The sequence below is a fragment of the Bombus pyrosoma genome, linkage group LG12, assembly GCF_014825855.1.
Source record: "Bombus pyrosoma isolate SC7728 linkage group LG12, ASM1482585v1, whole genome shotgun sequence".
Lineage (NCBI taxonomy): Eukaryota > Metazoa > Arthropoda > Insecta > Hymenoptera > Apidae > Bombus > Bombus pyrosoma.
The window spans coordinates 12,523,998-12,595,514 of NC_057781.1; the positions used below are offsets into that span (position 1 = coordinate 12,523,998).

At 34.6% G+C, this 71,517-nt stretch overlaps 7 protein-coding genes across 26 annotated transcripts in view; 3 read left to right on the forward strand and 4 right to left on the reverse strand.

The window, feature by feature from the left end:
• The first annotated feature begins 2,989 nt into the window (after positions 1 to 2,989).
• LOC122573371 (mucin-12) lies at positions 2,990 to 26,027 on the forward strand. 5 transcript variants are annotated; one of them, XM_043739635.1, is made up of 12 exons: positions 3,557 to 3,694; positions 5,990 to 6,126; positions 14,260 to 14,416; positions 15,258 to 15,387; positions 15,466 to 15,583; positions 19,294 to 19,375; positions 21,776 to 21,824; positions 22,009 to 22,093; positions 22,180 to 22,273; positions 22,690 to 23,681; positions 24,344 to 24,550; positions 24,754 to 26,027. In XM_043739635.1, the coding sequence occupies exons 3-12, from the start codon at positions 14,293 to 14,295 to the stop codon at positions 24,886 to 24,888; spliced, it is 2,016 nt and encodes a 671-aa protein (XP_043595570.1). In that variant the 5' UTR covers positions 3,557 to 3,694; positions 5,990 to 6,126; positions 14,260 to 14,292; the 3' UTR covers positions 24,889 to 26,027. The 5 variants fall into 5 exon arrangements, with proteins under 5 accessions (XP_043595567.1, XP_043595568.1, XP_043595569.1 ...); XM_043739632.1 differs by lacking the exons at positions 5,990 to 6,126; positions 14,260 to 14,416 and adding an exon at positions 2,990 to 3,024 and having other exon boundaries at positions 3,327 to 3,694; XM_043739633.1 differs by lacking the exons at positions 5,990 to 6,126; positions 14,260 to 14,416 and adding an exon at positions 2,990 to 3,024 and having other exon boundaries at positions 3,327 to 3,694; positions 15,484 to 15,583.
• Positions 26,026 to 28,255, reverse strand: LOC122573374 (dynein light chain Tctex-type protein 2B-like). 2 transcript variants are annotated; one of them, XM_043739641.1, is made up of 4 exons: positions 27,440 to 28,255; positions 26,744 to 26,877; positions 26,504 to 26,637; positions 26,026 to 26,213 (listed from the first exon to the last, which is right to left on the reverse strand). In XM_043739641.1, the coding sequence occupies exons 1-4, from the start codon at positions 27,637 to 27,639 to the stop codon at positions 26,166 to 26,168; spliced, it is 516 nt and encodes a 171-aa protein (XP_043595576.1). In that variant the 5' UTR covers positions 27,640 to 28,255; the 3' UTR covers positions 26,026 to 26,165. The 2 variants fall into 2 exon arrangements, with proteins under 2 accessions (XP_043595576.1, XP_043595577.1); XM_043739642.1 differs by lacking the exon at positions 26,504 to 26,637 and having other exon boundaries at positions 27,440 to 27,810.
• A 1,260-nt stretch (positions 28,256 to 29,515) lies between these two features.
• Positions 29,516 to 37,819, reverse strand: LOC122573370 (protein shuttle craft). 5 transcript variants are annotated; one of them, XM_043739629.1, is made up of 11 exons: positions 37,645 to 37,819; positions 35,821 to 37,549; positions 35,565 to 35,738; positions 35,081 to 35,470; positions 34,727 to 35,008; positions 34,351 to 34,641; positions 33,707 to 34,170; positions 33,043 to 33,573; positions 32,857 to 32,963; positions 32,532 to 32,661; positions 29,516 to 30,768 (listed from the first exon to the last, which is right to left on the reverse strand). In XM_043739629.1, the coding sequence occupies exons 2-10, from the start codon at positions 37,319 to 37,321 to the stop codon at positions 32,559 to 32,561; spliced, it is 3,843 nt and encodes a 1,280-aa protein (XP_043595564.1). In that variant the 5' UTR covers positions 37,322 to 37,549; positions 37,645 to 37,819; the 3' UTR covers positions 29,516 to 30,768; positions 32,532 to 32,558. The 5 variants fall into 5 exon arrangements, with proteins under 5 accessions (XP_043595564.1, XP_043595566.1, XP_043595565.1 ...); XM_043739631.1 differs by lacking the exon at positions 29,516 to 30,768 and adding an exon at positions 31,992 to 32,305; XM_043739630.1 differs by lacking the exon at positions 29,516 to 30,768 and having other exon boundaries at positions 31,992 to 32,661; positions 35,821 to 37,428.
• Positions 37,820 to 37,940: 121 nt separating this feature from the next.
• On the forward strand, positions 37,941 to 41,038 carry LOC122573379 (histone acetyltransferase KAT2A). Its single transcript, XM_043739657.1, has 5 exons — positions 37,941 to 38,158; positions 38,265 to 39,242; positions 39,388 to 39,948; positions 40,016 to 40,740; positions 40,826 to 41,038. Exons 2-5 carry the CDS (start codon positions 38,272 to 38,274, stop codon positions 41,017 to 41,019), a joined length of 2,451 nt encoding a protein of 816 aa, XP_043595592.1. The 5' UTR covers positions 37,941 to 38,158; positions 38,265 to 38,271; the 3' UTR covers positions 41,020 to 41,038.
• Positions 41,039 to 41,673: 635 nt separating this feature from the next.
• Positions 41,674 to 47,582, forward strand: LOC122573387 (actin, clone 403-like). Its single transcript, XM_043739682.1, has 4 exons — positions 41,674 to 42,879; positions 43,142 to 43,520; positions 44,135 to 44,370; positions 44,484 to 47,582. Exons 1-4 carry the CDS (start codon positions 42,754 to 42,756, stop codon positions 44,871 to 44,873), a joined length of 1,131 nt encoding a protein of 376 aa, XP_043595617.1. The 5' UTR covers positions 41,674 to 42,753; the 3' UTR covers positions 44,874 to 47,582.
• On the reverse strand, positions 44,991 to 51,918 carry LOC122573381 (male-specific lethal 1 homolog). Of its 3 annotated transcripts, none has more exons than XM_043739661.1 (5): positions 51,407 to 51,918; positions 49,926 to 50,766; positions 48,200 to 48,948; positions 47,847 to 48,065; positions 44,991 to 47,765 (listed from the first exon to the last, which is right to left on the reverse strand). In XM_043739661.1, the coding sequence occupies exons 1-5, from the start codon at positions 51,481 to 51,483 to the stop codon at positions 47,675 to 47,677; spliced, it is 1,977 nt and encodes a 658-aa protein (XP_043595596.1). In that variant the 5' UTR covers positions 51,484 to 51,918; the 3' UTR covers positions 44,991 to 47,674. The 3 variants fall into 3 exon arrangements, with proteins under 3 accessions (XP_043595596.1, XP_043595595.1, XP_043595597.1); XM_043739660.1 differs by having other exon boundaries at positions 49,926 to 50,817; XM_043739662.1 differs by having other exon boundaries at positions 49,926 to 50,793; positions 51,268 to 51,918.
• Positions 51,919 to 54,892: 2,974 nt separating this feature from the next.
• Positions 54,893 to 71,517, reverse strand: part of LOC122573383 (solute carrier family 2, facilitated glucose transporter member 1-like) — a 22,212-nt gene continuing 5,587 nt past the window's right edge. For 3 of the 9 annotated variants that reach the window (XM_043739663.1, XM_043739665.1, XM_043739664.1), the window contains 8 exons: positions 68,553 to 68,636; positions 65,131 to 65,161; positions 64,985 to 65,044; positions 64,872 to 64,895; positions 57,986 to 58,084; positions 56,854 to 57,418; positions 56,277 to 56,677; positions 54,893 to 56,188 (listed from right to left, as the gene is read on the reverse strand). In XM_043739663.1, coding sequence (XP_043595598.1) covers positions 55,841 to 56,188; positions 56,277 to 56,677; positions 56,854 to 57,418; positions 57,986 to 58,084; positions 64,872 to 64,895; positions 64,985 to 65,044; positions 65,131 to 65,161; positions 68,553 to 68,636 — 1,612 coding nt within the window. In that variant the 3' untranslated portion in view covers positions 54,893 to 55,840. Of the gene's footprint in view, positions 56,189 to 56,276; positions 56,678 to 56,853; positions 57,419 to 57,985; positions 58,085 to 58,539; positions 58,681 to 64,871; positions 64,896 to 64,984; positions 65,045 to 65,130; positions 65,162 to 68,552; positions 68,637 to 68,846; positions 68,993 to 71,517 lie in introns of those variants that run through there. The other 6 variants (XM_043739669.1, XM_043739666.1, XM_043739668.1 and 3 more) reach the window with 4 other exon arrangements.

Consider the following 71,517-nt stretch of genomic DNA (forward strand, 5'->3'; position numbering starts at 1 on the left):
GATTGGTAGAAGATTGGATTTGTTTCCGGGAAAGAAATGAAAATTTCCAGTAAAGAAATTTCATCACAGGATGAAGATTGTTTCGCGATGATAATTAATTGAAATAAGTTAATAAACACGTACTTATATCTTTGTAAATCGTTTTAAATAGTTCTAAATTGTCTTAAATTATTTTTTGGAGGTGTCGTAGTATTTAGAGTATAATAAGATATATTTAATATTTCCAATATCGACGCATTGAATAGTTTATGAGATTCATCGTTACATGTACAACATAACAGAAATTTGATTAAAAAATTGGGAAACTTTATTTCACGACTGTGTTGATATTGTCGCTTCCTTTTATTCCTACAACCGATGAACTATACATACATTGATATTAGATGTTAAAACTATTGACTCATCGATAGTTAAAGCACATGCATATAAGACGCAGAATGATGGCTATCGCCATTGACTGCCACATAAGAAGAATAGATACACTCGTGTGCGATACTGTATTTAAAATATATCTTCGACAATCGCAATCAAAGAACTAACACAAGGATGGAATGGAATAGAGATCAAATATATGTCAATTATTTCTACATAATAAAGAGCTTTTTCTCTAATTTCAGAAAAAATTCGGAATCGCCGATTTTATGCTTTTTTTTTTTAATGGGAAAACCACTGCACACTCTGTAAACTTACTTTTGCACTCTATTAAGAATAAAATAACGAATCTGTTGATAAAGCTTTACCATCTAAAGAATATGAAGGAATCTTCCTTTATCACGCTTCTGTAGTAAATTCATCTGTTCGTTTTAATTATTTTAATATGTACATATGTATGTACACTGTACTTTTTTTTACATATTCTTGACATATTTTATAATTCTCAATATATATATATATATATATAAACTAAAAGATACTAAGAATTGTAAAAGAACTAGCTTTAAATTAGGCAAGAAGTTTAATAAAATTTCATATAACCTTGAATATTGGGTACGTTGGAAACTACATATATATGATAATGTTAATTATATTATGGCGCCAAAATATGAAAAATAAATGCAAATTTCGATTTAATCTTTTCTCACTACCCAACACTTTCGTTCTTTAGTGTAACACCGTTCGAAGATATATGATTTCATTATAATTTGTCCGAGATAAACCTGGCTAATTAATGGGGGAATTGATCGATGTTTAGTCTGTGAAAGATACGTAGACTGGAGAACAATCAGATACCAATATCGAACGTACATCATACGGATTCTACTTTAGCGGTTAAACAGGAATCATGAGTATGACATCATCAACAGGTTCGTTCTGTTTCGTCACTATGGACTTGTTATCCCGCATTCTTCTATTTATATATACGTATACTCATTCGAATAATTCTTAAACGATTTCAAGATACAAGATTGCTCGCGCTATTATTAATATTCTTTTATAATGATTCTTTGATGCACACACATATACGTATGTTTATGGCTTAGGATTCGCAATTATTAATTAACATATAACGAGAAAGGTGTGATTATGTGGCATCCATACATCGAATTGGAAATAGCCTGTTAGATTCGATCGAAATGTTAATCGTACCTTGCGTTTTCGATATAATATCAAATATTGGTTAATGAAAACCGCTAATGAGACATATTAAATACATAATAAATGTTAAATTAATAATAAGAAAACAGGACTAAACACGACTTCTCTTATTAAAGTAATTAGTCGTTCGATCAATCGTGTTTCATTGTTCGATCTTTAGTTATCAATTGAAATAATAACCGTTCCATCAAAGGAAAGCTACGATTAATCAACTGTCTCTTTTCAACCGATCAAAAAATTGTTCTCCTCGCGTTCTCGCGTGCTTGTTAAATTCTCCGATAAAACGAAAACTTTAGTTAAACATTTCAAAATGATTATTTTACTCATAAATTAGTCTAGTATACGGTAGTAAGTAGAAAAATTATATCCAGCAAAGGATTAATTGGATATCGCGTTGAATGTTACGCTATTTACTAAGAGTTGAATCGTTATGAAATATTCAATCGTAATCTATTTCTCCGTGCTACACGTATATACGTATAAAAGAGGTATCCGTCGCGTTTCTCGTACTACGTTATTACCATAAATAACGATTCTTAAGGTAGACGTGGATACTAGGGACTGCGGCACCGTGGGCGAAACAAAAAAAAAAGTACATACGTAGAGCACAGACAGGAACGTATTCCGTCGAAGAAAACGTCGAATTGCCACACGAACAATTTTTCTATACACGTAATAACATATCATTATATTTATAAGTCACGAATGCCACGCCTATAAAAATTTTTAACGAAATTTTTCCGCTAAATCTTCATTTACATTATATGGCAGTTTTCAACAAATTCAAAGATGAATATTCAGCTTCAATTCGAACGTTTCGAAATAAACGGCTACCTATGCTGAAACGTTGTGAGAATTATTTAAACGAGATAGAGAAGTTAGAGAAGATAGAGAATGTCGATATCCTCGGTCGATTCGTGGCTAAATGAAAAGAAATCTTTGTTACAAAGCCTCATTTTAGTTGTTATTATGTTTCAACTTATCAAAAACTTGTAAAACCTTTCTTATATTACGATACATTAGGTTAAAATAAACAAGTATTTTACCAAAGAATTACAACGCTAAAGTAAATCTTGATGTTTTACTTTATTTATCGATGACATCATCGCTGTAAGAGCTAACAAACTAAATCTATTTCCTATAATTTTCATGAAGCTGGTAAACAATTACGATGCTCTTAAACGACGCATTTAAATAACACATTCGTTTAATAATTAATGCTTATAGTTGATACTTTACAAAGACGCTAGAATTTGCCCGTCCCTGTGCGTAGGAGTAGTTGGACTTGCGCGAACCTACCGACCAGACAAACAACGTTACGCTCGCGCGTAATTTCGACAAAATAATTTGCACCACTTTTCAGCCATTACGAGCTGTTTGAGCGCTTATCATATTTTTAGTTACTTTCATGAAATATGTAAAACGAAGGTAATTGTCGGACGAAAATTTCGTAAGAAAAGTTTCTTACCGATTTATATTTATACGATTCACTCGGTCGAGAAACCGAATGACGAGAAACTAAAATTAAAAGTATTACGAAAAGTATCGAATATAGAGCGAGACGTTTAAGTTTCGACCTACCATGTATTTACCATGTATTACACCGATTCACACATTACATTTCCATATCTCGTATATTTTATTTGCATATTTTGATATATCTGATATATATAACCGGCAAATCTATTTAAAAGAATAGTAAAAGCATTCGTTTTACTTCGTTGACATAGGATGAGCGATCGGTGGAGGAAAAGTGGTGTCAGTGAATCGAAGAAAAAGTTCTTTTTACACCGTCGCGTATTCGCTACTTTGAAATTGACGCGGTCAGCGAATCGAGCATCCGACTTGGAGAAGCTTGGTGCGCATGCGCGTACGCTAGTCCTGCGCTGCAATACTCACTCGCGAGCGAAACGCAAAGTGGATCGAGTCAGTACTGGACAGGCTGCCACTGTGTGGTGTCACGTGTCTCGTCTAGAGAGTGTTAATCGACGATCGTTCCATTCGACGCGCGAAATTTCCCGACGAAACGAAAAACGAACAACCGAACGGCGAAACGGTCACATTTTATTACAAATATCGGATTACCCTTTCTCGCGAGGTAAGTTTCATAAGTATGTATTCGGATAGAGTTCAAACTCAGACACATTTCAAGCTCGCGTGACACTCGCGTTTGACACTTCTCACACTTTTCATACGTTCGAAGAATGTCGAAGCGTAACGTATAGAATTACACTCGTATCCGTACACAATGCGTATATACATACACGCGCGCGCACACACATTCGTATATCGTATACGTATCAATTAGGTACGAAGATAGTCATACTCTTTGTACTCGGAAAATAAGTGCCGCCTTACGGTAATAACGTTTGCATACAATAACGAACGCGTCGCGCTCGCCTCGCGCTGAATTATTCAATCTATCTCAATATTTCATACTTTGTCGGCGCGTTATCGGCCCATGCGTTATTAAATGCGCCATCGGAACTCGAAACGAATTCTTGAAAAGAATCTCTCGACGAGGGTAATTGCTATCGATTGATCGGTAAAAAGCTAGTATCGCGACTCAACTTTTACGCTGGGTAAATGAATTTATCGAGTTATTCTTGGGACGTTATAACTTTAAGGAAAACGAAAACAAAAAAAAAAGAAAAAAAGAAGGAAAAAAAGAAGAAAGATCTTTCGCCGTTTTGTTAGGATATATAAAGGACGGTAGAACTAGAGCGATTCGTTCAAGCGTAGAAAGTCTGATGAAATAATTAAGCTTTACTTTTACGAACACTGTTCACGACGTTAAACGACGATCCGCTTGTCCGACTACGCATCCCTGTATAATCGCATGGCCACTGTACCGCCTTTCAACGTATATTTCTGATTCACGATTAACGGACTCGCGACCGATCGGCAACAAGCATCTTAAACACGACGTTGAAGAGCACGGCGGCCAAGGAAACGTATACCATGAGTCACGGTTGCAAAATAGACGCGACGCATCTCTGACGTGCGAAATTCGCGGCATTCCCTTTTGTGTTTGGCCGCGTTTAAAGGGGACGAATGAAATTCAAATGGACGTTTTCGAAGCATCTGCCCGCGAGTAAACGTGAAACGCGTTGACCATCGACGTGCACGCGAGGCATAACGACGGTCACTGTTCGAGTTCAAGCCTCTCAAAGGCCCCGAGAGTTTTTCCACGCGACAAGATTAATCGCTGCACACCAACCCCGGAATATTGGCCGCTGCGTTTGCGTTAATTATGTCAATGTAAATATTACGACGGATGGTGCGTCGAATATACGTCCGCGTGCCGATACATTTATCGACGATAGATTTACTTCAGATGCTTTTCAAAGTCAAATACGATAAAAATCGTACCGGTTAACTTCTCGAGGATCACCGACGTATGCATACATACTGTGTATGTTTAGTTTCTATTCGATTCAAGCACGATCGAAGCGTAGATATAAACATCGCGAACAAAGAGTTTCGAGCGTGGAAAATCCTTTCGCAAATAGCTTCGCATATATTTCATTTAACTCTATCATCAACTGTATATACATATCCGTTCTTCTTTTCGGGCAAATACAAAATTCCCATCATTTTAGGCTTAATAGAATCCTTCAAAGATCAAAGATACTCGATAAATGGCTCTATCGGCTTTTCTCAATCGTAAATCACAAATAGTTTCGTACTTTTTGGCTTTTGGTTTACAACGTTGACGTGTAATTTTTGAAATATTTACAAGCATAACGACGCTAGAACGACTCGAGAGAGGCAATAATTACCGAATCAGTGCGAGAGACGAAAAGATCTCGTTATCGTATTAACGAATACATCGAGTAACTGAAATTACCTTATTATTTCAAGAAATGTACAGTTTGATCGCGAAAGCGAAAGAGAGAATCCTCTTTGCGCGCCTAATACGTGGATGATATTTAGCGCAGCTACTTTGCAGGCTGACTCCGAGATAACATTATCCAACTAGCTTATTTGTTAAAACGAGTTTCGGATATTTGTTTCTGTTACTATTGATATTACTATTATTATTAAAAACGTGAAAGCTGTTTCGACGATGTTCACGCGATCGATACCGACACCTTCGTTGAAATACAAACTTTATACAAATTTTATCGCTAAAGTAGTAATTCTGGCGAGGTAGAGATTTCAAGATCGCTTTCACTTTTGTAGCCAGTATCCGGCTCCAACAGCACTATCCGTATTAACGTGTCAAAGCTAGTCCGATCCATCCAACTAGAAGCTAATCCAACGGTCGCCGCCGATAATAGGATTTTGTAACAACGTTTTTTCCCGATTAGAAGCTGTCGCCGTTATTGTTCGCCTCGGAATTAAGGTTCGCTTCGGTACGTGATATTTCACGGGAAATTGTTAATTATAGGCATGCTGGCGATCAGGCTGCGTTTACTACGCGTTCTTCGCGGCCCACGTAACCCAGTAAGCAGATGATGGTTCTCGGTGGATGGGCGGAAGGTCAACTCCCACTTTTCGTCTTCGTGGATCTTTCATCCATGTAAGGTGTGTTTCAAGGACCGACCGTTCAGCGCGCGCATACGCTTTCATATTCGTTAATAACGATATTCGCGTTGAGTTGACTCGACCGATGTTTCCATTTTTCGTTGATCGTTGTCGTAAATCCGTACCTACATCTTGGAAAAATCGTCATATTATTATCTCGCGACGCGTAATTTTTCTCATTTCTTGACTTGTCACGCGAATTTTAAACAGAACCTGCCAACTTTCTCAAAGACCAAGCGATCTCGGCTTGTTCGCTAAAGACGTTATTATCTCTCTATTTTCCTCTTCCTTTTTTTCAATGGCTTTTTTACGTCTCGACTAGACTGAAAACCGCAGGAAACTGCTCTCGTTCGTAGATAACACACGTTTCAGAAAACGTGGTTCGCGTTGCAGCTTTTGTAGCGTTCAACGGTAAAAACTTGGTCGAACGGAACGGTGATCAGGAATGCTTGAACGCGGCGAATTTTAAAAGGATGGAAACATTCTCGTCGTGTTCTTCGCACTGTCGTACGATTCATACCGTTTACCATTCGACAAACCGTTTTACGCAAATGAAACAGTGGACAGACGCGAGCAAAAACGATAATTAACCTCCTGTTCTTCTTTGTGTCGATCGATGCGAGGTCGAGCCGCAACCAGATGTCGCTGTCATGTTGTTCATTTTCCATCGACAAGTTGCTATTTACATAACCGCTGAAAATCGCATTGTCACGGAATGCACGTTTCCACGCAGACATATTTCATTATTCCTCTACTTTGATACATTTCACGAGTTAATCCGTGATTTCCCGTAATTTCCTGTAATTACTTTGTAAATAGTACGCTATCGTCTCGTTATTCGTACGCGAATATAAACGCGAGTACAAAATTTTCCACCAACTTTCCTTTACGAATCTCCATCGATCAGGTATACAGCGGTATCGATAGAATCACGTTACCATGCTTTCTACATTTACTTTTTACCACCACCTTTACATTTACGATTCATCGTTCCACGTAGTATTACACCACCTGCCCCGTTCTACTATTCACCCTCTGCACATTCAATTTTTATTCTCGTGTTTAACGACTAATGCATTTTCCGTCAAATTGTCCCTTCCTCTACATCAAAGAGCGGTATTTCCACGAAAGAATGTTTAATAGCGTGCAACGTAATTACAAGTTGCGCAGAAATTATTTCACAGTCTCGTAATGTACTAATGTAAGACGCGACATGGAATAAAATTTGTTTCCCAGCAGACGCGTAAAGAGTGGACGTGCTGGTGCTTGTAGCGGCGATAATATATCTAATATATGTTTAAGCTGTGTGGTACGAGCGTTGACTATAGTCGACAGACAAGTCAATAAATATTCGCGGTCGCACCGAACAGGTAGAAAACAAGAAACGGACGGATACGGCGACGAATGCGGTGCGAATGATACATGATCTTTCGATCATCCGGGAAAGTACGATGGACAAGCAAAAACCGGCACGAACGCGCATCGGTTTATAGCTTATAAAAGTAAACTTCCCGCCATCGGGCAAGCAGTGAGCCGAAAATAAACGTAGATTCGCCAATTTATTTTTCCTGTAGTCGCCGCGTTGCTTCCCGAGAAAAGTACGGTCGACGGATTTTCGATTCGGTAGGTCGCATTACGTAGGATGCGATTACCTCGGACCTTTATCAATGGGGAAAAATATAACGTCCACCGAAACATTCTAGCCGGATACAAGTGCAGATGACCGCGATCAACGTCTTTATCGCATCGTCTTAACAGTTTGTTCGTCCTCCTTCAAATTGCCCAAATTATCCGACGTTACGACGAAAAATCTTTCGAATCTATAGTTAAAAAGAGAACGTTAAAAAATTAGATACCTAAATTCGTACGACAGAATTCGTTTTAAATTATATATTTAAATTAAAAAGAAACTAATTTCTACCGAAATTGGATGTATTTTTTCAATGTATCGGTATATTATTTTAATTACGAGCAGCGTATTTTAATTACGACCCCCTCTCTCCCTCCAGAAGAAAAATTTACCCAAGGATTGTATCGGCCGAATTTTCATGTTTCAGTGCCACTTTCGTTTCAGCGAGCAACGAAGCTTTTTAACGTTTTGAGAAAAATCTTTATGCTTAAAATTGGAATATAGTATAGTTACACACTATAGAGTATAGATACACGTGGACAAGTATTTTTCTATTTTATCTTGAAATTTAAAAAATTGTACAATCCTGTCGATAGAAAGATACGATTACGAAAGGAAATCATCTTGGCTCGTGCCAAACGTACGTTCCGGAACGTAGGATATCAGCGACTAAATAAAGATTTCTCAGCAGCAAGGACCGACCAAAGAATTCACACAGCGGTTTTCGTGGCTACACTTTTGTAAAAGTTGCTAGGTTATATTTACGGGTAAGAGTTAAACAAAGAACTGGCTGGATCAGATACAGAAGAAAAGAGGAAAAATAGAATGAAACTCTGAGCGCCAGTTGGCTGGACTATAGCCGCTCGCGTGATGTCAAACGTCGCTGTTAAATTTACGATGGTCAAACTCTGCTTCCTCTCCGACTTTTTCTTTCAACCGAAAACTTTGCAAATCAAAAGGACATTATTTAAAAATATTCCTTTCTATTTCTAGACCATACCTAATTTCTTGTAATTAAGGTGTACGGTAATTGTTCGGTAATTCGGTCTTTGTTTTGTAAATTTTTCATTTCTCCCAACATTACTTTATAAATTATAAATTACGCGTGTATATACGTACCGAGATAGCCTCCGCTTTCTCATTCAACTTCTTCTCTTCGCTTGAAAAGCGAAATTACGTGAGAAATAGAAAACCGAAGAAAATGAAAGATCAAATGGGAAGAGAGTGTTTGTTTGATCTTTTGCTAATTCTAAAAATATTCCTTCTATTATTATTATTCCGACGTTCCTATTCGAACAATTTCTCAAGCAAGAAACAGCGAAATATTTCATCACTTTACGCGTCTTTCTTTGCCGTTCACGTGAAAGATACGCAACAGATGGAACATTTTCTGTCGTCAATGGATCGATTGGTTGGTTACCTTTCGATCGTGCCTGTCCGCTATTACGTTAGCACCCGATCGTTTCATTGACGCGAGTAACCGCATTCTGGCGAAGGCCATCGAACGTCGACAAGAACGCCGACAAGAACATCGAGCAAACTCGATGCGAGCGAATCATCAACGAAAATGTTGTCACTCGCCTTCGAGACCGCAATCGATGCAGCCAAGTTAAAATTAGACCAGAAAGATCAGATTATGCGAAGTTTGATCGTACAAAGAAACAGCATAAAGCCATTATTAAGCGATTATCGTCGTTGAAGGCTAAGCTAGAAATTTCGAACGATAAACCTTTATACGGACGGCGTACTTTGTACTTTGAATTTTTGTACAACAGTTGCTAAACAGCTTAGAAAAGTATTCCAACATTTCCCATAGAAAACTGTTATGTATATATATATGTATAAATATTGTATGTATACACGTATATTGTAAAAGATTTCCAAACCAAGTTTTTAGACAAAGAGCAATGCTAATTTCGTCCACGAAAATGAACTAACAACGTTAAAATATATCATTTTAAAGATATTTATCAACATACTATTACGTTTAAAAGAAATTACGTCTATCGTGGATTTATCATTTATTTTCAAATCGTTTCCATTTATTCGTTTTCATATCGTACGTTTTCGTACGTTTTCGTACGTTTTCGTACGTTTACACCATTTAGATTAGGCCCATTAGTTACACGTTACATATCGTTTTAACTACATTGTATTAACTTTTTACACTGTGATATTTTATTGTAGGGATCGACAGGTACATAACGTATTAGCAACATTAAGAATACAAGAAAAGTTGAACGTTGGCAAAGTTTGTCTTTTCTTTGCGATATCGAAACTACTCGATACTAGTTGAAATATGTACCTGTACGCTCTGTTTGAATGGCCAAGTAGCGTATTTCTCGGCTCATCTTCAATTACGATCACCTATTTTCCTTATTACTTCGTTCTGAACGATGCGCGTTGTAAAAACGCCTTAATAACGATACGATACGAAGAACGTTCTCAACAACGATAAAAGTTGACGCAACCAGCAACGACGATTTAATCTGCTTTTGTACTTGGCATTTATAAAGTCGGGTCGGGTAACGGCGAAATCGTTAAAATCGTGCAGCCATCTGTACAACCAGCTGTATAACTACACGTGTTTTATATTCGCTTAAATAAAGCATGCCCATATTTATCAAATCGTTTCACGCGAAACACCACGTTTCTCAAAATCATAAAATACAAATTCGCATATTTCCATACCGATTTTTTAATATTTATCGATTTATTTATGATATTGCGTTCGTTTGACTGATAATTACATAATTAATCGGGGATAGCTCGCTTCGCAAGTTACCATACTCGTATCCAAATTGGACATAGTTAATCGAGGAATGGCGTATTTAGGTCATACCGCGAATAAAAGAATAAAAGAATAAAAAGAATAAATCTTTCATTCGTGTCATTGGTCAAAATACGATATACGATATACGATATACGATACTATATGCTTTTCCACGGTTTAATATTAAACCAGCTTTTTTTTTTTATAAAATCCAAACTTTCCAATCGTACGCTCCAATAGATATAGTAATTAACGCATAATTATTAGATCAAAGTGGGATATAATAGATTTTTCTTCGCGCAGCTTCCACGCTAAACTTGTACATTCAGCATAATAACGTTCATGTAGTTATATAATTTTCAGCGAAACTACAACAATAAGAATTTTCGATTATATGCGTGGATTTATCTTCGAACCGATTACTCGAATTACATCGAAACGAAAGACTGTTATTTAAATTTTACAGAAATTTAGAAACTTAAAAACGAGAAGGAGAGAGAGAGTCTATGACGTGATAATGAAAAAAATCTGCGAGTTTAATCACGGGCTAGCCTAAGCGAAAAATATTTTATCCGTCAGACTGGTTAGAGGGATACAAATTCTAGAAACTGTTGAGGTTCGCGTTTCAAGGTTTCAGCGGGGATCATACGAGCGTGTCTCTCCTCTACAGACAATTCTTGGAAGAACTCCTTGGCCCCTTTGCCTCATTCGCATTGATGTCTCCGCCGGAATAAAACGACCGACCGTTTGGCGCTTCCCGTGGAAATACTTTTGCCGCTTACTATGGCGTCCCAGACGTGGTTTAAATAGAAAACCGTTTCATTTAAATAGAACAATTTAACAGGACGTTCGCAGTACTTTTTCGATCGAATTGCAAATAAAAATGAATTATAAAGAAAAAATCGAAGCCACAGTATATAGTAAGAGTAAGAGTAAGAGTAAAAGTCTAGCAACTCTCTAGGATTTTGCATTACAAACGACGATCGATAATATCTACTTTATCCGTACTTGTATGACGTTCGTTAAGATAATTCACGCAGAATTCATCTCAATCTGAGTTCAACATATTATTCTTATGACTGTGTAATCTAGTATCTATTATCGTATGACGATTGTATTTAGTCTGGCATAAGCGAAAACTGCAAACTTTTATAGAAGATGTTGCTTACAGAAACTGTTTATAACGGAAGATGTTGGGAAATGAAATATACGCAGGACAGCGATAAAAATATTACGCGCACAGGAAGCATTTACCTAGTTGATGTTGGATGAATATGATTTTTACGCGTTATCGCGATTAAGATACGATTATGAATCTGACGAAATCTTTCGACAATTATCGATAATAGAAATTCATTTTTCTTGCCGCGCCAGGAGAACACCGCGCCAGAAACAATGCACTAAAATTAGAAGCAGGTTCATCAGCGACAAATATATTTATCATTTAATTGATTCGTACTTATGCGCAACATCGAGCACAAAATGGTTAATCGTCTTCCTGAAACTCAAATACGATATATTAACGTATACCTTATGATATAGAGACGTAATATCAATAAGCAATAACTATTTATACGTGTTATTAAAATCTCAAGTTTGCCTTTCATCGCGCAAACGATTCGCATAAATCGATCCACAGAACGATCGTATTGCTCGTTCAATCGAAACTAAGTATCACGGATCGACCCACACTACGATCGTTATACCTCTTTTAATAGCGTGTTACAAAACTAGTTTTCGAAACTCCGTGCTCGACAGGCGTACACATAAGTACGCGTACGACCGAGTCGAGCATCGGAACGGTATAAGAACGGTCGAAACAGAAATAAATCTTCGTTTGCAGGTTTGTATCGCGAACGCCGGCCATTACACGCGCCCACTTAATTCAAAATGCCACTGCTCTAACCTAGCTCGCAGCTGGATTTAACGTTAAACCGGCTTCAGGTGTTCACCGCGAAAGTTCCAGCGCCTCCGCCGATCCAGTTCTCCATCTATTCGAATCTCCCATATTTATAAACGTTCAGCCTCTATAAATAGAAGTACTGTGGCGTTGGACGCGCGGAGGAGTACCAATAACAGGATTTCAGCGTTCGTTTCAGCGTTCGTTTCAGCTTTTCTGAAGAAGCTTCTGAAGAAGAAGAAAGCTTCAGGACCTTTGCGATAGCAGACCAAAAACCCTTTTTCTATTTCAATCATCATCGACGATATCTAGTCCAACTTTCTTACTTTTCCTTAGCTGTCCAAATTTACTCCTAGTCACGACCCGTCACCAAGTATACACTGTTTTAGGTTGCACAAGGTAATTGACGGTAGAAGCGACAGATCGAACAGATCCTACGGCTTGGATTACCTTTCTGGCAAACTATACCAATATACTTGTCGTATAAATTTATCATAATCCGATTTCGAACAGTCGCAGCTCCTGGTTCTCGCGAAACATCATCGGCCAATTATCAACGGGTCGCATACAGCTTACGTAAGCTTCCAAGCTTCCGGGCTGAACGAGATTTTATCAGGGCTGCACTTATTTTCGTATCGCGTCACGTACCGTTTAATTGACGCAACGATCTTCGTTGGAAATAGTAATCTTACGGATGATCGTTCGCCTCGCTGTTCGTAGAAAATACGTTTCTTCGAATATACGAAGAAATATACTACTGTCACATTCTGTGTCAATTAATTAAAGGTGAAAGAAAATTAATTAAGTGCTGCTTGTATACTAAAGAGACGTTTAGGTATTGAACAATTTAAAAGCCGCTGTCGCTTTTATGTATTTATTTACACCATTATATATGTATAATTGAACCGCATTTTACACGTGTTACGATCAGCGGTATTAGAAGCACGCCAAGAGCCAGCGAGAAGAGCAATTTGTCTTATAATTACAAAAATGAAATATCATTCGATTGGAATTACCAAGATATTCTTGTTCTCGCTGATCGAGACGTCCTTTTAATAATCGGCGATCGTGACACACGAGAAGCTATTTCAAATCAAAGTCGTACAACATCGAGATGTACGATTGTAGTAATCGGATTTCCTTGGAATATTTTCTCTTTTTAGCGAGATACCGAGCAAGTCACTGTACGGTTTTAAATGTAACATGTAACATTTGACCTTGTAATTCGAAATAGCAATCGAACGCAAAGTAAAAAAAACTATCGAGGTCGAGTAATTTAAGCGATTCATCCGGTATATCCGTCGATACGTTCATCATCTTATCGTTCTAACTTTTCGTACTGACTTTAGCATTACTATCGTAATTATAGTATAACTATATCATTAGACAGGAAACTATTGTAATTTTACCATACGAAAGATCAAAGTTCTACCGGATATCAAATAATTTGATCTGCTAAGAACAATTTGTCGAAACGATACGCTCGTAAAATTAAACAAAAATAAATGAAAATAATAAAATAAATGATGAAATCACTATCACTCCAATTACATGCTAATAGTGTAGCGCCAGTGGTAGAGATATTCGGGAATTTCGCAACCATTTAACCTCATACATCAGAGCGATTTACGATCGCCTTCGATATAATTTTCTCTTTAGCTTGTAATATTTTTAACTTCACCGTAATCCTCGCTTCCTCCTTTCGTTCCTCTTCTCCGTTTCTTCTTTTCTTCTGTTCTTCTTTCCTTCTTTCCCTCTCTTCTTCCTTTCTTTTCTCTTTCTTCTTTCTTCTCTCTTCTTTTTTTCATTTTTGTTTACATCGTTGTTCAGATCTCGTGAGGCAGGGAACTTGAGAAGAACGCAATGTCAGCTGCAGTGAGGGAGAGAACAACAACGCACACCAGCAGAAAGATAGTGAGTCATGGTAGTCCTATATCGGGCCAGAGTCAGTCGACAACCACGGCCAACAGCCTCGAAAACAACTTAGGTAAACCTTTAATTGTAATCCTATCCTTGAATCGTTCTTTTTCGACCTGCACTTTACGCATCTCTCGTATGATTTCGTGAATCTCAATAATTTTATATCGCACAGCTGCAAGACTGCTTGGATAGCAAAAAAGGATTCTTTCTCGATTACCGTAAGAAAAACTGATTACGCTTTTCTTTTTTAATTTTTAAATTAATTAATAACTTTTAGAAAACAAATTTATCATTATTAATTATTGGCGAGTGCACATTACTACTATTTATTACGCATCTAATACCTGCTTCTTAGTTGACAATATGACAAGATACTTTTCAAATTACTCGCCTTAAATTCATTTTAACACTTTCTTCCGAAAGACCAGGATTGTCTTTTCGCGCATCTTCATCGATCTAAAGGCGTAGAATAACGCTATGACAACTCTCTCTCTCTCTCTCTCTGGTCTGATCACAATATAATCACATTATAAACTGTGTATCTTGATGTCACATAATTTTTAAGCGATTCTACAACTTGCACACCACTACTGAAATGATATCAACGGCAAAAATAGCTTTGCTCGTTCAGAACGATAAACATCTATTTGCGTCGAAAAGATCCTCCATTCATCCAACCGTGAATAAAATTTGTCACGATCGAATATACCAGAATCACGTGATATGCTATAATACTTTCACTTATGATAAGATATACGTTATTCGCACAAAGATTCTACTTCGTATTACTTACTTTGTATTATGAAAATTAGGTTCACCGTAATTATTCGACCGTGTATTCGTTTACAACGATAAACATTCGTTATGGGAAATAGAAAAGCGGCGGAATACACATTTCATGGTTTCAGACGCTCTTCTCGAGGACTTGCAAACGAGTGTCTCAAGAAGCGCCACCCCGAGCCGAGGCGGCAGGGCACTCTCGCCTCAAGTAGAGTATCGCGTAGCTGCAAATCCCACCAAGGTGGTTTCCGAAGGCAGGTAAGTAAACCTAAGAAATGTTAAAATCCACGGAATATAGCTTCCCTTTTCTCGATTGAAAGTTCGACTTGTCCTTAGAGCCATCTCACCCACTAGAACCATGACCACCACCACTGAAAAATATGTAAGCACTGGGCCGAGTGGTGCGCCGAGTGGTATACCTGATTTGAACTTCATCGATTCAGAATTGCAAAATGTAAGTTACATATATATATATGTATGTATGTATATATATATATTCGTATATATACTTATTCGTCTCAGCTTTATTAATTTTTGTATGCATATATTTGTATCGAAAATAAAAATACTTCTATCTTAACAAACATTTCTTTTCATTAACTCGGATATTTCAATAATCCGTGAACGTATCTCTGCTTGTTGCTCCATTAGCTAATAATGTGCGATAGTAATGACAAGTTACTAGATAAAAGCTGTAATACTTCAAAGTAACACGTTCTTCGGATAATCCAATTATGGGAACCTTTATATGGGAGAAGAACTTGCAACTATTTTAGAAATGTCGATATTCAAGAAGAATACAAACTTTTCAATAAACTTTCGCTCGTTAACGAATTTCCCCGGCAAAAAGGAAAAAAGAACTTACGAATAAAAAACAAACGATAAAAGAGATGTCGCAACGTGTAGTTTCAATCGCATTACTCAACACTTTGAACATTCGAATTTTTGCTAAATCAACATTTATTATGCAATTATCGACATATACATGTTACGAAATTACCAAGACGCTTCGTGTTGCATAATGTTGCTACGAATGAAAAGAAGCAGATTACTTGACGTGAAATTATACATATATATATATACATATATAATATATCCCAATATGCAGGCGGTTCGTCGCATGCAAGTTAAATCGCATGCACCCAAAGTTTAGATCAACCCACATCGTTTCGTTTGCTTTTACTCGAGAAAAGCACGGTTTCGTAAACGTGTGTTTTACATGACACAGACAGACAGACAGACAGACAACAATCACTTTGAAAATGTATAGACGAATGTGTAACTATCGTACTTTTAGTTTCTGTCTTTTTCATATTCTTCTGTTGAAATTTGCCAATTCCAATTACACATATGTATATCAAAGAGATTGTATCGCTCGAAATTTGCCTCGGGATACGTCGTTTGCATGGATCTATGTCTACGTACAGTACATGCTATAGAGGCTTATAACGTATTAAAATGATCGTAGCAAATAGCGAGGTCAGTCTTATACATGAAAGAACGGTAATCTCAATCTCTTTACGATCACTACAAAATTTGACTTGACATTCGACTACGATAAATCGGCCAAGTATACGATATTACCTTGAGTACACTCTGAAACTGCTTAGAGTTAGATCATCGTATATTTCAAACGTAATATCAAACGAACGAATCATTGTACAAACTATTTTTCATGCTGATTCGTGTAAATAACAATTTCTCTTAAATAACAATTTCTTCTTCGATATTGCTACTTAATTGCGCGTTATTTCCGTCTACACGATTATTAATTACGCTTGATCCATCAAGATGAACAATCTACCGAACGTTTACAAGCTATTGCAAATAATCGATCGATTTTCTGATGTTTCCCGAGTCCAGTCGGGACTTGTTTTCTCCGTCTTCGAAGTATTCGGGTCAGGATCCCGAAAATTCCTCGACGCGTAAATATATCGACGCTACCCCCTTCATTTCAGGATCCGATTTTCGATTCGGCAATGTAATTTTTCTGTCAGCTTGTAGTTAAACCCGTCCCGAAACTCGGTTACCCGCGCGCCCCTGGTTTTAACGACAATCGTTTCTTCTTTCCCTCTATAAGAATATACGAAGATTGACAATAAGTCGATCAAACAAAGCCAAATATTCCCTGAATTTCTGACAATGTTTGTTCAGTTTGTACGATAAATTTCAGCGACTTTAAACGTGACATCATTCTTTTAAATGTTTCTAAATGTGCCAATTTAAATTCGAATCTCGTTACGTCGCTCAAAAACGACCGACCTACTAAATATCTCATATTTCTGACCAATTATTCTTTTAATATTATCATTTTCCATGATACTTTTGCACGATAATTTTTATTTTGATACGATATATGACTTTCTTTGAAGCTTATACCAAAACTACTTAGGTATGCGTGTATATATATATATATATATATATATATATATATATGTAACGCGACCACTTTAAATAATTCGTAAATTATTATTTACTGTACGAGAAAATGTTTGAAACGAAAGTTTCATGGTTTCCACAAGAGCGTACGTACACTATCGATCGAATCGATTTGTCGTTACTTTGTTTTTTCTTTTCTTTTCTTTTTTTTTTCTCTCTTTTTCGTATTATCAGGATATGACAGCCGACTTTGGTTTCTCGAAGCTTTTCAATGAAATTCCTAACATTCTTTCGTATTTATACGCGATAATATAATATCAACGAGATATTCTCGAATTGATCATTTTGGAAAATGATATTTCGACTCTGTGTTAAAGATTCTCTGAAAAAACGTGAAAAGCCTTGACCTCGATTGAAACTGAAGAGATATTGAGACACAAAGAATTGGAAAAACGAAGCAGAACTAATGAAAAGACACGCGAAATATTTCATTCGTAACGTTATACTATAAAGAACGTTGCATCGCGAGACGCTTCATCCGTAGGCACGAAAGGAGTTCAAGAAAAGATCTTACTCCTGAAAGGTAATATAAAATCGATGGAATTACGCTGGCAAGAACGAATTTGTAAATTCCACTCAGCTCACAATAGCCACATGACCACACACACGATAGCATCTGTGACCAAGAAATAAGACGGTTCGTTTCTTACGGAATGCGGTATCATAAATCTGACATCTTACGAGATACATCGTACGTTAGAAGAGCATGAAAAAAATGGAAAATTACTGTTACGCATACGCGAGACTCTAGAGTAATTGCAGCATTTGCTGGCTGGTCAGTTCGTAATCTAACGTACAATGAAAATGTAGATTGGTTACACGTGCGATTTATCGCGCGCATCTTACACGTTCGCCGGATGAACTTTCAGCCGTCGGGTCCTTAAGGTACGTACAAACACCTCCGATTCTCATTTGCATAGGAAATAACAGCTTCAACCGCGAGACCAGAAATCTATGACAATTTATTGGCGTAGAACTCTAGACGTTTTAACTTATCTTTCAATTGGACATTGACATATACATATACATATACATATACATATACAGATACAGATACATATACAGATACATATATAGAACACGCGCGCTAATAGGATATTTTGCATTTACAAACGGTATACGAAACATACAAATGCATTATTATACATATATTATTATTATTAAGCGTTAAACGTAATTATATTATATATTACAATTATTAAGCGTTTGCCAGTGTTCTTAACTAAACGAATTGACGAAATGTGGATTTAAAAATGTGGATTTTTTTATTAAAATATAAATACAATGATATACAATAGATATACATGTTTACTTTCGACATATCGCTTGAATTACAGTCGTCTGTGTATCGACAGGGTAATAAAGAGAATGAGCCGGTACTTTAAAGGGCCTATAACAGTCATCGAGAGGAGCGAGAAATGTCTATCAACACGGCATTATCGTAAAGACAATCGTTTCAATTTACTTACACGTAATCGTTTCATAGACAGGCCTGCCTTTTTTCTTTTTTTCTTTTTTTTTTTTTGTCATCTCCCTATAGATTATGCACATATTCACGCGTTACAGATCGGTAGTTGCAGTGTTTTGTCTTAAACGACCTAAATTTTAATTTGTCTACTTATTTTTTTATTTGGTCAGCCAAATCATGTTTTCCCAATCAATATCGAGAAAAAATATTGAACATATGCGAACGATATTTAAAGCAAGGCCATGATTCTGTTTTAGGTACAGCCTGGTCAAAGCAAAACGATCGCTTATAAACAGGTGTCGTATCAATATAACAAAAGTCTGGATGGAAAACCAATTGGTAAGTTTGCGCTAAAACGTATGTGCCTACCATGCCTTTTCTATATAGTTCGCTTAGACCAGAATAGACTCTATTCAACGAATTTTTTTTATATAAATAAATTACACAAAGGCATTGTGAAATTAGCGACAAATGTTCATAGCCAAAGTGTTTTTTGTAATAAGTGTTATTTGTAGAAACACGGGTAAATCTACCAAAAGTTTGACGGAAAATCACATATTCTTATATCATATGTTTCATTGCGTTGAAATAAAAAATTAATCGTTTAATCTCCTAAGAAGATTTTAACGATTACGAAAGGGAAGAGACCGCGATATACGAGAGAGTATGGTAAGAGGAAATGAGATTTTGGTAAAAAGCACGACGTTTGCGACGGAACGTCCGATATACCGCTACGAACCCTCGGGCGGGCGTGTTCGCGAGGAATCGCGCGCAAGCGCTGCCGCGTTTTAAACGATCACATAGAAGGAAGGGGAGAGCTGGTCACTCGTGTCGCTCCTTTTAAGGAGCGGAACGGCCTTGCAGGTATACGGTTAATTAACAATGAGAACGACAAAAACGAGAGAAGTTGGTTCCTTGCCGCGAGATACTCGCCTAGCACCTCCTTTTCGCTAATCCAACTCCATCTCTATCTGTTGTTAAATACCGCAACTCCAACAGGGAAAATTAAATGCCTTTGTAAACACGATTAAATGATAGTAAAATAAACGTAATACTGCTACGTTATATTGTTAATAACAGGTTATAAGGTACGAAGCATTATGATTTTGTTATGTCTATTATGCCACGTTTTCTAAACAATGTTAATCGTCTTGAACGATTTGCCAAATATTTGAAATTGAAATAAGGAAATGAATATATGCAGTAAAGTGCATAACCCAGGCAGAAGTGAATGCAAGATTATATAATTTGTATCATTTTGTATTAGTCGTCTGTATTGTCTGCATCGAATATAAACAGAATAGATATCCGGCAGCAGCCCATAAGCTATGGGGTGGAAAAAGCTAATTTTTCGAATTTTTCTCTGTCTATATTTGTTTGTCTGTTTATATTCGCATCGAGTAAAAACTACTAACTAGTATAAAACTAAACTTGCCGAACGGACATTGATGCAGCTTACTCTGTGAAACAGCTTAGTGTCCAGGAAAGAAAGTAGGGTATGTTTCATCTCGATCCGTTTGCGAAAAGTTTAGAGATATCCTTCGTCGGTATCCTTGCCGTAAACCGAGTATACAAAATTTACTGCTTATTAATACTTTACTTATTTTATTGTTATTATTGTTATTATTTATCTATTTCTCTTATCTTTATCTATTTCTATATAGATAAGAGAGAGGTAGGCCGTTTTCATACACATTTTAAGCAAGTATACCAGTATATCAGCAAGGACGAAACATACGAGGTTAGAAACCGTTGACATAAAGTATAGGCGATTGGATAATTTTCCATGAAACGTTGTTTTTTTGTTTCTTTTTTTTTCTTTTTTCTTTTTTTTTTACATTTATGCATTATGCAAAAGAGAACATAGCGTTGTAGATTTGCTGAAATGCCGACGAAATGCTGAAATGCTACGTAATCGTAGACAACAGGACAGCGCTATTATACGGAGAAGATTTCCGCGCTACCTGTCTCTCTATATGGAAGTGACGTTGCGATCAGAGCGTGCGTTGTTTGCGGTAACGCACGATACACAAGCGTAACCATATTAGGGTTGCGTATAACAGAAGATTGACCCGATTTCTCCCTTGTCCCTCTGCTGCACTTCAGACAGGGAGGAAATAAAAGGCCAAAGAGAAAATATGAAAACTCTGATTCAAGTCGACAAATCGGCGTCATTGAGAATGCATTAACTTCAACGAAAGTGTTCGAGTAATCTCGAATACTCGTTCGAATAATCGAAAGCGTAATAATAAGAGAAATTAAAAGATTATAACACGAACGGGGCGAGAATTTTACAACTTTGATATTTTAGAATTGAACCCTTTTCCGATAAAGCTCTATTAAAAACTGTCCAAAATGAATTTTTACATTAGAAAATCTTGATTAAAGAACGAAAGTTATACTACATTTAAAGTTAGCAAGTTATACTACATTTAAAACGCATAAAGCTAGAAACGAACTCGTTCTCGCTCGAAATCCGGATTTAGATATATCAAGGAACTAAACGGGACAAGTTTCGATAAAGTGATTTTTGAATTGACAAATAAAACGAACGTGAAATTTAGAAGAGTGGCCAGAACATATTAATATTTTATTTGCCGTTATACATGTATATTAAGTGTATTAAGTAATATAATATTATTATCTATTTTGACATAGAAAGGAACAAGGTTATAGATATTACTATTACGTAAAATGATGTAACGATGAAATCTGTTAAATTTCTTTTTCATATTACAGATTCGTGGGTAGCAGACAACGCATTAACCAACACCAGTTCGGCTTTGATGTACGTACTATCTTGTTTCAAAGCGAGAGCAAAATAGCAAAATTACTTAATATATATAATACTATTTCACTACTACTAATACCATTACTAATATACTATAATAATTACCGCGATAATTGCTATAAATAAAGCCATGTATCTTCTAAATTATAATAGACTGTGTAACATAAGATATATTTTACAGCGATGATATCCGAGAAAGGAGCTACGAAGAAAGCACAATCCCCCGTGGCTTAGAACCGGTCGGCAAATCAGTCAACAGAGAACTAGTAAGTAGAGTTTGTCTCTTACGATATTTTAAATATAATAATGTAAATATAAATATAAAAAGTATAAAAGGCTATTCATATTGCAGGTGTATAACGATAGTTCTGTATCTCGTTCGAAGCAAACTTCGCCTTTACCAGCAGGTACTCAGAGGGATGTGAGATATATTCATGAATCTTCCAGTAAGTATAACAAGCCTAAACAAGTCTTTATCGCACAATAAAGTACATAAGTAAGTACAAGCTTATTGAAAGTTATTAAAGCGGTTCAAAGTAAAGTCATCGAATTCAGCCAATACTTTTCTTTATAATCTATCTATTTAGATTTTAGATAAATGCTAATTGACGTACACTTTATACTTTGATCTCCAATTATTATCCCGCTCTATCGTTTCGCTGGTCGAATGTCATGAAAACCACTCGCACGATGATGGCAACCAGTGATGACAGAACGAATTATTCCGATAACATTTACGTATACGCGATTTTCAATACTTTTACCGCTACTACCATCGAAACGTACAATATTATTGTAAATGCAGCATTGTTGTCTGGCTGTTACCGACAAAACTTATCTTTACGATTAAATAAACTCGTAGGCTACCAAACAGAACCAGCGCAAAACACGACGGTAACGACGACGGTGCACGCGAATGCTGCGCAAGAATATGGAAACGTCGAGTACGTACCAGTGCCATCGCCAACAGCAGCGATACCGATCAATCTGGCACCGGGTCCGAACACCAAAGTAACCACCACCATTAAAACGTACACTTACGAGCTACCAGGACCGCCTGAAACCTATTTACCAGGTGGCAACGCGCCAGGCACCGTTGTGCTGCCAGGTGATCAAACTATCACGTACACGATACCGAAAGGAACTAGCTCCACGGACAAAACCATCACTTATCAAACCGTGACCGAGAACGTTCCATCTAGAACACCAGCCGGATACAGCAGTCCGCCGCCTCCTGTAACAGACGTGACAAAGAAATCTACCACGATCCATCAAGAGTCAAAGTTCTATCACGAAGAACATCATGATAGTCCGGCCAACGTGCAACCAACCACCACAGTTACATATCATCCTGGTTCACCACTCTTGGCAAATAAAACAACGATCACGCGAAATGAAAAATACTATCAGTTGGATGGAGGTTATCCAAACGGGCATACGGCTGGCGATCGACCGCCGGATCATCCGGGAACCACGGTCATCTATCAGAACCAACCACCCGCTATAAACGAGACTCGCACAACGATAAATCGGATCGAGGAACATTATCCTAGTCGACCGCCGTCCGGCGGACGACATCCGACACCCGATAAACCGGCAACACCGGTTAATTATTATACATCGCCAGTACAGTCCACTTCCCCGCCGCAGTCTACCACAACGATATACAAATTTTCCAACACCACCACGTCCATACCTCCAAACAAGAATCCCGAAGACCACGAACTTTTGTTACCTAAACCGTTCCCGACCGAGGCTGTTCAGCTTTATCCATCGAACAAGCCGGCTAACAACAACGTGCAAACTCCGCCCAAGAAGTTGGAGGATCTAATGGCATCGTTTTCTGACACAGAGGTAATCAAAGCAGCAAATATTTCTCTACTTTCATTTCCTCGAGTATTTCTAGCCGTATGCAAGTGGCAGGCGTGTCTGTGGCAGGTGATGGGCAAGCTCGTACGGTCCCATCGCGTGTCTCTGTCCCTTATCCGTGCAAATTATTCTATATTTTCTCACTTTTACCTACGCAAAACCTTTATATCTATGTACGACGTTGTTTCACAACTGCACTGCACATATCTATTCCAGTTAATCATTTTATCAATAGATCGATATTACTCGACGCTACTATTACCAAAACGGTGCTACACTTACATTATACATACAAATATTTATATTTATTTCACCTAATTATTACTATAAATTTGTCAAACATTTCAATCTGCAGCACTTTAATCTGTACATACGTCGTACATAAAATGTCGAATAGTAGATTCGTTGTAATATTCAGTGGCTAAAACGGATATTTACGAAATTTATTATATTTACGAAAACACGATGCGTTTTTCCGTAAACATCGATACTCTGCAAATTACCTTTTCATATTTTATTAAATTCGATGAATCGTTCGTTTTTCACGCGATTTCTATCGTATCGTAAAAACAAATTACAAATTAATTAGAAAAAGTTGCTCCATTGTATACTACTAAATGGTAAACAATCTCTAACTTTCTCTCTAGCGCGAGGTCCTAGAAGACATTGAGAAAAGGGAAAAGGAACAACAGAAGGAGTCGCCAACGGTGAAAAAGGAGGTTGACTTTGTACCCCATACACCGCCCAAAGTAAAAAGTAAAAATGTTGCTGGACCTCCAGTTTATTATCCTCCCGGAGCAGCAGAATTCACTAAGAAAGAAGAGGCTAGTGCAGCTATGTCACAGTCTGGTGGTGTAAGTACACTATATACACTTTACAAAAAGTATTCGAATCTTTTCCAAATTGTTTCCAAGAACAATATTTCTTACTCGTCCGTTTCAAAATATTTTCTAGCTATAAATTAATTGCGAAACAACAGCGAATCCTCGCAATCGTGTTTCTGTTACTTATAATATATAAGATTATCGGCACTTTTTTTTTCTTTTTATTATTATAGGGAGGATGGCAAAAGGCTAAGGCGAAATACGAATACGAAGCGTCTGGTAAAAGTAAATCGAAATCGAGTAGCGGCAAAGCTGTTGTTCCTGTTTGTTTGCCACTTTGTTGCGCCTTGCCATGTGTAATTATGTAAATTATATCGATATTAATATCAATATCAATATCAATATCAATATTAATACGTATTAATCTTGATTAAGCGACTTGTTAGTCATGTTTTAAACGATCGCGCGTCAGAATCGATCAGTGTTCCGCCGCTTTCGCCACTTGCGCCACTTGCGCCACTCGCGTAGAATAAAATTTAGAGAACAACATTAACGTAAGAAACAGTAAACGATTTTAAAAAGCTGCAAAATCATTACGAAATGATTACGAAATGATTACGAAATGAATAAGTAAGAATAAAAACCTTATGTGCTTTTTTTTTTTCTTTTTTTTTTCTCGTTCCTTATTACAAAAATACTCTTTTATACTCCTTACAAGCTCTACGTTTCGTCATATGCAGTACATTATATTTATGTATAAAAATATATCATTATATAAACTACGTATTTTGCACTTTTATTAAGAATTTTATAAAATTTTCTAAAATTCGAAATAGTTTCTCTTAATAATTCTTTTCTCAGGAATCGAAGATATTCGATCGAACATCACGATAGAAAGACGTTTTGCAGATATATTCATTAGTATATATCCTTTTATATCGTTGTATTATTAAAGCAATATTTTATGATTGTCTTTTCACTTTTATTACTATCTGTTACGATGAACGGTTACATATTTATGCGCTTACAGGATATTGTCTGTATATGGATTTAACAATATGGATTTAATATGGACGAAAATATGGATGAAAATACGAATTTAAATGCAACAAATTTCAAAAGGAATTTAGATAAAGTTGTCAAGACAAATAAGATATAAGACGATACATTTTCTTTTCCTTTTTTTTCTTTTTTCGTAGTTTAATATAATCTTAAAGTAAATAAATATAAGTAAAAGTCATAATTATATCATTCTTTTATCGTGTTTAAAAAATTCTTTTAATAGAATAATACCGTGAATTATGGTGCTATAATAATTTTAGTAAACAAAGACATGTAAATGTTATGCGCTCTCATTAAATTTTGAGTTTGTGTATTATTAGAATACATGGTTACAGATATGTTTAATATGTTACGAATATGTAAAAATTGTGCCATGAGACGATATATAGATGTAAAATGTGTGTTAATAATAGCTTCTATTTCAATAAAATGTCTACTCCAGCTATGAGACCATCTTTTATTCTTCTTCATCTTTCATTCGATTTTGTTCGTATCATCCATAGGATACCATAATTGATAAACTTCAACTACTTGGTGTATCGTAATCAAAGATATGTATAATAAAGATGCGTGTAAGTATTTTCTAATAAAAATACACGGCGTACACAGTGGCCACACAGAATATCGTATCCTGAAAAAATGTTATTATCTTTGTGCATTTATCTCTTTGCTATTGAGTTTCTTTCGCTAATAATCGCTTTTTATAATAATCGCAAGAATTAAAAGCTATACACGTACATTAAATAATACATTAAATAATACGTATCTTTGCAAGTACGTTTATTTTAAAATTGATGTAGTCGAACGATATCCAATATTGTAACTCAATTTGTAAACTGTTTAGTATCGCTTGTTCTCAACCAAATACAGTACCGATATTAAACTAAATTAAGATACTAAAATTAACTGCGCGACTCTTACATTCAAGAAACTATCATACGCGTACGTATCTGCTTCTGCATCCCAAATACATCTTGTACCCATTTTCACCCCAGCACCATGCTGCTCACCCAAAACCACATTTACAATATATTTGTAACGTTTGAACTTTAGCTCTAGAAATAAGTACGTGACAAATTATTTGACATTTTTTAATTATCCGATTAAACTTGGCGTATTATTTACTCGACAATTAATTTATTTTAGAAAAGAGAATTTCACCTTTAACTTTCTCTCTAATTAAATCCGCTATATCTTTGGTCCATTGGGCTGCTTCCTGAGCATCGTAAGTTTTCGCAGAAAGCTGATCAAATAGCACATTATGTATAACTTCTTTAGCGTTTAACGGTTTAAACCTGTATCCAAATCATTTGTTCACCTTTTATATTACAGTTATAGTAAAAAGCGAAACGCTTTATTAAACTATCGTTATATATAAGTAGAGCTTAGCCAACTATTCGACCTACTATATTACTCCTTTTAACCATTCCTAATAATAATAATAATAATAATAATAATAATAATAATAATAATAATAATATTAATATTAATAATAATAATAATAATAAAAGTTATATTCCATATAGAATGCATTTCAAACGTTATCTACAACGAGAGTGGTACTAGACTGCTCTGTATATAGTTTCTATATATGCAAATTATATACTTAAGATTATGTTAGAAGTATATACTTAAAGTATGAAATCGTATCTTCAAAATGAAAAAGGTATTCCCCTTGATTGTAACAACAACAACAACAACAACAACAACAACAACAACAACAACATATTAGAAATAATTGAACAAGATAAAGCTTGACAAGCAAATCATGTCGTTAAAAAAGAAATTCAATTAAAAGCTCTCAAGCCAAAAGGATAGAGTTCAACTGTAGAAAATTTCGATACGATTAATAGATACTTCTCGTGTAACTGCGGACGTATTTGATAAACTGGTTGTTCTAACGTCACAGTTTCCGCGTCATCGAGCACCTCCACATTTAGCCTCGATTTTTCGTCCTTCCGAATAATCTTTCCTTCCTCTGGAACATCCTCTTGGCATTCTTCTGCTTCTATCTCTTCCGATGCGACAGTAGCTTTACTTTCAATATTGTCCGTCATCTATTTCAATTACGTTGGAATCCAATTACAAAAGAACGTTAAATATTTCTCACACTGCACTTAGGTTATGAAACCTGTCGCCTCGAATCACAGTCGTATCAGGTAGGTAATGAGAGTGCTCACGCTCACGAACCTGGTTGTTCTCGGACTAGTGCTGCACCACGCGGTCAAGCGCCGAATTTAAATTGACGTTGGCATATACACGAACCTATAAAATTAAGGATCTGCCCTGTTTGGTCGTAGCCAACTAGCATAGCCAAGAATCTATTTAATTGTTCGGTTCTACGGAAAACGTCCTATCTACTTTTCTATCTGAGACAGGCAAGTATAAGAATGAGAAAATCGCGCAATAATGGAACTAGTTGTATGTTGTCTAAGAAAGAGAAATTAATCGTTTGCTATATTTTTGAACGACGACGCACACATGTATAAAGCAGGGTTAAAAATAATACAAAATGTCGGAATATAATAATTTATGGAAAAAAAAACAAACAAACAAAGAAAACGAATAAATTTTTTCTTGATGTCTCGAGATGCCTTGCACCTGCAAATTCAGATTAGTTTTATCAAAACTTCAAGTCCCTTATAGGCCCTGTCTACGTTTGTTTAAGTCCTATACCTATCAGAAATCTAAACGTTTCTTTCTATACGACCTTCCTTTTTTTTTTTTTTTTTTTTTTTTTCACGTGGAGAAATCCTCATGGACACTCCGCTGCCGCTAACAGTAGCAGCAGAGTAGTGTCGGACTCCTACCGACTAAAACTCCACGTTGGCCATCCTACGCGTATGACAGGGGGTGCTCCAGGAACCTCCGGTGAATTACTTCTGTTGCATCCCCTCCCGCGTTCTCTCTTCGAGCCAGTCCTGTATATTCCTTGGCTGTTGAATTTGGCGCTGGGGTGGTGGGGGGCCATCGCCCCTCTTTCTATACGACCTATGTAAAAGCCTAAACCTGTTTAAGAACCCCACCTATACGAAAATCTAAAATTTAGAAGGAAAAGGTATATATTACAAGGGGAAAAGGATATTATAACCCAATGATATCTGAAACAAACCCAAACCATAAAGAAACTTTAGTAAAATTCTACCACACATATAGTTATAATTCATAGTAGATAAAGCGGGAAAGCTGCTTCTTCTCCATTAAAGATTGCTGCCAATTCTATCGTTCCAGTTTTTTTTTTTTTTCACTTCAATGACTGTATGTGTACATTTTCAATTATTATTTTAACTTAACTTCTAGAAGCAAGTAAGAGGCAAAAGGACTTGATTTGAAACGTTTATAAGATTACTTTGTGCTTAATTAATCGAAATTAATACTATGGACGAGAAAATTATAACTCTAATAACGAACGATCGCTGTTTATACTTTAAAATAACGAAATAAAATCTTTAAAATACTTTAAAATAACGATATATTTCGAATAAATTAATACTCTACAAAATAAAATCTAACTTCATTATCACTACTTTGCATTCTTTTTCATTTGTTAGGAAATTATTTATATCATCGTACCGATAGTAATTCAAACATATTAATATATCTGCTCCCATTTTTCTTGAAATGCAATATACATGTAATTACGAAATAATACGAATTTATAATAATTTCAAGTACCATAACGACAAATTGAAAATATTCATCGGCATCAATATCGGCGTACATAATTCAACGGCACTTCCATTAACAAACGATCAAAGGGATGCTGAAAAAGAAATGGATTCAATAGCCAGAATGGCGATCCACACCACTCGACAGAAAGTTGCATCGGGTGATCGAAGAGTAGAAACAGATATCCGCAATCCCAGTGGAAGAAATTTGGCCATTTCATAGACGCAACGCTACGTATAAGAAAGCGGTAATTTATTAGCGCAACGCTAGATATTTAAACGAATTTAACGTAAAGTTGCTATCTATAGATGAGAAAAAAAAAAAAAAAAAGAAAACTATGCGCTATAGTCAGAAATCGCAACGCTACGAAATTAGTTCTAAATTAACGTCGTTTGAAATCACCTTTAGATAAAAGAAAACGCGACAAATTCATATTCTAATAATTATTCACGATAGGATATACTAAGAACAATCGCGACATCTTCTAATTCGCAACTGTAATTGGTAACGCGAAATTTAAGAAAAAAATAAATAAATTTAAAAGTTGTATTTGCAGGGAACGATAGGGAGAAGGGGTGGCTGATTTTCGAAATGTATAATACACTGCTGTATACCGATTATTATTCATTTCTCACCAACAAACAGCTATTACGTATACATATTAAGAAAACGGAATATACGTGTATTATTTCAAACGCCGTTTATATATTGCAAGATATTTTCTAATATATGTCCCAATCTTTATTAATGTTTTAAAATATAATATCATTTCATCAGGAAAGATTCGATTCTGAATGTTCGTTATCAGAGTGTGAAATATAGTATTTGCTAATATATTATGTTGCACCTTATAAAGATTCGACGATACTTCTAATAAATTAAACTTCTTTACATAAACATGTCCGAAGTGATTAATGATTAGAGTGTATATTTAATCTTCCAGAGAAACCTATTTCAACATGTCTTGTTCAGACCCTTTGATATACCGATAATAAATAATAATAAACCGATCTTCTCATTCGAATACATAAAAATATAATAATTTTGCAGCAGATTGTTTTCTAATAACAATCAAATGATTCGTATAATTTTCTATATATTGATATACAAACATTAATCACTTAATAAGTATATCTGTCTAATTTATATGGCCGAAACAGTTTCAAAATTTGATTTCTTTAAGCGTTTTTCCTTCGTCTTAATATTTTCAACAAATTATGCAACTATTTATAAAATAATGTCATTATATACCGATCGTAAGGTGTATAGCAATTACGTAGCAAATATCGATCATCATTGATTCAATAAAAAGAGAAAATAATCGTCTACATACGTCTGCTTTGTTCTAATACCTCGATCATTATTAAATCTGCATGAGAAATCAACGACTCAATTATTAATAATCATCTGTAGCGTCCATTTCGTATCAGTTCGAATTATCGATTATTAATCGCCTGTGGCGTCTGTGATGTGATGAACCTCTATCTATCATTTCAGTCACGTGACCAGCCAATAATCTGCACAAAAGAAAAACGAAAATTTCAAATAAATGTATGACAAAATCAGTAATTAACAATAACAGAGCAAATTATAGCGAGATAAAGCGACGATAAAATCCAAAGTCTCCATCAAAGGTCGGTGGTAATGCGAATTATATATAACTTCAACCATCAGAAATACAGTCAAGAATAAATGTATAATAAACCGATAATTTAAAGCAATTAAACTAATTATAGCGGAATAAAGTAATAATAGAACCCAAATTTTATCTCAAAGACCGGTAATATGACGACTGTAACCTGTCAAATACCCAGTCAACGATGAAAGTAAAAGAAAATTTCGTTATACTACTTAATTTTACTAAGATTATAATCAATAAGCGATTAAATACGAACGTACTATTCGAATGAAGCAGATGATAAAAGTGTAGAAATGTTGGTAAACTTGAAATGAAAGTACTAATAATAATGACAGGGTAACGCTCGACGGGACGAATGTTCTCGCTCCACGATTGTCAAGAGTACAACGTCGCCCCACGGTACGTTTCTCCGCGAAACTACGACTTTCCAATATTTCGCATCAACAGGCGCGCTCGATTTGACTTTCACAATATTCTGCGCCAATAGGCACCCTCCGTTTCACTCCGCAATACATCGCGCCAATAGGAGCGCCCTATTGGCCAGAATTGTGACGGAATTCGAATCTACACCGCACCAACTTCAAGTTAAAGAGGTTACCTACTTTATCAAACGACGAAGGGAACTATATTACCGATGTAACTATATTATGTATACATATATTATCAATGACAACATCATCGACTAAAGATGAGATAGACCTCTAGTGCAATGTAAAAAACGGTGTCCTACGAACCGGTGGGCTACGTCACAGACGAAATATACGACTAGACGAATCACTTTATGAACCTTCGTGGCCCAACGTAACTCCTATACCGACTAGGAAATTCGACACGATACTGATTTTAACGTTCTCTGTTTATAAATGACAGCTACTTGACAAACTATTTACAGATTATTCATAATCAAAATAAAATTCTCGTCATCGATAATGATTACCGGTAGCAAAGAAAATTTTATTCATTTATAATGATTATTTGTGACCAAAATTTTTTTAATCGAGGACATTAACTCTTATACCATATAGTAACTTAAAAATTTGCCTTATAACAGTTATGACGTGTGGCACTAATAAGTTACACTTAAAAGTTAGAAAATTCTGCTTTGAAGTCGGAAATTTTGCATTCTTTTATTTTACCATTGAAACGATTAAACATAATTAAATATCACTTATGTACAATTCAAACGCAAGTATCCGAAGATTAAGTGATAGAAACGGTATTAAGGTAGCTATTATGGTCATTGAATTTGTTTTTTTCGTGCTGTATAAGGATATGGAAAAATAAATATATACAGTTCTATTTAAAAAGGAAAAGAAAAAAATGGTGATGACCACCACTTGTAATCTTGTAAGAAAAGTGACCATGAAATAGAGCTGTTTTCACCGTTGCATGTGGCCCTTGAATTATACTTGATACTGAAAAGTTTTTTCATACAACAGTAATAAATAAGGCAAATGCTTAGGTGATCCCATTTATCTGGGTCACTCTACATATATGTATACATATATTATGGTAGCGCGCGCGCGCGCGCGCGCGCGTGTGTGTGTGTGTGTGTGTGTGTGTGTGTGTGTTAGTTAATCCATTATATTTAACAGTATTTTTTCTAATTATGATATTAACTTCATCGCTTATATTACTTACACTTTATGTAATACGGAGATAGTAATCTTAACCCTTATAATCAAAATAATCTATTTCTGGTTCTGATGTTTTTATGCTTAATGTTGTCTCTGGCTTTTGGATCTTTTTCGCAGGCAGTGATAATATTGTCCTAAAGAGAACAAATGGATGGATTTGAAATTAACATTGGGTTGACAACTAGGTAATTGCGGATTTTGTCATTAGGTGATGATTTTGACAAAATCCGCAATCATTTAGTTGCCAACCCGATATACAAACCCATTGTTAATTTATTAAAACTACATGACAGATTTTGGAAATGCTAAATTTACTTAATTTTACTTACTTCACGGACCCATCAGCTTTTGTAGTATTTAACATTGGACCTGGAACTTTTCTCTGACCATTTTCCCGTTGTACAATCTCTAATAAACTATAACTAGGTAACCAACACTGTAATAAATTTCAACATAATACCAGAAAATTAAATTATAAGTTCAATTCTGCTAGTTAAACGTAAAATGTGCATTACCTTATCTTTTACAGCAGTCGCAACAACATTTCTTTTTGGCTCCTGATCATATGCCTGGCTTTCACAACCAAAATGTTCACAAGACTCGTGAATAAAATGACGTTTGTCTTTGTTCATGCTATCAAAGGAATAACTGCGTGATTTTTGTTTAGAGGTTTTCGCTAATTGAACCAACTCGGTTAATTTGTCATGAACCATCTGACAAAAATGAGGATCCTTTTTAGCCCACTGTTTCATAAAATCACTGTATCTAGGCATTAATTTCCCACTTAAATCTGGATTCGCAATTTGCAAACCCAACGCCAATCTTCTATTCCGTTCTATTATTTTACATTCATCATTGCATTCTAAAGTCTTTAACTGATTCTGCTTCTTTGCTCCTTGACCAAATACTTCTTCCAAATTAATGGAATGACCTAATTGCATATCGGCCATTTTACTAGCTAATATGCTACTTGCTATTCTCTGATATTCTTTAGAATTTTCGGCGCAAACACGCGACATAGTCCTATGCCCACACTGACACGTCACCTATGTACAAAGAGATTTTTATTAATGATTTAGAAAGCCAATATATTAATACAAACTTTAAACTTAATTATACAGAGATCTTATGTATCAACAAGCCGTGAATGTCATTTTGAAAACATATTTAATTAATTACCTTAACCATCTCCTTGCAAGGTGTGTCTGGACATTTACCCTCGTGACACGGAGCAGCACAGATGTGTCCACACAGTTCCCTTTGAACAGTACAAGGCTGAGAACATTGTTGTCCTGGTTTTTCACATGGTCCAGAATGACAGATAGTAATGCATTTATGTCGGCCACAGGATATGGGCTTGTTACATGACAAACCGCATGAAATTTCGTTAACATAGCATGGTACAGCTTTTCGTAACTCATGTTTGCCATGACACCATCTTTGAGTAAGAACAGTACAAGGCGGACAGTTTAATTCACTATGGCAATTATGTAATATTTCATGGCCACAGGAGTGCTGTCGAGAGCAAGGTCTATCACATGTAGGTCTTCTTGTCCCGCAAGGAACGGGAGGATATATCACAGAAGCCCCGCATTCACAGTATAATTCATCAAAACTACTTCGCCAACAAGGTTGACACCTTCCTATTTTAATATAATGTTTCATATTAATCTATTAATTCCGTTAACTCTTTTTCTTCTTTTGGTACAAATCTTAGTTTCTTTTACTCTTTATTGTACAGTATGATTTTTATGATTTCTACTTAATTTTTACGATTTAACTTCAATATTAATATTAACACTATCATTAACGTAATTTAATACCTTTATGACAGCTTTGTTCACATTTATGCCTCCCACAGCTTAAAGTTTTAGAACATATTAACGGACAAATGTGTTCTATCTCTATACAACACAGTTGGTTACATTTGTGCTTCCCACAAGACCTTTTTTTTATACACCTCTTTTCACACCTTGCATCATCAGCTTTTGTTATCAAATCTTTACAAGCTATTTCCCTATCCATGTTTCCGCAGCGGCATCTAACATTGGTAATTAAGTCACAAACAGGACAATCTCCTACATGACACTTCACTTTACACTTATGAGGATTATCTGCAGACAATATATTATATCAGAAAATCTTTACTGTATTTTATCAAAAGTCCCATGCACCTTCAATTTGGGATGAAATACTCACTAGGTTGCCCGCATTTCAAATTTCTCAAACATATTTTGTCACAGACTGGGATTGAATCTAAGCAAGTTTGTCTCTTATCTATTAACGGTGTTTGCCCACAGCAGCAAGTTGTAATTTTGTCAGGAGTTAAAGAACAGGATTCGCAAGCATCCGCATGACACAATTTTGTACAAGTGTGATTACCACATTCTAACAATTTACCGCAAATAGTTCCACAAGAATATGTAAACGATATATTACTCTGGCAAGTTATTTCTTTTGTACTTTTGCCACAATAACACTCTGAAAATAAATACGCTATCAGAACGAAATTTAATACTTTAATTTACATTATGTCATATTTAAATTACATACTTTGCGTTATTGTTTCTTCACAACTTGCACATTCTCCGTGATGGCATTTACTTTGACATTTATGCCTGCCACATTTTAAATTTTTACCACATACAGACTCGCACAGCAATAATTTCTGAGTACTACACTGTACTGTTTGCTGAGTTTTACCGCAGCCGCAATATTTTGTTACCATTGCTGTACATTGCGGACAAGATCCAGGATGGCATAGGAGAGTGCACTTATGTGGACAACTATTTTTGGATAATGTTCTAGCGCATATTTCACCACAAGAATGTGCAACATCTCTACGATTCCATTCAGGTACTCTTGTTTTGCCACAAAAGCAAAAGTAATCTTCAGGAATCACCAAGTTAACATTTTGACATGCTGGACATCTCCAGCCATTCTCTATACAAATAGTATATAAGAATTATTAGTATACAATTTAATAATAACTTCTAATAAAAAGAATTATCCGGCTTATAACTCTAATTATATTTACCAGATTGTGATGACTTTGCCCATTTTTTAATACATTTCAGATGCAACACATGATAGCAGTTAGAACATGACCAAACATAATCATTCTGTTTAATATATTCACAGCATACTAAACATTCTAATTGTCCTCTATTCAACTGTTCTGCTAGTCTTTCTCTTTGACTTGCATCATCATCTGCGCAATAACATTATAAAACTGCATTATTATCATGTTAAAAATACAACACAGCATAGGAAATACCAACTTACATACGTACCAACTGGTGACTTTCTATTCTGTCCCCGTTTCTGAATATTATTTCTTTCGCTAACTTCCCTTTTATTTCTCCAATGTTCGTTTCCTTTCTCTTTATTTTCAGACACATAATATTTACCTTTATCTTTCTCTTTAAAGATTTCTAGTTTAGCTTCCTTATGATGTTCTTTAAATCCATTATATCCTTGATAGTTGTGCCTTTTCTCTTTTATCTCCTTTGCTTCTAATCCAGTTCTCTCGTTAAAACATTCTTTATATTCATTACACTCTCCATTACCGCACATTTCATTTCTTATTTTAAATTTATCTTCTTTATTATAATTTTCTCTACCATATCCTGAATAGTGATGTCGCTTTTCTTTATAAAAATTTTCTCCCCTGTTATATCTATCGTTATACTGATATTTCCTTAAATTTCTATGATTATTGTAGGTCTGTTTGACGCCGGGATTATAGTAAGTAAATTCCTTCATCGAATTTTTGGGCTGCTGTATGCTATCACCTTGTACATTATTATCACCAATGATAGTTCTTTTATCATTAACCTCATTCGATAAATTTTTATTTTTATTTGAACATACATTCACACTTAATGATGATTCTCCTTTATTCAAATTTATTACAGGATCCTTTTTATTATTACAAGTAGCGCTATTAGTCATTGAACATTGATCCAATGCATTTTCATTTATAACTTTTGAATTTATTTGGGACTTTCCTGCATAATACTTATTAGTAAAATATTTATTACCTTGAAGTTTATGAGAAGTTTTAACATGCTGTTGATAGGAATTTGTATATGCATTTTTTTTGTAACACTGATCTTGCTGCCTTTCTTTGCGTTTATAATTAGAACATTTTTTGTTATTATATTTACCTTCATGCCTATTCTCATTACAAAAGAAGTATTTATCTGATATCTTGCCATTATCCTTGACACAATAATTTGCGTCATTAGTAGATTTTGTATTCTCTAACTCTTTATTTTTACTTCTATCACCGTATCCTCTATTATTTGGCACAAACTCATCGGCCATGACATGTAATTTTGAGTGATTGACTATGCTGCCTGAAGATTCCTTAACTCTCTCCGTAGAGACATATTTATCTTTGTTCTTCATTAGATCGTTATCATATTTCCAAGAGTCATCAGACACGTAGCCTTGTTGAGATTTGACAACAGTTGGAAAGTACTCCTCGCTATTTAATACTTGTGTATTTCCTACTGGGTTTATTACATGCCCATGATAATTATTGGTTGTGGTCAATAAACTTGGCATAACATTCGTGTTCGAATGATAGAAAGCATTTGGACTATTCCGTTCAAATATAGGTTCATTTTGTACGTAGAACTCATGACTAGGTTGTAAATAATCGTTATTTATATTATCAGAAAATAATGTCCAATTTCCTGTTGCAGGCCCAGGTACGCTTTGATCAGAATACATTTGACAATAATTTTGGTCATCTGGTCCTGAATAAGAACCGTCCCAAGTAGCCATAATTCTTGCAACTTTACTTTCTTCGTTGTAATTTGTTATACTAACAAGAACACAATTATATTTATAAGTCCCTTCCAATATTACGCTGAGCTGATGTACAATTAAACCTAAAATATGGTTAACGCAATCTTTTTAGAAATCTTTTATCGTATATTTTTACCAAATTTTCGTAATATACACCGTTGTATGTCTTTATTTAAAATTTTTAGATATAAGTATATTAAATACCTGTTGTGAAGAAAATAAGATAAGATACGATTGATATTGCAATACAAAACTGAAAAGGTACGAAGACCCTTTCAAGTAAGTATGTAAGTACTTACTCGTGACTTATCAAGCATGAATCATGTAATCAAAACGCGCTATCAAATTTTCATTGGAATTGTACGTTTGAACAATTATTTGAAATTGTAATTGAAATAACATTTAGAAGATATCTCGAATATTTTATAACAGAAATAATGTAGGTTGTATCATATATATATATATATATCATCTAATATGAGATAAAGATTGATCGTCGTACTTACAAGAAGAGATCTTTAGAACCTTATTGGATGTTGAATGAAAGAGAGGATTAATTTCTATTTGTGAAATAGATGGCACTATGTTCAATTTAATTTCACTTTATTCCCTAACCTTTATGCTCATTATGATGTAAATAAGCGTCGAGCCTCGTATATTACATACAAATATAAGTGTTATATCTGTTTTATGAATCTTCTCTCTAGTTTTATAACATTTAATTATATCAAAGATATACGATAGTAGTATTGTTTGCTATTAACAGTCTAAATGTATTGACAATTTATACATTTACTGGGTCATTGATGCGGTGTAAGTTTACGATGCATCCCTTACTTAAATATTTTCATTTCAAAAGCTAATCATTTTCTTATTTTATATAAAGCCAAAAATTATTTCCTTTCACCCTTTTATTTAGGAAAAGTATGACAACTGAAGAAGGAAATCGTAACTCAACTTTACAGTCGCTAGAGGAAACTGGTCAATGTGTAACTAGTACATCACAACATGCAGGAAATAGTAGAGAATCAAATACTGTCAGACCACAGGAACAGAGCAGCCGACAAAATAATTTACAAAGAATACAACAAAGGAAACAACACATGTTAAATTTACCACAAATGAAAAAGATATTAAAAATTGCGACATATAGCGCGTGTAAAATTGAAGATTGCAAATGCATTGGATGGAAGAATTCTCAATTACTAACTAAATCTTCTAAAAATGATACACAACAACCTATTATAAATTTTTTTGACCCCTGTAAAAGTTGCAAGCATGTTCTAGAAAATCATGTTTCACATTTGACTAATCAATCAGAAGAGGAGGTCAATAAATTATTATGCATGGTTATAGACGCCGACAATATTTTTCTAGGTTTACAGAAAGAAGAAGATCCTGACACAAAGAAAGTTTATTTCTACTTATACAAGCTTTTAAGAAAATGTATACAATCCATGACTAAACCTATGATAGAAGGTCCTTTAGGACAACCGCCTTTTGAACGACCTAGTATAGCAAAAGCAGTAATGAATTTTGTTGCTTATAAATATGGTCACTTGCCGCAAAGAGACATGCAGGCTATGTGCGATATGGCCAAGATGTTTCTGCATTGTTTGAACCATTGGAACTTTGATCCACTTAGTGCTAGAAGAGGCACAATCAGTGCAGAAGAAGCTCCTGCGTATAAAATTAATCATACTCGTTGGCTTGTATTTTGTCATATACCAGCATTTTGTGATTCATTGCCTCATTACGATACGTCTCTAGTCTTTGGACGAACGTTTGTCCAAGCTGTTTTTAAGCCAGTTTCCAGGCAATTGCTAGATAAATGTCACAGTGAACGAGATAAGTTAGCACCAGAGAAAAGAGTAATAGTCTTAACACATTTTCCAAAGTATGTAAAAATTTCTGTTTTCATTTTATTTGTAATATATTTATTAATATATAATATATATTTATAATATAATATATTTATATATAATATATATTACAAATATATATTTATTAATATATAATGTAATATATTTATTCAATTTAAGGTTCCTATCAATGTTAGAAGCAGAGATTTATTCGGATAATTCTCCGATCTGGGATCCTGATTTTAAACAAGTACCTCCTACTTATTTACAATCTGCATTGGAATCAAAAGCGAGCCAAGGAAGAAGAACCGGTGAATTTGAAAAAGTCACGGTTCCACCAAACGATAAAGATAATTATACAACAATTAACATAAGTCCTGGCATGAAGAAAATTCATGAAAAAAGATCACATTCCGAAGGCCGCTCAGACGTAAAAAGAAGAAAGAACGAAGAAATTTTTGAAGATTTATCAGAAGAAACAGTTGCTGAGATTATAGCGACTATTAACGATCCTAATTACATGTGCGGACCTGACGCAGTATTTCCTCCAAATGTTCCACGAGATGAAACTGCTAAGATTGAGGAAAGCAGAAAGATTATAGAATTTCACGTGGTTGGGAACAGTTTAACGCAGCCAGTTTCTAAACAAACAATGCTTTGGTTAATTGGACTACATAACGTATTTAGCCATCAATTACCTAGAATGCCAAAAGAATACATATCTCAATTAGTTTTTGATCCGTAAGTAACCTAGATAATAAAATAGATATATATTTTTGACGATTTATAATATTTTCTTTATTTATAGGAAGCATAAAACACTAGCTCTAATAAAAGATGGTCGACCAATTGGTGGTATCTGTTTTCGAATGTTTCCTACTCAGGGCTTTACAGAAATAGTATTTTGTGCTGTTACAAGCCAAGAGCAAGTTAAAGGCTATGGTACACACTTGATGAATATGCTTAAAGACTATCATATAAAAAATAATATATTACATTTCCTTACATTCGCCGATGAGTTTGCAATCGGATATTTCAAAAAGCAGGGCTTCAGTAAAGATATAAAATTACCTCGGTCAATGTATCAAGGGTATATTAAGGATTATGAAGGAGCAACATTAATGCATTGTGAATTGAACGCGAAAATTGTGTATACTGAATTTACGGCTGTGATACGAAAACAGAAAGAAATTATTAAAAAGTTGATCCATCAAAGGCAACAAGAGATACAAAAAGTTCACCCTGGTTTAACATGTTTCAAAGAAGGTGTTAGGGGAATTCCAGTTGAATCTATACCTGGTATTCGTGAAACTGGTTGGAAAAGTTATACTCAGACAAGAACAAGAGGAGTAGCTAAAGGAACTCAAGGGCCAGAACCAATGGAGGCATGCTTGGACATCACTGATTCTTTGTATAATGCGTTAAAAAATGTTTTAAATAGCGTAAAAAATCATAGTACAGCATGGCCATTTTTAAAGCCTGTGGATAAGAATGAAGTGCCAGATTATTACGATCATATTAAATATCCAATGGGTGAGTACAAGGATTGAGCACAGAAATCCAAAACATAATAAATGATGTACAAAATGGGGAAAGAATGAAAAATTTTATTTTTCAGATCTCAAAACTATGACTGATCGATTGAAAGCTAGATATTACGTTACAAGAAGATTATTTATTGCAGACATGACACGAATTTTCACCAACTGTCGCTTGTATAATAGTCCTGATACCGAGTACTATCGATGCGCTAATGCTTTAGAAAAGTATTTCCAAACAAGGATGAAAGAAATTGGTCTTTGGGATAAATAAAATTCATAAATTAAAAATATACGTGTTGATTATATTTTTATGGCTTCATGTTTGTACATTCATCTGTAAATTAAAGAAATTAAAGACTAGTCAATGTAAAAAAGAACTTAGTTCTTAAGAGGATACGAAAAATGATGGAAAAGTAGTACCCAATGTAAAATATAGCTAAAAATATTTACGCCTATATTCTATAATTTGTAACAAAATTTGCTACTACGTTCTTTATCATTTTTCCACCCTAAAACACGATTGAAAATAGGATACACAGCAAATTAAAATCAAACTAGATACTTAATTTCACGGCCTAATTATAAACATTAGTCGAACAGTTAATTAAGGAATGTAATACACCGATTATAACGAGATTCTGTATAGTGGTCATTCTATGGAACAGTGAATCTCTAAAATGCGTTAATTCTGGAAGACTTAGTAAACTGAAATTTCTATTTTCTGTAAATAATTAACTGAAATGAAATAATGTTAAAATAAAAATAAACATTTGTAGAACACATACACACACATTTTTTTAAATACAATTATGAATATTTATTTGAGGACGAATTAAACGAAAATTCCTAGTAATTGCATGAAATTTTCTTTGACCGATGCTATGTATATAACTGTTTAATTGTAAACGAACTGCATTTTAAACTAGGGCATTCGCTAAATTAATGAAAAAGAAGATACATATATATATATGTATTTTAAATATGCAAACAGTACCTCATATCATAAAAGACAAATTATTTGCAAGATGTATATTTTGTTTCTATTATTAAAATTACTCACATTTGTACATCTCTGTATAAGAAATGTTTCCACAAAGTTAGTATTTGAAATAAACTGAATATACATATTTATAACAATAAAAATAACATATTTTTCTACTATATAAGCATTATCATTATTTAAGCTATCATTTTGTATATTCTATCAATTCGTTTGTATTTAATGGACTTATAAGTTGGTTTTCGCTTTCATTGATAAGTATAAGTAAGGATTTGCTTGTTCATAAATATAAATGGATTATGGACTATTACAATCCAAATTGTATTTGGTTAAGAAGTATTTAATATTGCCAAAAAGACAAGATAATACCTTTTATGCTATACTTTATATATAAACTCTATGAAAGTTTAGAAATAATCTCTTCGTTAGTATACATATGTTAAAAACTAATTAAACATTCTCATTAAAAATATTCATTTCGGCAGTTTTGTTAAGTAATAGCATTAGTATTGTCATATAGATTTTAGAAATTCTTAAGAAACTAAAGAAGTTAAACTCTTTTTTGGCTAACAATTTCTATTCTGTAAATATAACAAATGTAGAAAATAAAAAACTGGCATTTAGATTGAATAGAGGGATTAGATATCAATGGGGGGGGGGATATTTGTTGGAAATTATAAAAATGTTAGAACCAAAAATTGCTTTATATTAGCTTAAATTGTATTAGCTCACATTACGTTAGCTGAAATGTACACTAGTTCATTGACGTGCAAGAAACTGTTTAATATACAGGCATGAATGCATAGAGGTAGTAAAAGAGGGGGCATTAATATAAAGCAGCTCCATTCTTCAGCAGAAACAATATTAGAAGAGTCAATGCACTGTCGAGGTAGTGCAAAATCTAGTCAAACAAATAAGCTATTTGCTGTCTTTGGCAACCAAGATTAATATTTCCTTTTATACCTACAAAAATCAGAAGGGCGACATAAATACTTCTAGTTTAAAATGTGTGACGACGATGTAGCAGCCTTAGTAGTAGATAATGGATCAGGGATGTGCAAAGCAGGATTTGCAGGAGATGATGCTCCACGTGCTGTATTCCCTTCCATTGTTGGAAGACCTAGATATCAGGTAAAACTAACAATATCTTAAATATGACCTATTATAAATCGTTAGCTAAATTTACTTATACATACTGTCATGTACATTTATATTAGATAATATTTGTTCTAACTTAATGTCGGAATACCTTGAAACCTTCAAAATCATCGTATTTTTAAAATTCAATGCATTTACATTTGTACAATCAAGTTGTTTCAAAGTTTATAAGAAAGAATGTACACTTATCATATTATTTATTTGTTCTGAAAACAATAAAAAAAATGATATATAGGGAATCATGGTTGGTATGGGACAGAAGGACAGTTATGTGGGAGATGAAGCACAAAGTAAAAGGGGTGTTTTAACTGTTAAATATCCAATCGAGCACGGCATTGTAACAAACTGGGACGATATGGAAAAAATATGGCATCATACATTCTATAACGAACTAAGAATCGCTCCGGAAGAACATCCTGTTCTTTTGACCGAAGCTCCTTTGAATCCTAAAGCTAACCGAGAAAAGATGACACAAATTATGTTTGAAACTTTTAATTCTCCAGCAATGTATGTCGCTATACAAGCTGTTTTATCGCTTTACGCTTCAGGGCGCACTACAGGCATTGTTCTAGATAGCGGAGATGGAGTTTCACACACAGTACCGATTTACGAGGGTACGTGTCGTTATACATATACATGTATATTTATCATATCGATCGATAGGATGATTATTTCTGCAAATTATATTATTTCGTTTATATTTCATTCTTTAATGAATGTTACAAAAGCAAAACGGTTCATTTGACTTGATCCGAGATATCATTGTATATGTAATATTTGTGTACAGGTAACATTAATTTAAAAAAAAAACTGTTTCCTGAAGAAATTATACGATTTTACGTCATGATTTTTATCGCGACAAAATACACACCTTCACATATTAACTATCAATGAAAAATGTAATTCGTTTAATTCGTTTGTTTGTAAAATTTGTCTAAAAACTAAAATTTATCTAATTTATACAGCTTGTGTAAAATACTTGAGAAGAGGGTATTCATTTTATTGTATATGAATACACGTTGCACGAATAACGGAAATTATTATCAGAATGAACATTTTTATTGGCATATATCACGTGTAGTAATGTACGCAAATGTAGTGTTAGTTTTAGTTTTAATAAAAGTTTATGACAATATTCTTCCAAATGGTTATAAGACCGAAAAGTGGAAGAATCCTGTGTATATTAATTATAATTGCTGTTACGAATGAAGAATCCTATTTGATTCAGGATATGCGTTACCGCATGCAATTTTGCGTATGGACTTGGCCGGCCGCGATTTAACAGATTACCTCATGAAGATTCTAACGGAAAGAGGATATTCTTTTACTACGACCGCGGAGCGTGAAATTGTTCGAGATATTAAAGAAAAATTGTGTTACGTTGCTTTGGACTTTCAACAGGAGATGGCTACGGCCGCTGGCTCAAGTGCCCTCGAAAAAAGCTATGAATTACCAGATGGTCAGGTAATTCTGACTTATATATAATGTTTAATTTTTTAACGATCTATGGTTATTCAGGAACTGAGAGTTTGACAGAAAAATATTTAAATTAACGAACTAATTGACGCTGTTTTTAGGTAATTACTATTGGAAATGAACGTTTCCGGTGTCCAGAAGCAATGTTTCAGCCAAGCTTCCTCGGCATGGAATCATGTGGAATACATGAAACCACCTACAATTCAATCATGAAATGTGACGTCGATATTCGTAAGGATTTATACGCCAATTCGGTCTTATCGGGCGGAACCACTATGTATCCAGGTATTGCGGACAGGATGCAAAAGGAAATAACGGCACTGGCTCCGTCTACAATGAAGATCAAGATAATCGCGCCTCCAGAAAGGAAATACTCGGTCTGGATCGGTGGCTCGATCTTGGCCAGTTTAAGCACCTTCCAACAAATGTGGATTTCTAAGCAAGAATACGACGAATCGGGCCCGTCTATCGTACACAGAAAGTGTTTCTAATTCCCCTTTAAAAAACTTACTCTGTATGCAAAATTTTACATCACAACGCGTCACCTAATATTTATTTGAAAACTTCGATTTATTTATAGGATAATTAATTTCTAACATTTATCAGAATGTTTTTGTAAGAAATAATTTTATTTATTTGACATTTCTTATTTCTAAATTATAATTTCTATTATATACAGGTCATTTCATAAGTTGCTAATGGACCGTACCTTTTTCTCCTCATCTCTCTCTCTCTCTCTCTCTCTCTCTCTCTCCTTATTCTTATTATTTTATACATTATTTATTTTAATATCTTTTCATTTTGTTTAGAAACAAACAGATTCGCATACTAATATATGAAATACATTTAGAATGTAAATGCTCTTGTACCTCTATGATAGCCGAAATATTCGACTGAAATTATATTGCTAATACTATTATGTATAATCTTAAGCAGTGATCCACTACTTATGGAACGACCTGTATGTAGAGCAATAATATGTGTACTATAATATATAATATTTATATATAGTACACAATATAATAAATATATTTTGTAAAACACGCATACAGTCATTCATTCCCTTATATATATATATATATATATATATATATATATATATGATTCATTTATTTTAATACCTTAATATTATACAAAAATAAAAAATGAAAAAAAGTTGTCTAGTTCAAAGAAGAAATTTTTATCATCGCAATAAAGCTTTTAAGACCACAGTTTATAAAACTTTAGTTGTTTTTCAAGTTGTGCTTGTTATGCATCGAAAGTAATAAAATGATAAAAAATATAAATTAAGTTAACTCATAACGATTATTTTATCGTTGAAAAGTATTCCCTATAATATGTTTTTAATTCATTAAAAAGACATAAGCATTGGAAAACTGCGATCTTAAAAAATTGTTACGCTGAACTAAACAACCTTTTTTTTTTATAGTTCTCTTTGTCATTAAAAATGACGGAAATGTTTTGCATGATCAAAATAAATGAGCCACCCTATATATACATCGATCCAGTTAAAATCATATACATTTCTTTATAGTTGCACGCATACGGTATATCAGCCATATGCGTGCACGCACGCACGCACGCACACGCGCGCGCACACAAAAAGTTAAAGTAAACGTATATACATGCTATACACATGACAATTACGTAGGCTGTCACAATCTCGTTAATTCGAAAGTCACAACAATATCACGAAATTCCGAAACAATTTATGTAATCGTTAAAACTTAACAGGAGGTACTTTATGCCTAACATTCATTTATGTTTTCAAAATTGTATCTTAAATAATTCAAATAATGTTAATAGCACCAAAAATTTATGTTGCTTCAAATAGTAATTATAATATTTATAAATGTTATGAGATTCTGTGTATCAAAATGTGATATACACACATGTATGTTTTATGAAATTATTAGTTTTAAAACAGAAAAGTGTATGACATTATTTTACGTCTTTGGTATACTTGAAAAAGCTTTCAATGCGTAAAATCGAATTAACGAGAACAACGTAAATAATTCTATGCTATGTCTTAACATACCTAAAAGACGCTACTCGTTCTTATTCTGTTTATTGTAAACAAAATATAATCGTTTGATGCCTACTCATCAGTAGTGCGCACTACTATAAATAAAATAGTAAACAAAAACTTATGTATAATTGGAAAGATGTTTCTTTTTATTTACAAGTTATAATCGCTATGTTCACCGTATTTTAACGTCGAGCATTTCAATTTACGAAATGCTGACCATCTCTTATGGACGGTTGAATTGAGTACCCCATTACTTGTCATGTATGATAAAATAGAATGATGCAATCAAAGTACATGCATAATAAATTAGTGCATTTTACTGAAAAGATTTTCGACGATTGTAATTAAATGCCAGGGCAAAATTTAGAAAGAAATTAAAAATGTGATAGAAAAAAAATAGAAAAGAAGAAGACGGAACAAAGATATATCTTTAGTAATTGATGTTAAAACTGAAAAGAAATTTATTAAAGAAGTTTATTTCATTTTAATATTTTCAAACGGACGTCGTACCCACTTTTCTCTTGCACTATCCATAAAAAAAAAAAAAAAAAAAAAATATTACATAAATAATTTGTAATTTTACTGAATCTTTGATATTAATCATGGAACATATTTGTTGACATCAATTAGTTTTACAGCCAAGATTAAAGAAAAGGGCTGCAAAGAGTTTCAAGTAAATTGCATTATTTGTATATAATATTAATTTTGGAATAGTTTATCACGGAGTATGTATATCTTCAACGCATTTCACCTTCTGCATGTTTAATTAAATTTACATTTTATCCAGTTAATTGCAAGAAAATACACTTAATCTGATTATTTATGTCCGTTGTAGTCTGCACAATTCCAAATAAGATTTTATAAGTATATTTAATAAATATTAATTAAAATTGAATAGATGAATAATATTTCTACAAAATTGCGACAATATCAAATTACAGTCGTACAAATAAAATGATTCTTATAGATTTGAACAAACTATAAGATCAATATCTTTTGATCAAGCTTTAATAAACACGAATGAGTAAGTAAGAAATAAAAAGCATTGTATTATAGGTACTCCTGTCAAGTATAGTCATCTTTCCTGAATTTTGTTTTAAAAAAAAGGTAATAAAAATATCTTTGGTGCTCCTATTTCATGTAATAAAAAAAGATATGATTTTAGAAAAAAGAAAAAAACAGATGTATATGAGGGGGAGCATATCTATAACAAAGATTAAAAATGATAAGACAAAAGTAATCCTGTCCACTGTCGTAAAACGTTTATCTTCTAGTAGATTTTCTTCTACCTGTTGATCGTTTTGGACGACGACTGTTCGATCGCGACATATTTGACCAAGGTAAAGAAAATTCGCTGTAATTATAAAACAAACGATATAACCAATATGAATCAGTATGAGCGTAGGACATAGTTATTAATACGTTATTTATTTACCTTGGGGTGAAACTAGGAATAGGAGTACCAAATGCAGTAACAGGTAACTGGGGATCCACTTGAAGACTTTGTATTTGTTCTACATCAGGCCATAATGACGATACAGCTTCTTCTTCAACAGCAGACGGGCAAGGCCCGGTATGATTCGTATTGTAGCATGTTGCTTGATGATTCTGCCTTTCTTGTCTTTGTTTTAATTTTTCAATATGTCTCTGTTCTCTAAAAGGGGAAATTCATCTGACTATTAAAACTTACTTAATAATCAACTAGCTGTATAAGTTTAATTGAAACGGTTGGAAGGAAATAAAATACAGTAACGATACTTTGTATTACTTTGGTAACACGATACAAACCTTATCCTTTGTACATCCCATCTTTTTCTCCTCCTTTCATCATTTTCTAACTTTAAATGTCTTTTGTTAAAAATTTCATCATCCAAATTTTCAGTTCCTTCCATCGTATAACAGCTTGTATATATCTTTACCCTCCAATTTGGAACTTCTAACGAGGTATTACTTTCTACTAAATTAGGTTCCTTTAAATTTAACGTATAATTGGGATCTCCAACAGCTGTATAATAATGTTCCTCTGTAGTAAGGAAGGATTCCTTTTTTGTTAATGGCTTCCCTTTCCTATCACCTTTCCTGTTGTTTTCTTGAGCTAACGGCTTATCTTGTACCGTAGAGGATGTGTCGTTGCTAATCGTAGACGAACATGAAACACCCCTTTTCCTTTTGCTTCCACTGGATAGCGACGTCGAGTCTGTTCTTCTTTTCTTCTTCTCTTCCCACTCTAATCTAATATCATTACCAGTTTCTATTTTTGTCTCGTGCTTACTTTGATTATCATTTGGTTCCTGTTTAACAGTGGTAATGCCACCACTGGTATTTAAACGTATCTTAAAGCTTTCATTGTATTGAGAATTACTGTTCTCAGATTGAATATTCCTGTGAAGTTCGCTAGTCGATGGCACATTCACAGAATTAATAGTTGGAGACGAGCAAGCTCCTATGTGCTCTGATGCAATGGAATTTTCATTGTTTTCTGATCTGAGCTTTTGCAAATTTACACGCCTGTCCATACGCTCCAACCGCAGCTTAAGCTATAACACAGACACACATTTATAAGTAAGTTTCGTCAAAATAACGCGTATCTCTACACCATTAATGTTAATGAAAATTATAGTTCTGATATATTGAAATTGTACAAATATAAATTTAAACATTTAATCAATCAATTAAATACAAACATAAAATCGAGATTTATTACTTAGATAATAATAAACACGACGGATACATTCCATACATTGCACGGAAAATGTAAATACAACTAAATACAAAAAATTTCATGTAGGAAGATTAGAATGAATTATTTTTTCCATTTTTTTCATTCAGAAACACAAACATTCACAAATGAATAATCATAGAAATTACGCAGTATTCGTTTAAACAACTTTATTTACTGTCAATAAACGATAGGTCGGTCGAGTTTTGATTTCTTTCCGAATCCCAGGCATGATCATTCTCGCAACTGATCATATATACGTATAGATAACACAAAGTATTAGCGAGAGTGATATTATCGACAATAGTGTCGCGAAAATTGATCGATTCTTTCAGAAAATCCGTTTATTTAAAGATCTTTTATTTTCCATAGTGAGAGTACCGTCACCGGAAAGGTAGATTGCCCGCGAGAAACAAACAGAAGTTACATATGTATAACGTGCTTGTTGTTACGAAGTTACGGTTCTATACAAAACAGCGCCATCATGCGGTAACGTTACGTCTGACCTTCACGTTCGAGTGACCAATGAAAGAAAGAGGAATAAGAACCGGGAAAGCAGAGTTGAAAGAATGGGAAGGGCAAAGATATTGACACACGGACATAAACGCGGGTACTTTGCAATGCATCTTATCGTCAGAAACATGCAGCTCGCGTGGTAATAGTAAATTAGTAGTAAAAGAAATGACAAAAAAGAGAGAATCCCAGGGGAAATGAAATAATTGTAAATTAACACGAACATTGAGATACGCGTTAACATTGAGACGAGAAGATTAAAAGCAAAGGAAAGGAAGGTACCGTTTCATTTTCCTGTCGTAGAGCTGCTAAGAGCTTATCCTTCGTCACGATTTGTTCAGACTGTTGTTGAATCAAATCAAGATGAAGAAGCAAGAGTTCCTTAAGATGTTTGACTTCTGTGAGATCGTTCTGACGTGGTTCGTTACCTCGAAGAGGACTGACACCAAGAGTGGAGGTGGCAGTGGCTACTGCCGGAGCTCCGCTATCTGTCATGCTGGCGTACATGTGATCGAAATCACAGGGAAAACTGAGTATTCCAGCGGCTGGTTTACCATCCTCGTCGACGTTTTCGAATTCAGTACGGGAGCAACTATTGTTCTGGTTAACGACAGAGTTAACGGTGGTGCTGGTAGTCGAGACCGTGTTACTTCGAACGCCGCTGGTCGCCGACGTGGTAGACAAGTGTTCGTTCATCGCCGCGACCATGTTGTCGTCGTCCTCCTCGTTATCTTCTTCCTCGTCTTCTTCGTAACAAGGAGCAGAAACGGCCGTAGTCGCTCGATCGTCGTGCTCAATGATGGTGATGGTGGTGGTAGTGGTGGTGGTAGTGGTAGTGGTGGTGAGATTGACGATTGGCGTCTCGATACACCTTCCGGTGTACGTCTCTTCAAATTCGATTTCACTGTATTCCGTTCTCGTGTTCACATCTTTTTCATTACGTATCGCTCCCTGATTCTCCGGTATCTTCAGATCGGAATTCACGTCACAAAACTCCACGCCGACGACGCCCTCGGCGGTCAAGCCGGTAACACAGACACCACTATTACTACCACTGTCACCGTTATCACTGCTGGTGGAACAACCACTACCACCACTACCACTACCGCTCTCACTAGTAGCACTAGAACCAGTAGTACCAGTACCAATACCAGCACCAGCACCAGCACCAGCACTGACAATACCACCAGCAGCAACAGTAATAATAGTAGTAGTAGTAGTGGTGGTGGTGGTGGTGGTGGTAGTAGTAGTAGTAGTAGTGGTGGTAGTACAAGTAGTAGTATTAGTATTATTATTATTATTATTATTATTATTATTAGTAGTAGTAGTAGTAGTAGTAGTAGTAGTGGTAGTGGTAGTGGTAGTGGTAGTAGTGGTAGTAGTGGTAGTAGTAGTAGTAGTAGTAGTAGTAGTAGTAGTAGTAGTAGTAGCAGTAGTAATAGTAGCAGCAGCAGCAGCAGGGGCAGTAGTAGTAGTAGTAGTAGTAGTAGTGGTGGTGGTGGTGGTGGTGGTGGTGGTGGTGGTGGTGGTGGTAGTGGTGGTAGTGGTGGTAGTGGTAGTAGTGGTAGTAGTAGTAGTAGTAGTAGTAGTAGTAAAAGAAGAAGTAGTAGTAGAAGTAGTGGTCGCAGTAGCAGTAGTAGTAGCGTTACTAGTATCACCAGCTAAAGCAACTATGGAAAAGGCAGTGCTGCCAGCAGCGCCGCTCTCGTTTTCTTTCCTATTCCCGTACTCGTACCCGTGAACGTTCCCCTTCTTATTCTCACCGTTCACGAGTTTCGAGGCCGAGCCACTCGACATCTTCCCTCTCTACCACCCTCGCCGTCGCTTCCCACTTCTTCATTTGTGGCCGCCTCGAGCGTACCACGCGCCCGCACCGCGCACATTAAACGTCTTGACAATATGTACCTTCACCGATAATGCCCTCACCGCCGATCTCTATCCCCGTCACATATCATCACCCTTCACCGATCTCTTACCACCATCCACATTACAGACACTTCCTTTTAACAGATATTATTTTCCAATCTTTTCCTCTTTCAACACAACCTCCTCTTCAACTATCTGCCAGTGGCAGCGCACGAGGTGCCTGTCGTCTAAAGTCGTACTCGTGTGTTTACTCTGACGAACTATGCGAGCCGCGCGCGGCGTTTCTCTGCTTCGTAGTATCCTAAACTCACGACATCTCGCGGTACCAACCACAAACCCTGTCGTTTCATTTGCTTTTCCCATCGATCATCCAGCACCCACCACATTCGACATCGACGAATCTCATTGAACGTAAGCACACCCGATGCGATCTTCTCCTTTCGTTCTTTATTCTCATGTACACACGGATATACCTCTGCGATATACGTACATGCCACTTATATTCGCGGTAAAGAAAACAAGCGCATGCGTTCTATCATTACATTTCTCGCTGTGTCTTTTCTCGCAATACCGTATACGTATTTGAATAATATGTACAATGTACTCGCTTACACCGTACGATGGTTTTCACATTTTAGCGATATGATTAGAACGGAAATTTTATGTAAATTACTCTACGTATACAACTCCAATTATTGAAATTACATTTAATTTATAAACTTGCATCGCGTTTAGTTGTTTTCGTTCGCTTTATCACAATTGATATACATGTATACGTACATCGCACCTTCTATTCCTAATTTAATTTACCAATTTTAGAAAAGCCGTTGTCATTGCCGATTGTTATTTCTCATTCAAGATTTTAATGCTAAATTACTTTTCGATATGCGTCGTTTTTTATTTGCCCGTTTGTTAGTACCAACAGGCACTTTCAATGAATTTGCAAACCTGGCAAGACATAAAAATTATCACGATAAGTATATTCAGTGACAATGCCATTTTCTATCAAATTACTTGGCATTAGCTTTGCCAATTACGCGATAATTTTAGAAAACTTCCGATAACGTGGAGTTGCGTCATTGAAAACTATTTATTTTTGTATTATGTACACATATATACATAATGTTGCATGCATTACCAGTATAGAAAGTTACACATATGAACGATAACATTATAATCGATAAATTTAGCAAAAAAAAAAAAAAAAAAAAAAAAAAAACAAATTTCGTTTCGTGAAAAACATTTTCAGCAAACAACTTAATTATGTTAAATGTCAAATAATGTTTAATCAATGTTTCTAAATTCATGAATTCGATCGTTTACGAGTGTTCGATATACATATTCAGTTTCAATTAAATTGACTAATTTTCATTCCAGTAACTCACTGATACTATATAGTTTTTATTATGGTGATTTGTATATTGGGATCGAAAGTTACAGTCTATAATGTGATACATGTCGTTATGACGTTTTATAATAAAATCGGAAGTTGATATGATGCAAGGATGATTCAAATAATCGTCATGATATTGTGGATAATGGATTTCTGATATATGCCTAAATAATAGTAACAATGTCGCGCGAAATTTACGAATTGTTCCGTTACATCTTATGGATATGTATGTTGTATCAATCCCATAACAAGAGAGCGGGGGAGGGGGAAAGAAAGAAAGAAGAATCAAAATAATGAATACATGTCTCAGGTATAAAAAGAGAATCTAACACTAAATGCTATAATTGTACCACAAAGAACTTACATGATATAGCTGATGAATAAAAAAATTCGAGATTTAATTATACAAATATTTGTATGTTGGGTTGTACTCATTGTCCACGTAATTCAGTGCTTTTACAACGCTAAACATATGTATGTGTAAAAGTTTGAATATAGAAGTTTTGATTTTTAACGTTATACATAAATAATTTATTGCCTGTTGTAGATTTATTTTTAATTATATTAAAACCATAATTCATATACGTCAGATAAGGGGGAAAAATAACGCGTATCGAGCGTTTAAACTTTTACATTTATGTTTATTTGTCCTTTCTATTGCTTATCTGACATTTATGAATATTTATTAAACTCCCTAAGGATTTACAGATATTATAGCAGAATCCTTAATTTTCTATATTATAAATAATAAAACAGATCTCTTATAATATAACTTAAGCCTCTGACAGACAAATAGTTAGATCGATCATCGTAAGTTAAACAAAATAGTTTCCGGGTAAATTTAGTAAACAAAAATAATTATCTACTGCCCGTATGCGTTATTATTCTGTCTATTTTCAATTAATTGTAGCTTAAGATATTGGTGTGCTTCGTGATTAGGAACTGATTTAATAACTGAATTGATACCCAATAAGTCTTAGTCCATTTTACAATTATTTCAATTATTATTTCACTACCTCGATTACTGAATTGTAATTAATATCGTATAAGATATAGACTGAAACTTATGTGTTGTATAACAACGTCGTAAATATCATTCAAATTATGTAAATATAAAATACCTTTGTACGTTGAATTATTTTTCGAAAGTATTATTTATCTAATTAATTAATGCATTAGATTTAGATATATGCATGTAGCTCTGGTATAGTATAATTTAGAGTTATATATGCATTGCAATGTTTTTAGTTTCACCTACACAATTTCTGCGTGTTTCAGCATTTAAAAAATGAAGAGCCACTATTGGTTAATGAATCTGTTTGTTGGAAAGATACACCGGCACACCGTGAAAACATGGGTTTCCTGATAAGTTTAGCATCAATGATACAACTATGCGTGAGTATTATTTGGATCTAAGAATGTACGCGGCAAACAAAACATTATACTGTCGGTTCATGATCTACAGCGAAACCAACTTTCCTAAACTATACGTTACGATATTTTAACATGATTTTTGGTTATCGTTTATATTACATTAATTAATTACCTAATAAAAATAACAACAACGGTATACAGATTTAAACATTCACTAGTTACATGCATATACAAATATGATTCTCTTCTGTACGCTATACGGTAATATCCTACGTATATCTCTATGTACAAGTGTAACGGTACTCTTCATTTTTCTCAATTTGGATAAAATTTCTATTTCTTGCGGCATAATGTGATAGAATTTATAAAAGTCTGTATAATTGTATACATGCAATCAAGAAAACTGTAAAAAATTTAAAAACGTACGTTTTACAATGGCAAAATTTTTGCCGAGAATGATTCTCACGAGTTCCAACAATTTTACGCTATATTTGTCTGATTTCAGACATACACACGTTTTACTAACATTTATAAATACTTTGGAAACGTTTCATGTAAAACAAAATTTCTATCGAGGATTTTAGAAACATTGAAATGTTTATATCGTATAAATCTCTATTAAAAAAAAAAAAAAAAAAAAAAAAAAAAAAAAAAAAAATTCAACCACGCAGAATGTATACTGATTTTAGCAAGATTTTCCAAATGTAATTCCAATGCACAAAATATTACATTTTTATGACTAGAGTAACAATATTTAGTATGGGTATAATTAAATAATATCGTTTCTTCACTCTTTTTGAAGATAGAATAACATCTAGTGCGAACGGTATGTGCAAAAGCGAAAATTGTCGTCTAATTCTCTCAATTATTCTCAAGGAACTGCGAGTTAAAATGTATATGTTTTCCATTTATGCGTGTCTTAAATCGCTAATTTCTCCATGTTTTTGATCTTCGATATGAAAATATATATTAGAAATAAAATATTCGTCTCTCTGAGGTTGAGCTTCGTTTAATTCTTTAAAACTATAGTATCTTGATCATTGTAATATGTATTATTAATTTCATTCGAGGTTTGTGTGTAACAAAGATATAAAAAGAAACGAACAAATTTGCTAAGATGTACAATTCGGTAGTTTTTAACATTGTGTTTCACTATGTGTAATTTGATACTGCTTTCGTATGTCACTATAAGTTTATTGTGCCGGTAATAATAGGAACTAAGTTTAAGTTTAATTCGGAGTCAAACTGCTTAAAAAATATGCGCGACTTGACAGCGTTTAGAATACACATTCAAAAGCAAGTACAGCTTTTTAATGTTCTTCGAATTCGTCACAAAGTAAAAATACAATTTTCCGTAGTAATGATTCGCTAAAAAATGTTACGCCTTTGATTCGTATGAAAATGTGAATAGCATGTTAAAAATAGATGCATTCGTTGTAGTCAAGTCACGGACTCTTTAAAGAAAGAAATTCGCATCTACGTTCGATTCATTCTTCTGTGAAAACCTTTCTTTAAGAATAGGCTCCTAATTAATTTCTTAAGCGCAATGACAGTATGAAAGTTCTTACTGGTAGGATATTTGTCGAAACATGCTACTAATCTCCTCCATCGTTTTGTTCTTTGTCTCGGGTACTTTTTTGTAAATGAAGAAAACGAAGAATGCTTGTAGTGCGGCGAAAATAATGAACACGTAGGCACCTAATGCCTCTTGCAGCGGCAGGAATCCGATACTGACGATGAAGTTGGCCGTCCAATTGACCGCGATAGCAACGGACGTCGCCGCAGGCCTCGCGGATTGATTAAACAACTCGGATACCAAGAACCAAGGGATGCTGCCTGGTCCAGTTGCAAATAGGATTACAAACGTCATTACCAGTACGATGGAGGAGTAAGCTGCTGCGCGAGATGTATCCTGAAAATCAAAAAAAGAGACGCATCCGTTGGTTTTTTCCTTTAAAGCAATACCGCGATATTAAATTTATTCACGGTAATATACTTACTGCGAAAGCAAGACAAATCGCGAGTAACGCGGTATCGATAAACATTCCGCTGAATCCGGCTAATAGCAACGTTTTTCTTCCAGCTTTTTCAACAAGTATCAAAGAAACAAAAGTCATAACAACGTTCATCGCTCCGACGGCCATCGTTGCATTTTGTGCTGCAGTCTTGTCCAACTGCGCCATCGTGAAGATCTTGGTCGAGAAGAACATGACGGCATTTATTCCGGACAATTGTTGAGCGAACATAACCATGATTGCGATCATCAACGGAATTCTAAGAGATGGATTTACAAATAATTCTTTCAATGTAACCTTTGGTACAAGTTTCACTGATTCGTATTCCGTCCTCATTTCCTCCATCTCATCGTGAACTTCGATCGTGCCACGCAACCAGGCCAAAGCTGCAACAACAAATAGTCGTTTCGTTATCGATAAACGTCTCGCTCCAATAATGCAATAGAATTCTGTTCAATGAAAACAATGTACGCGAAACAGGCGTACACAGCCTTGTACTTTGCGGACGAGAGTTACAGAGAATTAGAAAAGTAATTAACATTGAAAGACTGCGGAAATGTACCTCTCTGAGCTTCCATGTCTTTTCCTTTACTGAGCAACAGATATTTCGGACTTTCGGGACACAATGGAAGCGTAACCACTTGGAAAATTGCAGGGACAATTGTCAGGCATAAAAGAAGCGGCCAGTGGTCGTCAGTGCCCAAAATTTGCTCCAAGCCAAGAATTTGTGATACCAGAATAGACATAGTGATAACTAGTTGATAAACTGTCCCAACGGCACCTCGTAGATGAATAGGTGATATTTCAGATAGATACATGGGCGCTAAACCAGCGTTTAATCCTGCATTGATACCGATCAGAAATCTTCCGATAATTATCATTTCATAACTTTTCGCTGCTTTGGCACAGCCCTCGAAGATTACTGTGAGCAGGACCAGGATATTGTTCAGTAATAAACCCCCCTTTCTACCAAAACGATCGGCTATCGAACCCACCAGAGAGCCACCGATCATTCCGCCTACGCAGAATATTGACACCGCTATTGCCCATATCATCGTTACTTCTGATTGTTTCGTTACTTGTCCAGTACGATTCATCTTCAGGTCACTGATCCAGTTCTCGATGAGCTGTAACACATCATCGACACCATCACATATCTTTATCATTCACTTTCATCTCTACGTTATACTTTATCCACTAACTCACTTACATTTCACATTCGAAAATTTAATTTGCAATTATAATATCAAACAATCGCAACTTCAACTGTTTCATCTATTCGACGTTGAGCAATAGTGGCGCTTGCAAACATGAATTAGACACGTAAAGATTACATGTAGATACATACAAAAACCTACGATAACTGGGGAAAAAGTGTATTATGCATGTAACATAAAAAGCCTCATTATTGATTCCAACAACTCGTATGATGTTTGTATGTATATATAACGGTAACATTAAGAATAAAAAACGTTGTTGAAAGTTGTTAGGATAAATCCAGAGACTTTATTAAACGGAAACGACAAATTATTATTGGAAAGCAAGCATCGACTATTAGCTGATTTAACAACGACCGATTATCCTAAATAAATAACAATTTTGCTTAATAATTGTGCGAATGAATATGATCGTAAAGTAGGCACATATCGACGGTGTGTACAAGAAAAATGCTGACAATGTGTCTTATGAAATACCTGCTGAGGTGCATTAACGACACCAGTGTTGTACCCATGTTGAAACGATGATCCAAGTGCAGCAGCCGCAATAGCAAATGCTAGTCGTCCATTTAGACCCTGCAATAAGGACAATTATTTATTAGATTCGATCGCAAATCAAATCTATGAAATAGACGGACATCTATAGTATCGTGAATATGCTTAACGTTACTAGAAAAGTAACTTAGTTACCAAAAACTAGTTACCCCGGATCGTAAAAAGGTAGCTTGCTTAATGTCTTTATCGAAAAAAAAAAAAAAAAAAAAAATTAACAGATATTAACGAAGATCGCAATATCAAGTATTTATTATGTTTTATCTAGTTGTTTTCTAATTGGATCTAATCATTACACGAAACTAATTATTATACGAGATTGGAAAGAGAAGCTTAAACATTAAAGATATTAGGTACATAGACAAAGTTTATAGCGACTAACGTTTGTTTGTATAGACGGAAAAGGTCGTGAAAAATTCTGATTGTGATTTACCACCAACCAAACATCTACCAAACCGAAGACCTATTTGCGATCTTACCGCTTTCCCAATGTAAGCGAATCCAACTGCTTTCAGAGTCATCGAGAATTTCTGATCGATTCACTGACGAATTAAACAGAACCGGTACTGATAACCAGATTAAACCACCGCAATTCGATCGTTTTATGCAAAATATCTATAAATATGGATGGATGTATGTATACTTATATAGGTCTCCGGTGTTTCCAAGCACGTGTCAAAAACTACTCTGTAGGTCGGTACCCCTGCCACGCATTTTTATACCGCTTCTATCCATGGCACACAACCACGTTAAACACGCTATTATACATGACACGCACACGTGTCCGAGAGAACTCTACCAGCCAGTGTCTCTCAAATCAAACGAAGCACGAATATAATCTCCAATTTAATTCCAAATTAATTCGTACAATCCATTATACCCCGAAGGTGTTAGCAGCAGGCAACATATATATACATATTATTATTATTATTATTATTATTACTATTATTATTATTATTATTATTATTGTCATTGTTATTATTATTATCGTACTTGGCTGTATTATATGTACATCATCTACATATGTTATTGTTAAAATAGCGTTTGCCCTTAACTTCACTTTCACTTTTATTTTCGCCCATTATTTTTATGTTAAACACAGAGATTACAGAGATTACATGTACAATATATGTACTAACGTGCAAAACAACTGTTTGGAAGAAAGGGTAAGTTGAAAGGAAATATTTAATTGACACAAATGGGAGGATATCTGTCAAGTCGCTGATAAAAATACATATGTATCTCACGCGATTTATTATTTCTCATGAATATGCATATTAAGTACTGCGTTATAGGCAAGCCTCGTCTCTACTATACGTATATACGGGAGCATATTCCATGGCACGGTTCATTTTCATCGTTTTCTTTTACTCCATCTTTAACCGATTACCGAACCAACTACTATGTATTCGGAATATAGCCAAGATTTTGAGGCGACCAATCCGAGAAGCAAAGCTTCGATAAAATAACAAAAGCACCGTTGTAGGCTTAAGAGGCAGCAGACCGAGAAAACTGTATTTTATATTTGTCCCTAATGTGCGAGTTTATTTTATTTCAAGTTATGAAAAATTTCTTTCGAGCTTGACTGCTCTCACCTCGATTCGTTAAATATTTGATCACGATGCGAAGCTGACTTATCTTTTATTTGATTCGATCGAATTCACTGAGACTCCGTTTCAAGAAAACGACACCATCAACAGCGATGCGAATGAAATTGTTTCGTAAGCATATTTCACACGGTAGTGTAACAGTGCCTTTATTTGGCTTATATATATGTTTGTTCGTGTAGGCGATACGCCAGCGTAGTTTTAAAGCAAGTACGTTCCATATATTTAAAAAACCATCGTTGCTTCCATTAACGATGACAAATACGTAGTAACAGTAACGAAATTCCATTTCATTATGAGTATGATGTCATGGTAGTAATTCTGGAACGAACGCGAACGAACTCACGAAGAAGGGAAAATTTCCTGTTCTTCGAACCTTTGTTGGCGATTGGTCGAAACAGAGGTGTGTCGATCACGAGCGATGCCGATTGGCTGACGACGCCAAGCCTCTTTTACATCGGCCTCGTGGCACGCACAAGTTCGAGCATCCTAATTATAGCCACCACATGACACGAACGCAAACAATTTATTAAAACTTTCAAGCTGTCAATTAGTTCAACGATCCTCGATCGTACGGCAAAAACTTTCACGACATTTCCAAACGACTACTTTATTAATTTAACTGCGAACGAAATATATATGTATATATATATATACATATATATATATATACGCATGTGTGGTATCTACATACACGATGATACATACAACTTAATCAACTATATGTATAATATTATTTCCCAGCGATCTGAAATTGTCATGAATAGAAAATTGTATTCTATCTTAAAGAATTATATTACATTATATTATCTCTCGCTTATTGCGTATATTTATGCATATACGAGAGAAATTCTCTCGACCAAAGATAAAAAAAAGAATAACGTTGTTTTCACGTTACTATTCTTAAACAGAAATAATTTTGGACGCCACCCCGGATACTTTGATTCTTAACCAGCTCGTTCACTGAACGACTCTTTTCTTCGTTTCGATCAGTTTTAAACTACATCTTACATCTCTTTATAAAATAAAGCTTGGAACTTGTTGTAACTTATTACAAAACCATAGGTATATATTATTACAAAAAAATATTCGCATCTTCAAAATTCTTCATATAAACGTGTTAATCTTATTTACATATTTCTTTTTTTTTTTTCTTTTTATTTACGTATTCGATGACCAGGTGTATGGTATTTAAGAAATTGCGATTTTGCATCGGTTACCGATTTGCGTCATTCGTTGTATGATGTAAGTTGTAAAGAATAGTAAATGTAATAATTTACATGCTATAAATGCATAAATAACAAATGTTTCGGCGAATAAAGTGAAATGCTAGAACAAAGTGCTAAGAAAAAGTTGTGATAAAATGTTTGTAAGTATTCTAAGAACACCTAACAATTTTACTTTCCATTTTCTAACACAAACATTGGTCTCATTCATCTCGAAACATTATCGTAGTAGGTAATTATTACTGTTCAAGGTTTTCATATATAGAAATAATCATACATATTCGTTAGATCAATATACAATTCCCCTCACTGCCTTTTCGCCAAACTTTTGAACTAACGCGAACCATTATTTACGGACTGTACAGATGCTTCGGTACTATTTACTCGTCATATACTTTGTTCGCAAACTTGAACAAGAGATCACAATTCTAATAATGTCACCGGCGTATATTTTAACTCTATATATAGATGTAGCTCTTAACATACAGCAGTTTCCGATTAATTTCCTTCACTTTCCAGATATAGGTGTTTTACTTGCAAACAATTTGCCAGGCAATATGCGTATCATCCAACGAAAGGGCAACTCGATCTTTTTAATAATTGTCACGAATATTTCCATTCTTTTACCTCACCTGTACTAGCTGGCACGCGCCGTATTAAAAAAAAAAAAAAAAAAAGAAAAAGAAATCGAATATTATAAAGCTTTGCGATATTTTAGCCGAATTAAATTATCAAAGTATAACGACAGTTTCAGAAAGATAATGAAATTTCTGTTGCGAAGCCTACGCAACGATCTCGTTCAACGATTATTCGTTAATCGTTGTTTAAAAGCAATCTCGATAATGCAACTCTCGACCAAACTTGATTTAAACAAACGTTTCTCTCTCCCTCGTTCTGTTTCTTTAAACTTAATGTAGAACAGTGGTCAAATAATCTTATGCTCCTATAAATATAATCAGCTTAAGAAAAAAGAAAAAAGAAAAAAAGAAAAAAAAGAAATAAACGTGGTTAACAACACGTTCGAAGAGATAAGCGAGCCAAAATCTGTAAAAAAATAGAATTCCCGAAACTAATCGGCCATTTTGAATGCTCTATTAGTTCTGTATGTAAAATCAGACGATGGAAATAAACCTGAATCGTATTTCTTTGTAACTGAAAATAAGAAGCAATAAAATTCTGTACCTTGAATGCAATTAAGCGAATTACTATAATCTTACTTCTAATGGCATAAAGTGTAAACTTTTCCACGTTTTGAAAATCTATGGTACCTCGAACGTTCAAATTGAATATTAATATTTTACCGCTAACAACATTTGCATACCATTCCGCGATACTCGGAGCAAACACGACAGATTGATTTCAAAGAATATTTCGTCTGCTTCGAAATTGACACGATAACTAATAATGCGTTGATACGAGGTATTTGAGCAAAGATTGTACGAGAAAGAAAAATGCGGTAACGCGATGTATAATAACGTCTAGTTGTTAATTTAGCATTGTGGACAATTAACATTATTTATACTTGTATCAAATATAGTTTTCTTTTACCTGTAGCGTGCAGCTCATGGTAAATCGATAAAATTTCGTAACCGTTATTATTAAATATTATACGTTATACTTTATCGGAGGAAGGTTTTACTGTCACTAACGCGTATACAAAATGCGAGTCACACACAGATGCGGCAACAGCGAAGAGACAACGACCGAATCGTTCCGTGTCACGGTCGCGTATGAAAGCTACTGACTGAGACCAGATTCGTGCTAACGGGTCGAAAGCCGATTTTCGAAACCAGTCGTATCTCCCTCTCCTCTTTACTTCCCCCTCGAGCTAGGGCCCCTCGAGCGACCAATTGGACGACACCAGTTACCTACCTACTTACCTCTCTCACCGATCCAGCATTTCGCCCGATGAAATTCACAGGAAAAGAAATTCACGTTAACATTCGTCCATACTTGTTTACGACGATTTTGCTCTTATTCCTTTCTTTCCTTGATAATTAACTCGATCACTTATTTTTACGAATACCGCTTACTAACACAGGATAGCTCGGTATTCGTGACGTTGTTTCATTTACGGTACGATCAATTTTTCTCAACAAATTATTTTTAACGAACGATGACGAGCAATTTCAAGCAATAACTGCGAGAGATCGATCATTCTGTACAACGATACGATCGCTAACCACTTCCTGATTAAAAATTTAATTCGTCAACGCGATATGAATTAGACAAAAATGTACGCTATTATAAATTAGATATAAATTAGACAAAAATCGCTTGCGATTAACACGTAATTACAATAACGCAGTTGTATAGCCGAACAGTTTTAAACATTATAGTAACGCATTTGGATTTCTTGCGTTTGTCCTTCTCGATTTCATCGGTCTTAAACCAAAGTTCTATCGAACGAGCTTATATTTCATCCGCCACGTATCAAATCAATATGTTTACGCGGTTGAGTATAATAGCAATATCTTATATCGTCATGTAAGGTTCATTTTATAAAGTTTTTCTTAGCGCGACAGTAACATAATGAAAAATTCGATGAAAAAGTGAATTTTGTGTTATTGCTAAGTTATTAGAAAGATTTAACATTACTATCATATTAAAATGGCTATTTGAAAACATTTAAATAGACACTACGAGGGAGAGAGAGAGAGAGAGAGAGAGAGAGAGAGAGAGAGAATTTGAACAAAATCTTACTCTAGCTGGATCTATTATTTTGTTGTTACAAGCTCGTACCGTCTCAATGCAAAACCGGATGTAGCCTTTTAATGTAGCGCTCGCGTTGCCTGCACCAATTTTATAGTTAAGAATATTAAAGTCAGAGTGGTTGTCGTAATCAACGTAATCCGGAGAACACTTTAACGACGTATTACCTCTATTCTTTGGAATTCATCTTGGTCGATACTTCTGCGGATCACGGTGATCAAATCTATTTGCGTTCGAAGCAAGAAGAAAAAGTTGGCCGCATAGACAAACATTTTCAACTATTTGTTTCCCTTGGTTGCGCACTCTTTTACCCGGTTTTTCTCGTCCAGTCATTCGCTTTGTTTAAACGTTTAGAAAGTTTCACGAAAATAAATAAACATCGTTCTAAGCGGAATATTTCAAAGATATTATTAAACTACGGTTCGATAGACTTTGACGGTTTCGTTATCATTAGGCAAAACGGAAATTACGCAGACTGTGTAAACTGTGAACTCGAGTTTCGAGGAATTGGACGGTTTTACGTGTACAACGACACGCCGTTTCAAAAATAAAAACCTAGAACGAAGTGGAGAAACAAATCTAACGATATAGCTATTTGTTTGCAACATGATATATTTTTAACGAATAAAAAATTGCTCGTCACGCGACGTCGACGAATCATCGAAAGTTGCAGAATTAACCGCATTTCTAGAAAGTGAAATTCAAATCATTTTTAACACAACCGCTTATTACAAAATCCTGTTCGTATGTATGTATGTACTTAGTAAAATTGGAAATAAGCATTCAACAGAATATAAAGATGCGGTGGATTTACAAACGACGTTTCAAAATATGTGAGAAATATAAGAATAAATGAGATAAAAAGGTAAAGTCAAGGAAACGACAATGTGACCTCCAGCTATGGATATTCTTGCCTATCCGAAACTTACAATTTAATAGGCAGGGCATAGAGAACGATTATATTATCGCCGGTGACATTCGACACGGCCAAAATTTGAACTTTACACGAGATTAGGTGCGCGCAACCTTACTCGTCGTGAGTTAACAGACAACGAATAATGGCCTCGATATACGCGCTTACCTCCGTACACGAGGAGGTAACATTCGAGATTCGTACAGGAAGAACGAAATCGAAATAAAACGGTTGCTCCAATAAACAATAATAAATAATTTCAATCTGACTAAACGAAGAGTTAACGAGTAAAAATACGAATTAAGATACTTCTCATATTGAAGATTATCGTTCACGTTCTATCGTATACTCACCCACCGCTTATCCTGCGTGGTAGGCTGCGCGTGAAAGAATAAACAAAGAAACAGGAAAGATAAGATTCGTTTTAACGCTATTTGTACTGAAATTTTGCAAAAAAATTCTTTACCTTTGGCTCTGGTGTTAAAGGCGATGGTGTTGTAGCCTGTTTCTCGATTTCATTGCTTGACTAAATCGAAACTTGTTAATTACGTACGCATATCGAAAATATTCAAATGTCTACAAATTTTATATTAATTTCTTTCTTGCCAATACCTTGTCATTTTCCATAGCCATTATAAAGCGGCTTGTAAAAAAGAATCGTAAATTATATATATATATATATATATATATATAAGATGTATGTATGTGTGCATATATGTAGCATACATACATACATACATACAATGATACATACAATGATACATACAATGATAGATACATACATGCATATGTCATATGTTATTATACGAAAACGTTCAACGTAATATTAATGATAAAATGAATAATTTACGAAATAATGTTTACAAGAGAAAGAAAAATGAATATACGTAGATAGTAAAATCATTGGAGTAAAATCTGGTCTTACGTAAGACTAAAACGTTTAAGATACTTCGAATCATTTCATGAGATTATGCAAAGTAATTTCAAGATAATTTAAAAATCAAATGGTTATAAATATATCCACTGTATGTATTTACGATGCATTATGAGGTGAAATATGAAATATACGATGAAGGAGTAGCAAACGATTGTTAATCGACATCTCGAGTTAACATCGTGATCGTAAGGATTATAAATGATTGCACATGATGCAGTCAACAATACGACAACCAAAAAGGTTCAACAGCATTGTACTTCTTACAGAATTCGTATCGTACGTGGTCATCTTTCTTGCGTGTTCTTTTTCTTTCCTTATCGCGCTGTGATAGCCGCTGATGAGACAACTTCAGCAAACCCCCACACTGAAGGTCATCCAAGGTCAAATGTGATAGCAAAATAAACTTTCTTACGTTATAGACAATATTTCAATTGGTGACCATTTACGTGGACGCAAAGTTGCAATTCTCGTATCGCTATACATCACGTAGCCGTGTCTTTAGCGACAATCGTTCTTACATGTAACCAAATTACCGGTTTCTTTTAATTTTCTGCACAATCTTCGAAATGTTCGATGCAAAGGATATATACGGATATCGTTGGATATCGTTCAGCATACAAGGCTTAAAATCCCTATCGAATTTTATTCATTTCTCCATAAATGACAATCGTATCTAATTGCTGTTCCAGTGAAAACTTTATTTTGATAATAATCGTACCGATCGATAGTCATATATTCGATTTAGCAACCATTCAATTCGCTAATCTTACAAACTGCCGCGATGTTTACATTCTTAGCTACACGCCGTGTATTAGTAGAACATAAACAATATTTTAAAACTATCTATTTACATAAAAATACGGGTCTAGATTTAGCGACGATAAGATTTTTGGATCCACGCTGATCCATAACTCAAAAGAAATAATACATAATAATCGTTCTACCATCTTTGATGACCTTGGATGACCTCCAGCGATAGTTTGCTGAAGTCGTCTCAATACCGACTATCGCACTGCGATGAAATGAGCGCAGCATTTCATTGAAAAAAACTGGGAACGACCTTGAAATCTCCTCTATGCCTTCATCTACATAAAAATGTCTGTGTCCCAGCGTGCCCCTCCCTATATCGTGCAACTGTTGTATATAACATTTTTTCATGTTACTACGAATGACGGAAATATTCAAGCTGGGTATAATTATTGCCCCACTTTGTACGTATACGATTCTATACGATTTCATTGATTCAAAGGAAAGACAATTTTACTTTCATTCAGCAAGAAAGAATCACACACACACACACAAAATTAATACTCATCGCCCCAAATGTTTCTATTAATGTGATATAGCGTGACAAATAATATTCTTTTCGTTATATATTGCTGTTATTATGTTTATATATAATATACATATAACGCGCGTGTATATATAGCGTGCTTTATATTACAGCATCCCGTTTCATTTAATGATACTTTAATGATTCTATAATGTTATAATCATTATTATAGATAAAAAATAGATATCACTAAGGCAACGTCGTAATGGGGTCATCGAAAGGGACCCTGGCTTGCTTCTATATAAATTGTGTGTACGTAAATAATCAATCTTCGTTTCGATCAATATAAACAAAGTATGTAATATCCAGGGGCGGCTACTCAATACGCGCTATCGTGCTGCAGCATGCTAAAAAATATTTAAAAAATCGCTGATATTATAATTTTTGTTTTATGCTGTTATTTATTCGTGACTCGTTGTCACAGCGAGTTGATTTCTTGCATAAACGACGCGTGCGTCAGTGACTGTAGCAGGCTCGCAGCAGTCACGGATTGCCTTCTAGTTCATCCGCTCGTCAGGCGGACACAACGTTTGAAAATCGCTTCTAGACTAAACAAAAGTCTATCGCTATCCATTGTATCGATATCAATATAGCCGTTAATATCTTCCCTCACAGTCTCACACTTTTCCTTCGTTCAACATGTTCCGTTCCTTGCCGCAGTCAGTGTCACACGTTCTCTGGTTACTGTGAATATTTAAAAGTTTCTCTTTTCATTCTGTTGATCTAATTCGAATCTTAATTTAATACACTGGGAACAGTTACTCCTGATTTGACTTATCGTTCCGGCAACCAAGGGGAGAGAACATTGTTCCATATACAACGCCAGAGGTTAGTGACATGTTTGCAGTCAAGAACAATCGTCGAGCCGATTAATTTAATTATTTTATATCGTGTTTATCGTGTAATGAACGTTTACGTGTAATCACACGTGCATGTAGCACGCAGCACGCTACGTGTAAAATCTACGAGCCGCCACTGGTAATACCATTAAAATATGTAGGAGGTTGTAACAAGCCTATGATAAATTCGTGCGCGAAGAAATGGAGTGGATGAACTTTTAACGAAACAGTCTTTGTCAAACATTTTTTAACTAACATATCCTGTCTATATGTATATATGGATTTTATATTTCTGCATACATCATGTAATATGGTATCGTTACATCGCGCAACTTTCTTTGAAACTCATAATCTCTGTTTAAATTAGTTCCTTTCTCACATCCACATACATATCAAAACATTTTAAGTCAAAGTCTAACTGAAGAAACAATTCTAATCAAATTACCTTTACCTTCTTACCATTCACAACTGTTGTAATTAATAAATACAAATAACGTAATCAATACTGATCATTATTATCTTATCGTAAGAATCAAAACATTTCTTTGCATCGAATTGAATTAATTTTAGAATCATTATTGATATCAGTATAAAGAATTACCCCTTACGAACGATATATACATATATTTACATTACTAAAGTGCATTATATACACACCTACAATCTCAGAAGAGTCAGAAAGAAATTTTTATCCTATTTGTACCCTACCCTCGATAATACATGTCTACTTGCAACTTGTGATTGTCAGTTTGCCTCTATCTACTTTAGATTTGCATTGAATTTACAAAAAGCAAACGTAGAATTCGTTTAATGAATTCTCATAAGAGAAATAGCGGCTGTTGCCGCGCGAGTGGAACACGTATGGTGGAAGTATGGTGGTAGTGGAACAAATGAAACACGTATGTCAGTATGTATGCGTACTTACTTACTGTTGATGATGTAGTCAAAGGGAACGTGGGTTTGACTATTCCAAGCGAGTTCACGTTCGATCCTCGTATGCCTAGATTCCCTGGGTAAACGAATAACCGACCAAGAAGTCTCACTGTATTTTTGTGCGCACGCGCGAAAATTTTCATTGCAATTCCAAATCTAGCATTGCTTAATTTTTCATCCATTTGGAAAATTATCTCTAGTCCTTAGACTACGTTAGAATGACTTATCATTCGATCAGAGAAAACAATAACTATATCCAGATAACAAAATAAATTTACTCTCTTACTCTATTGTCTTTCCTTTGTTCCTTTCCTTTGTTGTTGTTGTTGTTGTTGTTGTTGTTGTTGTCGATTACAGACTACAAATATTTTTAATTTATTTTAACTCTATAGTTTAGCTATTTAAGTCAAGTGACTTTTTTCTAATAAATTTTCTAAAATAATATTACTTGATATAACACAAAGAAATTAAAGGTTATATGAGTAAATTATCTAAAGAATTTAATATTTATTCGAAATATTAATATATCACTTTAGAAAAATTGGAAAATTTTACTTTCGCATTCGCGTTTACTATTGCATAACGGTTGTTCATTCCTTATATCTTCCTACATTTCACATTAAAAGCCGTATTATGTACGTATTATGAACTTTATTGATTCACAACTTGCATAATGCAAAAAACAATTGACCTCGAATATTATTAGTTATAAATATCACGCAACATCTTTTTAGATTTACACCGATTTTACTTTGTATTCGATTAAGCATTCGGATATATCATCACATATATATTTTTTAAAGACACCGTTCTTATCACAATTTCAATGTATATTTTCATACACAACCATATAATGTTCTTATACGAGGAAAACTAACGGAATTTTTAAACGACCATTAGGTCAACAATCTGTTAAATAGCGTTCTTTAGCTTGTAACATACGTATTCGCGTAAGGTATGAGGTATACTGACTTCCATTCCTGGCTGTTTTTGTCGAGCCTGCGCCACCACGGACGCCTATGTGGGCCAAATGTTTACCGGTAGATCGATATATTTTGAAACATGTAACTTTGGTTAAGGGAAAGTACATCATGATTCTCGTAATTCAGAATAGAGAACTTATTATGTTTACACATATGGAGACTACTGATTGCAAATATCATAAATGACTATAGATTAAATAAGAAATTTAAAGCGAAGTGCGTGCATGCGTGCGTGTGTGTATGCACATGTACGTAATAATTATATAAATTTAATATTTCATTATTTTATGTTAAGTAAAATAAACGTTTATCTAAAATGCTACTTTATTATCTTTGTATAACTAATTTTTTAAACACAACGTATATGTGTAAACATATTCTAACCTCTTCTGAAGTATACAGATATGGTATAGAGGTAAGAAATGACTATACTTTTGTTCGTAGAACATTTATCAAATTATTGATATGAAAGAAAGGAGATGCAATGAGAGTATACGGATATGTAATAAAACGTACTTAGGTATCTTATCTCAGGTAGAAATGAACGATACCATCGCGTGGGCGATAAACGACGGCTACACATTCGACGCAACTGCAAGCTATACGCTCGCTACGCGACGTCATTACTCGGTAGATGGCGAGCCCCCAAGAATCATTCTCTCTCTCTCTCTCTCTCTCACACTCACTCACTCACTCACTCACTCACTCACTCACTCACTCACTCACTTTCTCTCTCTCTCTCTCCCTCCCACTTCCTGTCTTCTTCCAGCTCTTTGCTACATAATCTTCGAATTTTTACATATATGTTTACGATCCTCTTATTACTTTGCATTTTTGTAAGAAATTTGAAACAAAATCTTTGAGTACGTATAGTTATCGCAACACCTATTTATTGTGATTAATAATTACAACGTAATATTATGCTTCAAAATTATATATACATAACAAAGTTTAATTTATTGTATTATACAAATTTAGCAAACAATATTAAGGACGATAGTAAATAGTAATGATACCTTTATTCAAGCGTGAATAAGTTTAAATGAATCCAAGTTTCATGATAATCCAATTTTTTTGTTTGCAATTTACAATTTAAATGCATATGTAATACAAAAATATTAAAAAGTTAAATTATTCTGATATTAATATATTATATTTATAAGGGGAATTCATATAAAAGAAATTTGAAGTCATTTCCTTTAGCAAGTTGATGTCGTAAAACAAATATGTATTAGCATTTCAAATTATGTTCCATCCACTTTCAAGCTGTTACATAGGTACGTACGTTCATCGAATCCAAAGTTCTAAAACAATCATTGATAATTTAATTATAATTTAGAAATATATAGTGCAATCATAAAGAGAACTAAAGGATGTTTATATATTTTTGTCAAGAAAAGATAAAAAATCTGAGAAATCCACATTCATGTTTCAAACGAATAATGCGTTTGAGAAATTGCGTACGTACGTACATACACACATATATACATACATACATACATACATACATACATACATACATGAGTATATGAAATGTGTCATAATTATAGGCTCATAATACAAAGGACAAATAATACATATGTAATGTGAAAGAAACGCAATGTATGAAGCGAATTTCATGCCTGATACATTAATCGTATGGTTATCGTATATTACAACGATGAAGAAAAAGTTATAAATAAATAACAATTTTCAATAATTGTACGTCGTTTAAAAATTGTTTCATGACAAACATAAAAATTGAGATTCTTATGAAACGAACATTACTGCTTATATTTTTTATTTAATAATAAATAAAGGAACATAATTCGATAATTTTTAGAATGTCGATGCGTTCTCAGTTTCTATGGTTTTTTTATTATTATTTATTATTTTATTTAGTCCGTGCCTCTCGGCTTTGGACGAACTTTCAGCTTTCTTTACAGCTCTTTATTGCACTAATCGCATTCTTACCTCTAATCTAACACTAATGTT

Coding starts and splice junctions, on each gene's coding strand:
- LOC122573370 (XM_043739629.1), bottom strand. CDS start 37,321: ATGGCTACTTGGGACGGTTCTTATTCAGGACCAGATGACCAAAATTAT. Junction 35,739..35,820: donor GAATAGAAAGTCACCAGTTG/GTACGTATGTAA, acceptor GTTATTGCGCAG/ATGATGATGCAAGTCAAAGA. Junction 33,574..33,706: donor CTTGCAAGGAGATGGTTAAG/GTAATTAATTAA, acceptor CTTTGTACATAG/GTGACGTGTCAGTGTGGGCA.
- LOC122573371 (XM_043739632.1), top strand. CDS start 3,005: ATGAAATATGTAAAACGAAG. Junction 15,584..19,293: donor TCGATTCAGAATTGCAAAAT/GTAAGTTACATA, acceptor ATTCTGTTTTAG/GTACAGCCTGGTCAAAGCAA. Junction 22,274..22,689: donor ATATATTCATGAATCTTCCA/GTAAGTATAACA, acceptor ATAAACTCGTAG/GCTACCAAACAGAACCAGCG.
- LOC122573387 (XM_043739682.1), top strand. CDS start 42,754: ATGTGTGACGACGATGTAGCAGCCTTAGTAGTAGATAATGGATCAGGG. Junction 42,880..43,141: donor TTGGAAGACCTAGATATCAG/GTAAAACTAACA, acceptor AATGATATATAG/GGAATCATGGTTGGTATGGG. Junction 44,371..44,483: donor ATGAATTACCAGATGGTCAG/GTAATTCTGACT, acceptor CGCTGTTTTTAG/GTAATTACTATTGGAAATGA.
- LOC122573381 (XM_043739662.1), bottom strand. CDS start 51,440: ATGTCGAGTGGCTCGGCCTCGAAACTCGTGAACGGTGAGAATAAGAAG. Junction 48,066..48,199: donor TGGGATGTACAAAGGATAAG/GTTTGTATCGTG, acceptor TTCCCCTTTTAG/AGAACAGAGACATATTGAAA. Junction 47,766..47,846: donor ATTCCTAGTTTCACCCCAAG/GTAAATAAATAA, acceptor TTATAATTACAG/CGAATTTTCTTTACCTTGGT.
- LOC122573379 (XM_043739657.1), top strand. CDS start 38,272: ATGACAACTGAAGAAGGAAATCGTAACTCAACTTTACAGTCGCTAGAG. Junction 39,243..39,387: donor GTCTTAACACATTTTCCAAA/GTATGTAAAAAT, acceptor ATTCAATTTAAG/GTTCCTATCAATGTTAGAAG. Junction 40,741..40,825: donor TCATATTAAATATCCAATGG/GTGAGTACAAGG, acceptor TTTATTTTTCAG/ATCTCAAAACTATGACTGAT.
- LOC122573374 (XM_043739641.1), bottom strand. CDS start 27,639: ATGACGGACAATATTGAAAGTAAAGCTACTGTCGCATCGGAAGAGATA. Junction 26,638..26,743: donor AATTAGAGAGAAAGTTAAAG/GTGAAATTCTCT, acceptor ACTTATTTCTAG/AGCTAAAGTTCAAACGTTAC. Junction 26,214..26,503: donor CGTATGATAGTTTCTTGAAT/GTAAGAGTCGCG, acceptor ACATTTTTTCAG/GATACGATATTCTGTGTGGC.